Source organism: Pinus tabuliformis, chromosome 2_1, assembly GCF_031772625.1.
Source record: "Pinus tabuliformis cultivar Carrire ecotype Pingquan chromosome 2_1, CPIR1, whole genome shotgun sequence".
In the NCBI taxonomy this organism is placed as follows: domain Eukaryota; kingdom Viridiplantae; phylum Streptophyta; class Pinopsida; order Pinales; family Pinaceae; genus Pinus; species Pinus tabuliformis.
Genome location: NC_142299.1, coordinates 813,076,551 through 813,148,639, shown reverse-complemented (window position 1 = coordinate 813,148,639; position 72,089 = coordinate 813,076,551). Strand labels below are relative to the sequence as shown.

At 36.0% G+C, this 72,089-nt stretch overlaps 3 protein-coding genes across 4 annotated transcripts; all 3 read right to left on the bottom strand.

The window, feature by feature from the left end:
• Positions 1-12,329: 12,329 nt before the first annotated feature.
• LOC149203083 (protein TIFY 9-like) lies at positions 12,330-14,288 on the bottom strand. The gene is made up of 6 exons (XM_089403342.1): positions 14,069-14,288; positions 13,710-13,911; positions 13,507-13,606; positions 13,217-13,373; positions 13,037-13,094; positions 12,330-12,874 (listed from the first exon to the last, which is right to left on the bottom strand). Exons 1-6 carry the CDS (start codon positions 14,196-14,198, stop codon positions 12,769-12,771), a joined length of 753 nt encoding a protein of 250 aa, XP_089259468.1. The 5' UTR covers positions 14,199-14,288; the 3' UTR covers positions 12,330-12,768.
• An 18,837-nt stretch (positions 14,289-33,125) lies between these two features.
• On the bottom strand, positions 33,126-35,080 carry LOC149203082 (protein TIFY 9-like). The gene is made up of 6 exons (XM_089403337.1): positions 34,863-35,080; positions 34,522-34,717; positions 34,306-34,408; positions 34,017-34,173; positions 33,840-33,897; positions 33,126-33,676 (listed from the first exon to the last, which is right to left on the bottom strand). The coding sequence occupies exons 1-6, from the start codon at positions 35,005-35,007 to the stop codon at positions 33,571-33,573; spliced, it is 765 nt and encodes a 254-aa protein (XP_089259463.1). The 5' UTR covers positions 35,008-35,080; the 3' UTR covers positions 33,126-33,570.
• Positions 35,081-50,793: 15,713 nt separating this feature from the next.
• Positions 50,794-52,744, bottom strand: LOC149203081 (uncharacterized). 2 transcript variants are annotated; one of them, XM_089403341.1, is made up of 6 exons: positions 52,524-52,744; positions 52,174-52,366; positions 51,990-52,059; positions 51,671-51,826; positions 51,493-51,550; positions 50,794-51,330 (listed from the first exon to the last, which is right to left on the bottom strand). In XM_089403341.1, exons 1-4 carry the CDS (start codon positions 52,651-52,653, stop codon positions 51,710-51,712), a joined length of 510 nt encoding a protein of 169 aa, XP_089259467.1. In that variant the 5' UTR covers positions 52,654-52,744; the 3' UTR covers positions 50,794-51,330; positions 51,493-51,550; positions 51,671-51,709. The 2 variants fall into 2 exon arrangements, with proteins under 2 accessions (XP_089259467.1, XP_089259466.1); XM_089403340.1 differs by lacking the exons at positions 50,794-51,330; positions 51,493-51,550; positions 51,671-51,826 and having other exon boundaries at positions 51,835-52,059.
• Between the last annotated feature and the right edge of the window lie 19,345 nt (positions 52,745-72,089).

The window sequence follows — 72,089 nt, the reverse complement described above, 5'->3', positions numbered from 1 at the left end:
TTCCAAGGCTTAGACAGAATGGAGTTGTATATTTTCATGTTGATGTTCCTGAAGGAACACATTTATAAATATGCAATAGGGTATATGGTAATAATAATTGTTGTATTCCTAAACGAATACGGCTCCTACAAAGTGGTTATTAACAATTATCTTGCAATGGACATAGTTTTACATCTACAAACAGATCATATAAATGTGGAATGGACTAGAAATCCTATTGAGAAATTTGATTAGTAATTTGAACCTAAATTGGACGTTAAGGAAAAAGTTATAGGCTTATAGCCACTCATTCTATGAAGTTATTCAAACGGAGTGATGGCTTCCTCAGCATGGATGGAGATAGTTGCATTTCTAATAGTGTGGTATTCATTCTCTATTTGTAAACTCTATTTGTATTTTATTGTTGGGTGCTATTGTTCTTAGAATATACTTCTTTGTTACTGTTAATAAATAATTCTAATAACAATTCAATGACACCTAAAATCAAAAGTTTCGATAACAACTAAAATCAGAAGTTACAGCTAACAATAATGCTTACATTCAAGGTCTAAATATAAATGATCTGAAAATGAACAAATAAAAAAGAATGCACACAATAACACATGGCCTTTTGTCAAGAAAATTTTCTAGTGGTATAAAAACTCCACCATATATGATACTCCGTTTTACCATACGAAAATAAGTATGACAGAGTGCTCTGTTTCATATTAACGGTGCATTAGACTATACTGATTGCATATGGAGGATCATGAGTCCCTTACAACAAAGTTGCGAACTCCCTTTTCACATTTTTCTGTTTATCTAGATGGAAAATCAATTCTTTGTTGCTGGAAGAAGAAAAATCATTATTCTGGTTGTCTTCTATTTCCAATATTAAACAGATCTACAACCCACCAAATACGCTTCATTTAGCTTCCCACACACTGAAATCTTCAATCTCCAACTGTAGTTATAGTTATTTTCCCCACCTGCAAACTTCACCCTTTAGTTTTCATTCTCAAATCTTGATGTAGTATTCTGGCTGGACATTTTATTGTTAATAAGACAATTTAGAATTTAAATCTTCCACGGTATATATCTCAATAAGAAATTTTCCAAAATTTATGTAATGTCGTTGTCGAATAATCTGGAATTAAAACTTGAAACTTGCAAGAAATAATTTATGCAGTAAAACCTTTTCATAAACGAAGTTATTTCAAAAATTCATAAAAAAAATTATGTCCAATATTCCATAATACCATTCACTGAAAATAATTTATTGCGATAAACCCTAGATACCAAATAAAAATATTCCAGCTACAATAAATGATTCAAAACGTAGCATCAATTCTGAATGGGGATTTTACTGGACATTTAATAATTATTTCCAAACCATGTCTGCCCAATACAAAATAATACAATGAAGCTCCTCGCTGCAATGGCCTGCACAGCTCCTACACAACTGTTACTGATTATGAAGCTTACTTGTGGACCTTGGCTGGACCCACCTAAAACACTGGTAGTATTGGGTTTTCGTCGTCCAGCGATCACAATGTCAAATTCTTAACAAAATATACTATATAAATAACAAATTCAGGAGGATCTAAATATCTGGCTCTTCCTCGTTTTGAATCTTTTGAAAGACGGGATGGGAATATTTTTATTTTGGTTTATTTTTTCCAATTTTTTTATATATTTTTTATTTAAGTGATTTTTTTAATTTAAATTATTTTTAAGACTAATTTTTCTCTCTATTAACTAGCAATTGTCCCAAAAGGTACAAAGAGAGGCCCATAGTATTATTAAATTAGAATTGTTGAATTTCTCTAGAAAAGATGTTGGTTCAAGCCTAACAGATGAGCAATTTGAGCTGGCTAAAGGCATTCTAACTGTTTTTATATCCCTAGCTACCTCTCGTCTCTAGCTACGGAGGTGGGTTCAGTACCATGTTGGTTCACGGCTACCAACCTGTAGTAGCTACAAGGCCGGCTCTAGCGACCAATCCTATCAGGTAAAATTGGAAGCGAGCTCAGGTCAGGTGGTTGGCCTCCTCCCCTCGCCATACCTTGGATGGAAGGCCCATTGCCTTACCATAGGTTTTAACAATGCCGGGTTTAAAACACATCTCCCCTCTAACAAGGGTTAAGCATTTATAACAACAACGCAGAGAGGGCCTAGCTATTGGTATAATCATTTATGGGGTGTGACCATCCCATCTCCTTATTTTTTATTCAGTTAGTCATTACTAACCATGAAGAAGACAAGCTTTAGGGGTTTTACGGGAGTCAGGTCCTTGGTTAAGCCTATGGCCATACCTCACCCTAATGTGAGGTGACCTCAAAGGATGCGAGTTAGTATTACATGATGTGTCCAGTGGGATTCCTAAACGAAGTCCACACGAAACCATCCATCAATTTTTCTTTCTTGCTATGATAATACCCTACATCAATTTTGCTCGTTGTATAGTGTTTGTATAAGAGGGACATCAGGACTCTTACATGATGCCTACGGCGTTCTAGCTAAGATCCACCTCTGAGTTTCTCACAATTGGGATTTCTATATCCTAGATCAGCAAGAATACACTTCATTATTACTGTTGTATATGAGACTCATAACCATTATAAATTAAGACAAGACAAGTGTGTTACTTTTAACACAACATATATTATTAAACACCAACATATAACTATGTGTCTATCAATGAACTTATGACCAAAATGAGATCAAAGCATTGTAGGAGAACATTGCAATATAATCCACATAAAGGGAGAACGAGAAAACACTTGTTAAAAAATAATTTGATTTCAGGCTGATAACCTTTCATATATAATGCAAATTCCATTATATATTTTCAAACAAAAAATTATATTATGTCAAATTGTAAGAGGCATATGTTTTTAAATAAAAAACCACATTAACATGAACAAAACAACCATGATAACTAACAATATTACACATGTAGGACATCTATACAACGAACAAAACAACCATGATAATTAACAATCTTACACATGTAGGATATCTATACAACTAGTGTTCACAATTCTCATAAGTGATGATACTTACGATGATATTACACCAAGTAAATGATCCCATAAATGTCCAAATGATCATTACCAATTGTAATATGGTGTATTGCAAATCATTAAATAATCATCGTCAGTTGTATTATGGTATATTGCAACTCATTTTAATTTATGAGTAAAGTGCTCAATCCTTATTACAAAATGGGACTAGATTTATGTCATTAAACTTAGAAATCCCTCTCATCTATATTTTAGTAATTCACAAAACTAAAAAATTCCTTCTCATCTATATTTAAGTAATTCATAAAACCAAAAAATCCATCCACACCATGCATTATTGGGTAATCAAGTTGTTCAATGAGAAAAGCATTATTGGGTCATAAGTTGTTCAATGAGAAAAGTGTAATATCCTAATTCTTTGTGATGTCCCTCTATATAACACTTCATTGTTTGATTATTAGCTTAACATTTTTATTTAACGCATAGGAAAAAGTCCATGATCGTAAATTTGGAATGCTTTATATCATAATGCACAAATTCCAATGTCCCACCATGTTATATTTGCTATCATGCTAAACTGTAAAATTGTAAACCTTCAATGAGGAGAGCTTAATATTTATTGATATATTGTGCCTACCTCTCCTTGATATCTCCTATGCTATTTGATAGCATAGGGAAGGTATCCTAGGCAAAATTGTTGTTCGATATGGTGGGGTAGAATTTTAGACCAAATCCCTAGGCAAAATTGTTGTTCGGTATGGTGGGGGTAGAATTTTAGACCAATTTTTTCTCGACAAAAGTTGTGAGTTCAATCACATATTGTGGTAATAGTGTAGGATGTATGGTCATTAAATTTGATTCTTTTCACATCAAATCTTCGGACAATAATTTTATACAATAATACAATACATACATGGTGATTGATTAATTTTATATATGTTTTCTCTCCACCCTAAGTAAATATAATCTTTTCATACCTCAAACAACTAAGCTGACTTAAAAATTAATTTATTTGTCTTAAATCTAAATTAAAAAATATACAACCTAAACATTTACCTACATTGTTGATAATAAACATGCAAAAAATTAAGTTGTATTTAAAGAAATATGGTGTCGAAAAAGCATAGAACTCCAAACATCAAATCTCTTTGCTCCTTGTATTATCTACAATTTGTTGGAAATAATTTTTCAAAAAAAACATAATAACAAATATTTATTTATTATCTATTATTGATTATAAATAGAAATAAATTGCTTCAAAAATACATAACTATAAATATTGATTTAATTTAACTAAACAAAAAAATATATTTTAACAAATTACTAATTAAAATCAATAATAGTAAAGCCCCAAGGGTTAACTCAATTAGTTGAGTTCCCATCACTTTTAACAAATTACTAATTAAAATCAATAATAGTAAGCCCCAAGGGTTAACTCAATTAGTTGAGTTCCCATCACTAAAGCACCTTGCTAATGAGAGGCCACAGGGTCAATTCTCCTCGACACCCTTGTAGTTAGGCCTGCTAATAAGTTGATAGTATGGATCTACCTAGATATTTCTTCGGAAAAATAAATAAATAAAATCAATAATAGTAATTTAACAACAATATAAGTAGAGTGAAAAAAAATTTCTTTCACCGCCCTTTCTTGGATTATTTATCAACAATCAAGTAAATTGAAGATTGTACTTTAAAAAATAACAAAATAACATCATGGGAAAAACGTACATTGGTATAGCAATAATTTAGATGGTGCAAAAAATATTAGTTCACTTACTCTTTGCTTTAATTTGCGGCATTGTGCTCATGATGTTACAAATAATATTTTCAACTGTGTTAATATTCAATTTCCCATGGTAAGGTGGAAATTAAACCAACAACTTAACACTTAGGAGTGTCTTAACAATACAAATCATGTCTACAAATGCATTCCACTTAAACAAATGAGTATTTATATTTTTATTAATTTTTCATCAAGATTTCTTAATTTTTAATGTTTATTTCTTTACATAAAGCCATCTTTCATTACATAAGACAAGAAATGTGAGATTTGTTTCTTCATTATTGAAATACATTTCAGTTTCTTTTTCTTTATATATAAACCACTCTTCATTATTTTCACTTTGAACGAGCGTACAAAGTGGATCCATTTAACAAATCTATGTGGACAACTTTCTTTCTTCTTGGTAGAGTATTTGGATTTTTCTCTATGTATGTACATAATTCTTTCCAAAGGCAATTTGTTTGTGTAATTGGCTTGCTTCTCCCTCCCTAAGTATTCAATCTGGTTGAGTAGAGAAGCATTGTCAAATGGTAGGGGATAGTCATGGTGGTTATTGCCTTGGTCACTAGAAAGCTTCGTAGATGCTTGGCCATCTATAGAGGTTTCTTAATTTTAGGTAATTAACTTACTCTAAAATGAAATAAGACATTCAATGTGTTCCGTGTAATATAAATATAAACAAAATATCTAAAGAAAATTAATTGCACAATGATCCAGTCCAAGAAAATAAGGTTTTCCACAAACCAATTAAGCCTTTCAACCTTTTCGGCTTATTTGCTTATATCAAACAGAAATTCTATTCCTGCTCTTCAAATATCTTCAAGCTTTTGAAAGTAAAACCAATGAATTATCAATATAATTTTACCATATTAAAAAACAATTAGAAGGCCTATAGCCAGCTCAAATTGCTCATTCGTTAGGCTTGAACTAACATCTCTTCTAGAGAAATTCAACAATTCTAATTTAATAATCCTATCGGCCTCTCTTTGTACCTTTTGAGACAATTGCTAGTAATATATGCTATACCAAAAATTCATATCAACAATGATTATTATTGAAAACAAACCCAATTAAAAACATAGATATCAAACCAAACAAACCCAATGAAGAACATACATGTGGTGGAGAGCAAATGAAGTGATAGGAGATAGAAAGCCATTGGTTTCCTTAACCCACATGGTGACATGTATATAGTGTTGGATAATCATGAAACTTATAAGTAAAATAGGTCTTCTCAATATAATGTCAAATTTCAATTTTTGATTGACATAATAAAGGACATGAAGTCTCGGTTTAGTTTGAGCTTCTGATGAGAAACTGAAGCCATTGCTTTCCTTAACCACATGGTGATATGTATGTAGCGTGTGATAATTATGAAACTTATAAATAAAATAGGTGTCGAATTTTATTTTTTGATTGATGTAATAAAGGACATAAAATTTATAATTTATATTGTTAAATTCTTTTTATCTTTATGGGCATATTTGATGGAGATATATTATGGCTAATTTTGTTTAAAATATTGAAATTGAAGTTTAAACTATGTAGATCGTACGATTCAGTTTAAATATATTTATAAAATCAAAAATATAATTTAAATAATAGATAATAAAAAAAATATAATTTAAATAATATAAAATTTATGTAAATTAATTTATAGATTTTTCTGTTTTTGAATTTATTTATGTAATCAAAAATATAATTTAAATAAAAAAAAAATATAATTGTATTGAATGATTTTAACGAGAAAAACACAAATGTAAGACAATTAAATTTCGTCTTAGACTCCACATATGTAAAATATACACACCATAAATGATGCAAAATAACATGCACTTCCAAATAGTGCATTACATGGAATCTATGTCTTCATATACCACATTCTATATACACAAAAATATAGCATATTTAATTGTACATGTCACAATCTACATAATAAAACACAGGAAAAACCAAACCTAAACCCTAACATAGAATTTATTTGAATAATTAGACCAATGTCCAACAAATTCTTCATGACATATCTAGTGCATTAAAAAATGCGATGGGGATCATTGAATTTGTAGGAGTACAATCCTACTTGTTAAAATTTCCTCCATAACCACCATAGCATCATGTGTTAATGTACTATAACATGATTTTTCCATTGCATAAAGAACTCGTTCATTTCTTTGCAATACATTCCACATGGCACATCAAAATTAGAGATGATGAAAATATACAAATATAGAATAAATTCCAACTTTAATCAACTTTTTAGAATATAGTGATTGGTCATCCAAGAGTATCTAATCGACACCATTTTGTTCATTTATCTATAGATGGTTTCCTCACATCAACATCTTGACAACATTAACTATTTCCCACTGAAATGGTGTTAACCCAAGAAAGATGATCATAAAAACAAAGGAATTGTCCCCACCTTTTATTTTGAGAAAAGGGGAATTGAACTAATGTAAAGTAAACATAAGTGGACCCATTACAATCGAGGGATGAAGGAGAACAAGAAAATAAATTTTGTTATGTAGTGAATAAGAAAAAAGGAAAGGTTAAAGTACATGGTTGGATAAATATGCATAACAAAGACTACCAATGTCAATGAGAAATGAATACACTCTAAGTATCCACGAGCCATAATAACAGCATATTAGACTTCATTGAAATTTACTCGTAAAGAGAGCATCTCGGAAAATGGATAATACAAATATAGAAAACTAGTCAATTGAACGTAAATATAATGTGCACTTACACTTCTTTAAAAAGACATTAAACATGACTATTGCATATGATATTTTTTAGTGTTTATGTAACCATTTAAAATATTTTTAAGGATAAGGTTAATTTTTTTGTGTTAAATTTTCAACTTTCATTTATTTATAATTCAATTATATATAGATAGAAGTCTTACTATCATGGCCTACCACAAGGGAAACTAGACCATCAATAGTAAAAATATTTCAAAGTTCTTATGTTTAGCAAAAACACCCCTACCAAACCTACTTCAAAGTTATATATAGGCCATGATAAATGCCTAGCAATGCCACAATACAATTCACATAATAACAGTTGGGTATAAATAACATGTCACCATTGTAAAACATAGAAAACTTCAAAATTGAATTCAAATAACATAAATATAATACCAAGGTGGACCTGAGCTAACATCCTTCCATAGAACAAGTTTTAGGGAGAATATCTCATTTTCTTGGACTTGGTGTGGACTACCTCTCACAACATAAATGTGTTTATATGTGGGCTATTCAAGCATCCATGCTAACTAAAAAAGAGCACATATGCTTTTGTATCAACTAGATGTTGTTAATGTCGGCAATTATTTCATTGTTTTCTTCTTGATTCTCCCAAATGAAATGACAAAACATGACCTTCATCTACCAATACAAGGTTATAGAGTGCAAGTACTGATTCCTACAACCCATGGCATGTCTATGGTATGGAATATAGTCTGAAACAACAACATGAATTCATGAATCAGAGTGAGCATTCTTGTTGCGGAATGCCTAAGCCTCAAGAATATGGGTTTCATATTTATCTTCTTGAGGGATGGATGAGTGAATGATACACAATACAAACTAAGCATAAGACTAGACTTGAGACTTAATAGTAGGGCTACAACTATCAAATCCCCATCAAGAGTGGATATGTTTCCATGACATGGTGATGGGGAGAAGAAGGGTCTCGATAAGAGTAGACATGAGAGGTAAGAGAAGGGCAAGGGACTAGAGGATGAGCGAAAACCAACACATAATGAGCAGGGTTATGAAATTTAGAAATATGCGTGGAGAATAGAGTCAGAGCCAGGTGAAGCATAGAGAGGCATAACAACCACAACCATAAAATAGAGAACATTCCTTAAGAGGGAGAGAGGTTGTGAACCCTCGGCATAAGATGCAATAGGTTTCAACCACTAACCATAAGATCAAAACTAACCAAATGAACCTGATAATAAGAGGCACAACAATGAAACTAAAACACTAATTAGAAAGGTAGTAGGGAATAAAATTTACCAATAAGCTTCGAAGAGACAAATTCCAGCAAAACCCAAAACAAACTTGGAGCATGCCATTATGCCTTCAAAGGGAAAAAAACATCCACATTCTCCATAGATGAGAACAAAGAGTTATAATGTAAAATCAGAAAGAGAGAATGAAAATGGAAGGCCATGCTGAGAGGGCCTAGACTTCCTCAAGTGACTTGCAATAATTTGAAAGCAGAGGAGGAAAAATCCTACAAGTGATTTGAAGACATAATAAAGACTCCAAATAACTACAAAGAGCTAATAGCTAAACAAATAATATGAAGTGGGAGAGAAGGCTCTTGGTTTATTTCTTTGGGGTGTCATTACTCTTGCTACTGTTTGAATGCATGGGGTTATTTGGCTACGACACCACCTATTTAATGTACGGTGTGGTGATGGGATTTCGAGCTTCCCCATCCCTCAGCATGAAATTCAACATGTCCATCGAGGATTATTGATCATAGGTTATAAGGATGTTTAAATGGTCACACTTCTCTTTCCATACTTCATTGCTTTAAGGGGAATCAAGATTGATATTTTGGTTCTTGTATCTGAGGTTCGAAAGATAGTCAACCACTTTATTTCCATATTGACAAGAGTGTGAGGGACGGAGGACACAAAAGGAGGGAGGCAAAGAATTAATGCGAGAGATGAATTTTTCAAGCCTTTGGATTTGATAGATCTTATCTGGAGAGGATCCATTAATAATAGTCTTCTAAGTATTAATAGCTATTTGGGAGTCTCCTTACACTTGAAGCTTCATAAAGAAATTGATAATAGATAAGCAAAGGCATGATTCCAAAGAAAATAGTTATGCTGCATTATTTTTTTTTACTTCAAAACTACTAGTAAATAAAATAAGCCTTTACCATCACAATTTCAGTAGATAGCTCTAAGGCCAACCAACCTCGATTTCCTTTTAAAGCACCATCAAAATTTAATTTGATAAACCCTACTCATGAGATAAATATTTCAGGTGATCCAACTCCATGGTGTAAGGAAACATGCCACCAAAGGGGGCTATGTAGCAGGGGAGAGCTCAAGTCTGGCTAAAATAGCTATTCATGTGGCCTTGCTTCCCAATATTGTTGATTCTAGTGGGAGTATAAAATTGTTTCTTAGACACTATGTAGGGTCATTCGCCAAACCACAAAATCTATAGAGTGAGTTTGATTTTCTTCTCTTCCCATATGAGTAATATGAGGAATTGTGACATCATAACACGAGCTCTGTTGAAGATCAGATTATTGAATATTCCATGATAATATTGATAAAAAATACCTATGAGGCTTGCATATTTTCTATCAAAATGCCCAAAGAGCAACAAAACTCGATCCCATATGCTTTCTAAAAGGTTGCAAGAGTTAAAGAGGTGCTCCATGTCTTCCTTGTTAGCTCTACAAAGAAAGAAAATTGAATGACCCTCAAACCTTTTTCTTCTAAATCTATTTTACGAGAGAGCTTGACATCAATAAGACTTTAAGCCAGAGATGTTGAAGCCAAATTATGCTCAAGATAAACCATTTCCTTTTTCATAAAAGCTCAATATAAATTTCCAACTATAAACACCTAATTAAATAACGTGATACACATAAATATTGTACTAATGCATAGATAGAAAATAAACTAAATGTTTGGTGGACAGATAGTCTTGTTGTGATGTTGAAGATGATGATGTGCTTTACAATTGAAGTCACAAATTATGTGATCATCTTGATTCCAATGGATCATTTTCAATATTTTAATGAAAAACATGTGGACTTATTAAGTGGAAAGGTGTGGTCTATATTGGAATTGAGGTTGGAGAATTTTGCTTTTTTATTAAATGAATGGATAAGATTTCCTATCTTGAGAATATTCTTTTGTCCTATACATAGTTGGACAGATGTAATTAGGGATTTCTAAAAAGTTTCTCAGTTACAAAATTCATAACAATTGTGTGTCTTCCATCTCCATTGACTCACGTCCTCCATAACCATCCTAGCCATGTCACAAATTTGAATCATTTTTTGTGTTTTGAATTCATTTGTACAGGCATTTCCGATTAGATTGACAGAGGAATTTCATTTTTCTTGTAGAACAATGGCATACAAACATCGAGTTAATGTGAAATTGAACCAAAATAAATTAGGTTTGTGGGGCAATACATAGCTATGAGAAATATTATAGTGACTTACAGTGTGACTACACCTTCAACATGGAGGTCACGAGTTTTCAACATGGAGGTCACAAGTTCCATTTACGTTTTGTAGAGTGGGTTGCATGATCACATTTATTGTTTTTTATTTTATCATTCTACCATAAGATGAAGGACCTATGGACTTGAATATGAATATGTATTTGTGTAGAGAAAAGAATGATCGTGCAAAGAAGAGAAGGGAATCCCATCCTCCTCACCATTCTTCTTATTTTGATCTTGGTAAGTAAGATCATGCTATGTAGCAAAACAGGTAGCTGCAAGAACCCAACATAAAGAAGTTCTTGATGGCCACCTCTTGGATGCCAAAATGGTTGTTGGACAAAATAATGTAGAGTATTTTGCCTATATTCTCATAGAGGTCATGCTGTGCCATGACACTTTGGTAAGCCCTATGGCAACAATCTTGATGATGGTCTTGAGAAGAACGGAGGAAGATACCATGATATTCAATTTTTGTTATACCCTATTTCTCTTCTTCTTGGTCATTGAATAAATATGTATGCAGATTATCTCTATTGATGAAATTACTTGTGTTCTTATCTTATTTGCCTTTTTATATCGCTAATATTTTTTTTATTCAAATAGAGAGAAGGCTATTCATGCATGGTAAACCATAATAAAGTATTGTTAGAGCCGATTCGTAGAATGCAAAATGGAACTAAAAATATTCCAATGACTTGCTCGACCAAACCCTAGCAACGCAGTTTGAAATGCCTACACAGAGTAAATAATCCAAAAATAAATAACTTCCTTAACCTTATTAGTATTGTGAACCCTAGCAAGGTAATTTAAATGTAACCCAAAAATAAAATAAAAAAGGAATGAAAGTGGCCACAATTATTCCAATAAAATGATTAGGTAATGAAACATTGCATGTCTATTAAATTTTGGAATGTAACCCGAAAATAAAATGAAAAGGGAATGTAAGTGACCACAATAATTCCAATAAAATAATTAGATAATGAAACATTGCATGTGTATTAAATTTTGGTTATTCACTTAATATATTTTATTCTTTAGTTAATAATATATAGATAGTGATTTAAAAGTGTTTTAGAAAATTTAAAAGTAATAAAATTCTCCAAATTTATAACTATAATATTTATAAAAAGTATATAGATTTTTAAATAAAATTGGTTACAAAACACTTAAATAACCTTAATGTTATAATATTAAAAATTCTATCGACTCGAAACTAACATCAATGTGTCCACGCCATGATTCCAAGAACGTGTTGATTTAATAAAAAAATTAAAATCAACAAAATTGTGAAATAATATATTATTTTTGATGATGTAGCGTAAAGTGACTCCTGCGATGATAAAAGTAATCGCCGAATCCATTGTCGACGGATTTGAAATAACTTTAGATAAACCTTTTAATTTTAGAAAGATCAAACTTATTACATTATAAAATATAATACATCCGCATGCAAGTGGCGATGCAGGAAAGGATTTGAACAAATTAATATTCGCATGCCTGCTGTGGTGCACATGAAGAAATTGTTTTGCAATTTCATGCCACTTGCAACGAAGCTCCCTTAACGTTGCAAGTTGCGCTTTCCTCTGCCGCCCATGCCCGGTGAGCTTCACCTGTCACACTCTGCTCACGGTCCGCAGTACGGAAAACGCGTTGCCGTGATCGGCAGTACAAAAACGCGTTCGTTCCCTCGATTAAAAGGGCGAAAATTCCCTTCTGATGCAATTAAAGGTCAATAGCATCCAACCACATTTTCAATTTGCTGTCATGGACAACCCAACGACAGTATGATCTGCTCATCGGAATTCTTCCCTGCTTTCGAAGGCAATGTCGCCGTCTCCACCGTGCTGTAAGGAGCCACGCTGTTCAATCTGAGCTCCACCAAAAAAACCATCGCTTCAATACACATTTGGGTATTCAATCATCTCAATTTAAACTAAAAATAATCGATAGATGATCTATTCGATTCATTTCCTATTCAATCATCTAAATACACAGACAAGAAACTGTAGATAATGCTAGAGTTTGATTACCTCGCCTTTCGCTTTTGGAGGAAGCGTTGCAGAGATAATTTGTTCACTATTTCCAAGCCTGCACGCGAAATAAGAAACCATGTTAAAACAATTTATACCCCAAAAAAGAGACCTTCATTTACCCTTTCACATTTTATCCAACCCCTATTAAAAATAACATATGTGCGATATGCGTCTTACCTGCTGCCACTTTTTGAGATCGATTTTCATTCACAGCGTTCAATGCAGATTTGGAAGGCTGCTGTCCCGATATCTCTTCAATTTTGCCGCTGGTAATCTTAGATGTTGTTATGTTGCTCGAGCTATTGGCGCTGGCAAGCTTCATAATGTCTTGAACCTGCCAAGAAAATGGCAAAGTACTCCGTCAAAAAAATAATAAACTAAAAACGATGAGCAATTCATGTTGTTTTGTCAAAATTTACACATTTTTTCTTGATAAATTGTATGTGTTGCTCGGATAAAAATAAGACCTTCTGGGCAGACATATTGTAAACATTCACCACTCCGTCATAGAAAATAGTGAATTGAGATGTGGATATTTTCTCCGGCACTTCTGCTACGACGAACCGGCTGAAAAAAGTGCCATAAATATATAGTTAGCCTTCTGAACTTTTAAATCGCTTTCAATTGAAATAACTCCCTTAAAAATTATTCAAATGGCAAATATCTGGACAAGTAAATACCTGAATTCGGATTAGTGAGGCCGATTTCCGAAGGCAAGCTTATATTTGATTCTATAACTCTTGGGTTTGAACCAAAACCGGTGGTTAATGGAAACAATTCCATAATTTCAACCTTCTTGTCCTCTGACTGTTTGTTCGATGAAATCAACTTTAGCATCATCTCAGGTTTTACCCGCGACAGATGTTGCATGACTGTTCGATTCATGAAAAATAGATACAATATATCAGCAAAAACATTACTTCAAAACACAAATGGAAGACAAATTTAATGAAAGAAGGCATATTGCACTGATCAATCTGAAAACTTAGCGGCAAGAACGATTGAGGGTGTTTGCAAAAGAAAGCATACATCTCGTCCTGGCTTGGTGTTTTTCAGGACCGAATACCAAACTATTACTGCCATCCACAACCGTTCCGTTTCTTTCAGAGGCGTTCTGAACGCGTAAATACTCGAAAGCCACAGATCCATTTGGCCACATAGCTTCCAAACTCAATTTCCACTGCAATCTACCCTTTTTCCGAAGCTATACTCCTCCACGAGATCTATCAAAACGCCAAATAAATATAGACAATAAGAATTCAGGGGCATGATAAAGCCTGATAAACACGCACGTGGAAGTATTATTGCTTTAAGGAATGGAAATGGATCGCAACTTCAGCAGCGCCTCCGGCACCGGCGTATCTTTAGCCTGACCATGTGAACCACGTGCTCTGTTTTCTGTGAGACCAAGAGAGAGACTTTGCAACGTGTCATATAACGGAGCCACTGCGTGATTCGGATTATGCATATTCCCCAAATTTTCCACGAATTTCACGTGATGAATCCTTTTGCGTTCTTTCCAGCACGGGAAAAACATGGAATGAATCGTGGGTTGCTTATTGGTACATTAGATCAGCTTTGATTTAATTTTGGGTGGCATATAGACTATTTAAAGTATTCAAAGCCATATTGAATATTGATGAAGAAAGCAAAGTTCGGTTAACTTTTTCATAGTATTTATAAGATTTTAATAAATTCGGAAGGTAAAAATTAAAGGGAGCCTTACTCACAATATTCCTTGTCTCCGGAGACGAGAGACGGAGTGATGGAGGCGATTTCTGGATCTAGGGTTTCAGAGGAGATTTTTTGCGCCGCCGCTGCCCCAAAAGAACTGTGCTGCTACGGATCGGCAAGTCGATTGGCCACTGGATCTCCTGAACACGCTGGCTTCTTCTGGTCCGGGGCCGGATCTGGTGAGGGGAGGGTTTACTGCGGTGGAAACCAAAGGATTTTGCGACCGGTGTGCTTCACCATTGTCAGGGTGCAGACAGTTCTCCAGAGGGCGACACCAGAAATCGCGTGCCCGGGTATTTACACCCCAAACCAGCAAGTCTTTAACTGGTCGTTTCTGGATACGCTCGCCTACAAGAATGAGATACATTGGCTTGGCAGAGAGGCAGGTCCCAAGGGCTATTGTGATGCGTTGCAGAGTAGATCTGCCGTCCTAGGGCGGTTTTCAACTGGTAAGTTTGTAGATCTAGTACGGGACGGGAGTAAGGAACTGTTTCAGCGGTATGTGGAGTCCCTTAAGCCCTTCACAGTGCAGATCTGGGTCCATAACACCTCGATGCTGGAAACAGATCGACTTTGTCCAGATCCGCTGTTGATAGCGCTATCCCGCCTTGATCTGAGCCTTTTGAATACGAACAAGGGTGTGTATGGAGCGCTGAGGCCGGAGGTTTATCAAAATACAGATCTGCAGCTGTCAACGCATTTCCACCATGAATCGCACCTTCTGTTCGCGTTAAGGGGTAAACATGGAACGGTATGGCCAGAAAGGGCCGCACAAGCAGGGGCCACACGGAATATTGCCCCCCCAACTCCAGGCGGACGAAGAAGAGGCGGCTCAGACCCGATATCAGAGAGCCCTGGTGCCTTAATTCCGACAGATCTAGCTTATAAACCTGTAAATCAGGGCCTACTCTCCACCAACATAGATCTGCTCCAGATCTTCATTAAATCCATTGAAGGCAAACATTTCTGCTTAAGACTCAGTAAAGGAACGAGCGTACACGAATTAAAGAAAAGGATCCAGGAGCATATTGGAACCCCAGCTCAATACCAAAACCTCATATTTTCTGGATACAGTTTACAGGACAGCCAAACACTCCAGCACTACGGTATAACCAGCGATTCAACCATCATTCTAAACCTGCGACTGTGTGGTGGAAGCAGCGGTTCCAGCTCAAAAAACACCAGCTCTTTTCGGGATGCAGTGAAGGGGAAAAAGATGGAAAACAAAACAATACCACCATCAGAGCTGCCTGGGCCATACATAGTAGAACAAAAGCCAGAATCACCAACCCTACAAGTTACTATGCCTGAGGTAAATAACATATATACCGATTTATCCAATACTGTTGTTATTTGCAGATTCAATGGCTTCTGGCCTAAATCAGATGCCCTGCATCAATGGATCTACTCATCTTGGTCACCTAACTGTGAAATTTACCTCTGCCCTAAGGGGTTTTTCATAGTTAGATTTAACACAGAACAGGAAAGAGACAGCATCATTAATCAGGGCCCTTGGTTCTGGGGCAGTGCCGGTCTCTTCACCACCCCCTGGTTCTCGGATTTTGATGCCACAACAATGATAGTCTCAAAAATGCCTGTATGGGTGAGACTACATGGACTCCCACTCCATTTCTGGCATCACAAAGTGTTAATCGCCATTGGGAATTCTCTAGGCAAATTCCTAAAAATGGATGATGAAAGAGCCATCAGGGGAATATTCACTTTTGCCAGAATTTGTGTAGAAGTGGACTTGAGTGAAGGACTACCTGACCACATCACGCTGAACTTTAATAATACTCAATGGATACAGCAGCTTGATTATGAAAACACAGCATTCCGATGCAGGACCTGTTTACAGACTGGGCACCTACAAAACAACTGCCCAATAGCCCGAAAGGACCCCAGAAAAACTAAGAAACAACCTAAAAAACCCAGAGGCTGGCAGAACACAGATCCTTTAGAAGAAGAGGACATAAATGAGGAACCCACAGAGAACCTGAGGGAACCAGCCTCACAAGCAGGACAGAAACAGGCAGCGAATACCCCTACCACTCAAGCGGGGCCGATTATCACAGATCTGCATCAGGAGTTACAATTGGAAGTAAGTGGCATAAAGAGAACCCACAGCTCAGAGGGCTCAGAATCAGACAAAGAACCTCAAATGAACACAATGGAAAACCAGCTAGCTATCATTACACCCACTGCTGACTCAGGAGGATGGCGCCGGGTGGAAAAGAAGAAGGGAAGGAAAGAATAGGCCAGCTGGAACATACTATTTTCTTTTTACTGTTACTCTGTGTTTTCCTGTTTTTTCAGGAATAGTTACTCTTGCTACCAGTGTTACTGCTTTTTCACTTTTTCCGCTGCCTGACATTACAGGTTCAGCCATTTGCATATGCCTTGGGCATCTACAAAATGTAATTTTATCAACATATGAATAAAATTACGACTTTTTCCTAGGGGAAAAAAAGATTTTAATAAATTCAAATAATTTAATTAAATATTAAATTGTTATTCATGTAATTGTAATAAAAATGTGGAAAAATACAATGAAGCCTTTATGGGTTAACATCCGAAATCTTGAAGATAAAATAGGAAGCATGAGAACCAAAATAAGATAGTGTTGGTAGAACCTATAGTGAGGAGAATGTGGTGATAATCTCTTATCCAAAATACCTAAAAGACAAATTTGATGTTTGGCATTGGGATTAAAAATGTTGACCGATCTCCATAGCATCATAAATCAAGTTGGAAGTCTTTTGTCTACCAAAGACCCTGGTCAAAATTAAATCATTATTTTTTGTGATCTGATTTGGATGATCCTATACAAGTTTTCAATTTAGCTAAGTCATTTAAGTTAAGTTATATTAAATTTTAATAGTTTTTAAGTGAGATTTTTTTAAAAGTTTTTTGATTTATTTTTTATCTAATTTGTTTATAATCTAATTGTGATCTATTGAAATCACAAATTTGATGATTAAATTTTTCACAATCAAAATGTACTCCAATTTTGGAAGTTTTTAAATTTATATATATCATTAAAAAACTAATTTAAACAACATAAATCAAAATTTATCACAATATTTTTTCATTAAATTTCAACCAAAAAATCGTTAAAAACTCCAAAATATTAAACTTAAAACTTATTCCTGTTAAGCTCATCATCTTTAACTAAATCAATATAGTTTAATAATAAAATTAAATAAATGGTGCATTTGCATCCAACAGTAGCTATTCAATACTAAGACTATTTCGACAGGTTCGGAAGACTTCCTTACTAAATGGGCGGTCTTTTTGCGAGCTTTGAAGCGGTGCATTTGTTTTTTCCCGTGCTCTCTTCTTTAAATATGTCATAGGTTAATGTAAAGTTAATGTTTATTATTTTAGATATGGTTATTTTAGAATATAATTTATAAATATTTAATTTAATTATCGATAATTATTAAATGATTGGTAGTGATTTAATTTTTATGGAATATTTTAAAATAATTTTTATTAATATTTGTAAATTGAAGATTAAAATTTATTTTCAAAGTAGTTCTGTTTTTTTCGTTATTTTAATTTAAATTGATTAATTAAAAAAATTGTCATAAGAAAGAAGTTATAATTTTTGGGTATATGACATTAATATGCCATGGTATTATAACAAAATCTATTTACATATTAAGAATCTTCATGGTAAAATAGATTGTACTAAATTTGCATGGTTAGAAATAGAAAAGAAATTAAGTGTTTGTTAGAAGGAGAAATTTTCATGTGCGCAGAAAAGTGCATAGTTATAAAAGAAACTATATGTTTGTTGGACGAATAGTCTTGTTTCGATATTGTAGGTGCATGATGAGATTTAATTTTTATAGCATAAAGTTATATGTTTGTTTTGGTTTGTTAGGTAATGTGAGTTTTGAGATGAGTAGCTTATTTAATATATGGTTTGAGTAGTTTTGACCTAGGGGCATCTAAGTTGTCGTCAAAATTATATGGGGATTGTACTCTACCTGGTCCACACTAACCTTTAACATAGATGGACTTTTGCCTGTGAAATTTCAAATAAGTGACCTTTTCACCACATAATGCCTTAACAAAACACCTTACACATCTAATTCATCATTCATCTTAAAATGTCTTAACAAAAAATCCTACTCCTTTATTCTACGCTCCGTGAACTTAAAATCTTATGATCTTTTTATAAATAAGTATCCACTAAAAATATGTGAACCAGTTCATTACTCTATTTAAATTTGAGGGTAATTTACACATTTATAAGGAAGGAATACCCACTAGGACTCCCTTTTTATGTTTTATTTAACAATCATTCATATATCCTACTACCGGACATGGACATGAAACTTAGCGTAATAGCGAAATATTTAAAAAGGGTAATTCCTTAAGTTATAAATAATATTTTACCGCATAGTATTTAGTCTATGTGATGAATTTTCAATTATTGAATTCAAAGTTGCTTTAAATTCCATGATATAAAATCTATCAGAGAATACGTTAAGTTTTATTAACTAAATATTTGTTTATCACAGTTAACAAACACCATTAAAATTAACATACACAAGTATCAAAGTATATTATATTTTCTGGAACCAGTATTAATGTGTATATTACATCATTTCAAAAGTATTAATGTGTATATTACAAATATTAATTTTTATATGATAAATTAATAATTAATTTATTATTGTTTACAAAAGTAGAATAGATGGTGATGGGTGCATTGTTAAGTCACTTTTTGTGTGAAGGTTACTAGTTTGAATTTTTTGAGATCAAAAGTTAATCATATTAAACACTAGTGTGATCCAAGTTAAGTGTGATCCTTAGATAATTTTGATGATTTAAATATCCTTTAATAAAAAAACTTCAAACCAAAAATTAAACATGTAATCATCTCTAAAAAAGCAAAACAACTTAACAAACTAAAAAAAATAATCAACTTATTATTACATGATGCTTCTCACTTTATAATATAAATTTAAATACAATAAAAATAATAATAACTCTATTTATTCGTAGTTGTATTTATGATGCGGTAAAGATGAAATGCTACCCAATTAACAAATTGCTCTGCACTTTAATGCTAACTTGCAATGAAAATACCTTACTATTGCAAATTTGGAAGGAAGATACCTTACTATTTCAAGTTGCACTTTTTTTTCTTTTTTTCTTCCTCCTTTTTTTTAGAATGAAAAAAGAAACATTTGTATTAATATCACAATGAAATAATACATAGAAAGGAAATGTTCTGGCATAACTTGCCAATGTCATAGACAGTTATCAGCCTATGTAGGAGCATATGCATCTATCCACAATGAGAAAATAGAAAGGTGGACATTGAGTGACATGTAATAGACTGTAAGATATGAACTGAAAACAGAATTGACAGCATATTGTGGAGCAGTATCACTCTGTTGAAAAATATAACATCATCTGCGAAGGAGAAATAAATTCCATTTCATAGAGGACACTGATTAATGCCTAGTGGCCAAGCAGTCTATTATCAACAACAGAGATAAGACAAAAAACAAAAGCTCAGAACTGTCAGTAAAAATCTATATCACTGGAAGAAGAATGTCCTACATGACATAGTCATTGTTTTCCGAGAAGATTTCCATGTGCCATTTACCTATTTCTTGGGACAAGCCTTTTTTTGATAGGCTGTCAACTTCCTGGTTTTGAGATCTTCCTATGTGCTGGATAGAAAAGCCATTTTGAAGTTGCCAGTAGAACTCGATTCTCTTCAACCATTCAGTTAAAGGAGGGTTGCTTATGGAAGCCTTTCCTACTACTTGATCGATTATGATCTTTGAATCTCCGTATATATGTAGAATGGAGATGTTTAAGAAGTTGTCGAACCATAATAAACCCCACAGTGCCATTGCTTATGCTTTATTGTTGGTACCCTTCCCTCCATTCCAATGGAGACTGTAGTTTAGTTGTTCATTAATGGATATCCATACCCCACATCCGCATACACCTTTTTGTGTAGCTCCATCAAAAAAACTCATTGGATATTCCAGCATTGTTTCCCTGTGCCCATCGGGTTTCACTCTTGGCTGTTTGGGTTGTGGAAGAAAGACGCTGTAGTTTGAAATAATTATGTGAGAAATTTGTTGAAACTCCTCTTTCTTATTTTGGAACAAGATGTTGTTCCTCCATTTCCAAATTGTCCATAGACAAATTAAGGGAATGGATCTCCAAGAGGACTTCTGTACACTCCACCATTCCAGTGAGTCCTTAATGGAAGAATGTATTATGAAACAGAAACCAAAAAAGGTAGGTAAATTTTTCCATACCTGATTGGTGAACTTGCATTGCAGGAAGATATGATCGTTGTTTTCAGCTTCAACTTTGCAGATATTACAAATACCAAGCCCTTGCCACTGCCTCTTTTGCAAATTCTCCCAGGTGAGGTTTTTGTTATGAAAGATTAGCCACGAGAAAATTATGATTTTACTCGAAATTCCTGTTTTCCAGAAGATTGTGGGAAAATGTCGGCCTGATTGTGGATTTTTCCAGGAGAGGAATAAATATGTATCAGCTACACTTATGCTATCTATCTTCATCTTTCCTTTCCAAGTGAGGTAATCTCGGGTCTCTGAACGGCAAATACCAATGTTTTTTATGTTTGCCAAGATTTTGTTCCATTGTAGGGCCGCTTGGCCAAATGGGCCCATACTGCGCGCTTCTTTCCAGATCGGCAAAGGCCCCTGCCAGCCCGCAATAGCTTGGCCCCATACAAAAATGCTTGCACCATGTAAGATATTTATAACATCCTCAGGAAAGGAACATTCCTCCCTGGCACCGAGGATTGGATCTACTGTGATAAAAATATTGTTCCCGTTCTGGAATCTCCATGTGAGATGATGCAGGAAGATGGATTGTATTTTCCTGAAACTTTTCCAGATCACATAGCCTTGTCTGTTGCCAATGGTACCATTCCTGTACCAGAATTGGAAATCCTTGTTGCTCAGGTACTTTCCTTTTATAGTGTTGCTCCGTGTACCTTTTCCAAATAAACCCCTCCATAAAGATTTCAACAATAAGGCTTCTCCAAATTTTCGTAGATTCATGATCCCCCATCCTCCCAAATCTTTTGGGAGAGTTATCTTAGCCAGTTTGGCAAGGTGAAATTTCTTTCTTTCATGATAGCCTCCCTGGATGAAATTTGCCGTGAGGCGATTTAGTTCCTTAATGATACTTTCTGGTATGTGAAAGAGGTGAGCCCAGTATACATTTAGCTGAGCTAAGACTGCTTGGGCTAGAGTGACTCGCCCCCCCATCGACAAAAATTTGCACTCCCATCCCATTAACCTTTTGTAGTATCGATCAATGATCCATTGCCAATCTGCTCTATTGTGGCAAGTAGGTTTTAAGGGGAACCCAAGGTACTTCATTCCCTCTTGGATCAGAAAAGTTCTGATGTTAAATAATCCTGCTATGTAGTCTATGGTTTCCCTATCACATTTCCCATGATAGATGACATATTTACTATCATTGGTCTGTAGACCAGTAGCCATTGTGTAAAATTCTTCAGGATACTATAGAGACATAGCCAAGTGAAGCGGCAAATCTTCCCCAAAATCAGTATGTCATCAACAAACAGACTATGTGATATGCTGTTGTTTCTGCTTATCCATAGAGGCCGAAAATGTCCCTTCGTAACTGCTTTATTGATGTGAAAACTTAAGCTGTCCATTGCCTGGATGAATAGAAGAGGGGATAGAGAGCATCTTTGCCTCAATCCTCTAGCAACATGAAAGAAATTAGTTGGATATCCATTAATGAGGATGGCGAAATTAACCATATCTACACATGCCATTATCCAATTTGTACATCTGGGATTGAGGCCAATTTTTACAAGAACACATCTCAGAAAGCCCCAATCCAGGCAATCATATGCCTTCTTTAAATCGATTTGAAGGATGATCACATCTAAATTTTTTGTATGAATCGAATGCAGGCTTTCCTGAGTATTTGCAACATCATCGTGTATGAGCCTACCTTTTAGGAACCCATGTTGTTCCCGTGAGATGTATTGCGAAAGAGTATTTCGCAGTCTGCCTGTCACATTATGATCTGAATCCTTCATTCACGTCTCCATAGCAGTGTACCCAAAATTAAACAAACTGAAATATTTTTAATGATTCATATTAAATATTTACAATATCTTTAAATAATATTTAAAATTATTAATTATACATTCATTACAAATAAAATGTCATATTGATATTTTATAAATTGGAAAATTATAAAAAATAAATTATTATTATTATTTAATTTTAAAATCACAGTTTAGTAAGACACGAAATTAATATATTAAAAAATATATATATATATATATATATATATATATATTAAATTTCATTCAATAATATATCTTCATATAATTAAAAATTATTTTATAATAATAAAATAATAATATTTATTTTAAAATTTATATAAATAAATTACCTATATAATTTAAATATTAAAATATATTTTTATTATGTACAAAATATAAGTAACTTAAAATTGTAATTATATAACACGAAATAAATTAATAATAATTTTTTTATATAGTTAAAAAAATTAGCAATTAACTTTTGTAATATTAAATTATTTTTCCACTATAATGAAGATTAAAAAATGTTAAAACATTATTCATAATAAGGTAAAGAAATGAAGTATTATTTAAAAATAATTTAATTGATTCATTATTTTACTCATTTTTTTTAATGAGTAAAACCAAAAGCATTTCCGTTTAAAAAAACACTGATCATCATATTTATTACAAATAAACCAGTAATTAAATGATTTTTTTTAAGACATATTTGTTGAAGCATAGTATTAAATCGTTTCTTGATTTGTGCATATAAATGAATCAAAGCCTATTTCATGTTCTGTTTTTTAAAAAGCTATGAAACATAGGAAAGGAGAGGGTAAATCACATTTTTAATAACCAATCATCACCAAAAAAAATGTAATATGGGAAAAAGCTTTGTAGAGTGTTCGTGATAGTACTACATCATCATTGGTCATTATTACCTTTATTACCTTGTGAAATTGAAAGTTTAGATGCCACAATTTTGTTTGGCTGTGACACCCTCTATTTAATGTACGATGTGGCGATGGGGTTTCGAGCTTCCCCCTCCCTCAGCATGAAATTCAACATGTCCATCGAGGATTATTGATCATAGGTTATAAGGATGTTTCAATGGTCACGCTTCTCTTTCCATACTTCATTGCTCTAAGGAGAATTAAGATTGATATTTTGGTTCTTATATATGAGGTTCGCAAGATAGTCAACCATTTTATTTCCATATCGACAAGAGTGTGAGGGTCGGAGGACATGAAAGGAGGGAGATAAAGAATTAATGCGAGAGATGAATTTTTCAAAGTCTTTGGATTTGATAGATTTTATCGGGAGAGAATCTATTAATAATAGTCTTCTAAGTATTAATAGCTAGTTGAGAGTCTCCTTACACTTAACCTTCATAAAGCAATTGATAATAGCTAAGCAAAGGCATGATTCCAAAGAAAAGAATTATGTTGCATTTTTACTTTACAATTACTAGTAAACAAAATAAGTCTTTATCATCATAGTTTCCGTAGATACCTCTAAGGCCACTTAACCTCGATTTCCTTTTAAAGCACTATCAAAATTTAATTTGATAAACCCTACTCATGAGATAAATATTTTAGGTGATTCAACTTCATAATGTAAGGAAACATGCCACAAAAGGGGGATATGTCGCAGGGGAGTCTGGCTAAAGTAGCTATTCATGTGGGCTTGCTTCCCAATATTGTTGATTCTAGTGGGAGGATAAAATTATTTCTTAGACACTATGTAGGGTGATTCGCCAAACCACAAAAACTATAGAGTGAGTTTGTTGTTCTTCTCTTCCCATATGAGTCATAGGAGGAATCATGGCATCATAACCCAAGCTCTGTTAAAGATCGGATTATTGAATATTCCATGATAATATTGATAAAATATATATATGAGGCCTGCATATTTTCTATCAAAATTCGCAAAGAACAACAAAACTCAATCCCATATGCTTTCTAAAAAGTTGCAAGACTTAAAGAGGTGCTCATGTCCTCCTCGTTAGCTCTACAAAGAAAGAAAATTGAAGGACCCTCAAGCCCTTTTCCTCTAATTCTATTCTACTAGAAAGCTTGACATCAGTAAGACTTTAAGCCAAAGATGTTAAAGCCAAATTATGCTCAAGATAAACCATTTCATTTTTTCACAAGAGCTCAATATAAATTTCTAACTATAAACACCTAATTAAATAATGTGATACACATAAATATTGTACTAATGCATAAATAGAAAGGAAACTAAATGTTAGGTGGCTAGATAGTATTGTTTTGATGTTGAAGGTGATGATGTGCTTTATAATTGAAGTCTAAATTGTATGATCATCTTGATTCTAATGGAGCATTTTCAATATTTTAATGAAGAAACATGTGGACTTATTAGGTGGAAAGGTGCGGTCTATATTGGAACTGAGGTTGGAGAATTTTATTTTTTTATTAAATGAATGGATAAGATTTCCTCTCTTGAGAATATTCTTTTGTCTTATACATAATTGGAAAGATGTAGCCCCAAGAGTTAGCTCAATTGGTCAAATCAAGTGCCTCGCCAATGGGGAGTCACAGGGTCGAATCTCGAAAGCTCTTGGGGTTAGGTCAGTAAATAGGCCGAGGGGTGTTGATGCCCTTCGGGTGGCGTCCACTCAGTGTTTAAAACCCTGGACGTAGCGGCTACCCACTGACCCGGGTATCCGTGAACCAGTAAGTGAAAAAAAAAAATTGGAAAGATGTAATTAGGGATTTTTAAAAAGTTTCTTAGTTACAAAATTCATAACAATTGTGTGTCTTCCACCTCCATTGAATCACATCCTCCATAACTGATGTAGGAGCATTCAACCCAACAATATCATTGTATTTTAGTAGACATAGGGGGTCTTGTGTTTTAAGGAAGTTGGTTTCCTAAGTATTGAATTAATGTAAATATTTAGGCCTTTGAGTGATTTTAATGAGAATAGGAATTAATTAGATATTGTGAGACATATTTGTAAATGTTCTCGAATGTAGGAGAACATGAGAGGATTAGGATTAGTTAGGAATTAGTTTGGAGAAACTGTTGAACAACTGAAAAGTTACTGAGGAACAGTTCCTCAACTGTAAAGAAATTGCTAATGATGTATTGAAAAGAAAAAAAGAGAAGAGGTTAGATAGGGGGAGACAGGTGTGTCTGTAAGCCTACGGGCAAGAGAGGAAGAAGGGCCACTAATTAGAAGATCAGGCCAGAGAGAGTCAGAGAATCTTGAGAGTCTTGTTATGTGATTATTTTCTGTAAATACATAACCAGAGATTTAATTCCAAAAACTATGTGAATGTGCATTTTGAGTATCGAATGATGAGTTATGTGTGTGTTAGCTATTCTGTATAACAAATATGTATGCAGGCAGAGTTCAATAGAATACACAGTGGAGAAGCACGTGACAGTGGATCAAAAAGGACAACAAAGCCTGGAATGATAATGATTTTAGGAACCTGCAGAGGAAAGCTCAGGAGGGAGTAGCGCAACAGAATAGCGAAGACCCATAACCTTTTGAAAAAACCTGAACCACAAAGAAAAATTGAAGAAACAGCGTAAAAACCAAGTGAAGCGGAAGAACGGAGAAGTGAAGAATCGACAGACAGTAGCTGTTGGATCTTTATGAACAACGGCCAAGATTAAATCGCATCAGCGGGATCCTTATGGAGATATCGAAATCGGGCCTTGGACAAGTGCGATAAGCGATCACTGATTGATCGAGAACCATTGGATTGGAACCAGATCAACGGTCACGATTCAATCGCAAATCGGAAATCGGCAAAGTCAAGTGATAGGGATAATAGGAATGCGATAGTGCGATGGCTGATATGCTGATAGCAACAAGCGCCGATCCCCGATGAAGCGCTGATTGGGATTGGGGAGTGAAATGAGACAAATAATAAGAGTGGACCCAATAATGTAATTAAGTGCGGTTAATTATGATTTAAATTCTGGCATTATCGCATATCGGAAGCAGAAGGGTTCATGTGTAGTGAGACCGCGGAGAAGCGATATTGCGATTGTGATAAAGGGATATCTCGGAAACTGTGCAATGACCGTATTAAAGTGGAAAAAGGTATGAATCACATGGTTTTGTGTGTATTTCTGTTATAAAGGTTTATAATAGATTAAAGAGCTGACATGAAGGGTTTATGGGTTAAGTCTTTGAATGACCCAAAGTAATAACGTTTACGGGACTTGGCTATATATATATATATATATATATATATATATATATATATATATATATATATATATATATATATATATATATATGCGGCATTAAGAATTAACGAAAGGTTAATGAAGGGTTATGCGGAGTTATAGAGTCCCGATAGAAAGGAGGATTAATTATGCGGCATTAAGAATTAACGAAAGGTTAATGAAAGGTTATGCGGAGTTATAGAGTCCCGATAGAAAGGAGGATTAATTAAGGGAAAGACTAGGCCATTGTAATGAATTTTTCCACATGAGATTTATTAAAGGGCTTTAACCATATAAGTAATGAGGATTTAACTTAGTAGAGAGTTAACAATTCCTGGGACAAATGTGATTATGCATTTGTACATGCATACTGTGGGTATACGCGAGGTAGCCCGCTGCGTCAATTGGTATCCGAGCCAGGTTAAAGCTCTTTGAAGAAACTTAGAACAGAGTTATGTGTTAAGACATTTGTGCAGGCAAGAGGAGATCAGATTTTAATCTGATAAATAGTAAGCACACAAAGGTGAAGTGCAGCAGAACTTGCAGATGCAAGGAGGCAGAGAACAATCCATTCAAAGTGCAGGAGAATGGTGGAACAAGATCATGCAGAGATCTTGAAAGGTGAGATGATATGTTTTGTTTTGATTTGATTTGAAGATTGGAGAATGTGTGGTTTTTATATGGACACACAGGTAACAACATAAGAAGATGAGAAGGTTGCAACAATCTAGAGCAAGGAGTGCCCAATTGGTTCAAGAGGAAAGAACCAGAGAAATGCTAACAGACTAAGCTCAGAGGAGAGAAGCTTAGTGAGGCATATGTAGCAAGAAGGAGACTTGTTACTACAGAGGTAGTGTTGCAGCTCACAAAGGCAATTCCACAAAGGATGTGGGTAGATTTGCTAAAGGATGAAGAAAGCTGGTAAGAGTTTCTGAGTGAAAAAAGAGGTGGTCAGAACCTAGTATTTCAATTGTGATTGAAGTACAAGAGGACAGTTGTGTTCATAGAAGAGGCAAATGAGTTGAAGCCTAGAAGGAGCAGAGAAAAGTGCTCAAAGAGGTTCCAGAGATAGAGAACCAGTGCTTGCCAAAAGGCCAAGTTCAGAGGAAAGCTTGGTGAGGTAAGTTGCAACAAGGAGGACTTGTTGTTGCAGAGGATTTAGTGCAGTTCATAATGAGTGTGAGGAACTCATAAGAGATAGAGAAGAAGATGACTACTAATAGTCATAGTAGAGGTTCTGAGGAAGACCACAGTAGGAGAAAGATGAAGAAAGAGGTTGCCAAGGCAAATGGCAAGAGGATGATTCAAGAGAAGATTGACAAGGAAATTGCAAAGATAGAAGAACAACCCAATGTATTGAGGATGATACTTGAGGAAAACCAAAGACAAGGTTGGGCCTTGAGGAAAAAGGCAGTGAAGTGGTCTAAGCTACATAGAAGACTACAACAGAAGCAAGTAAAGTGGCAGGTGGAAGAACTCAGAGAGGCTGAGTTGGAAAAGGAAGAATCTATTTGTGAACCAAAACAGGGTGAAGTTCTGGGTGAAGATGAAGACTTGAAGACTGAAACTTCAAGTGAGATCAAAGAGTCACATGATTTTAAATCTAATAATTTGTGTATGGTTGCAGGTGGAACACATGAAGAAGGACAATTTTCTGATATTGTCATAAAGAAGGAAGAAGATAGGCAGAATCTAAATTCTGTTCTAAAAGAAGAAGTAGAGAAGGATATCAAGCAATCAAGTAAAGGACTTGATGAGATTGAGGAGAAGACCATCGAAGTGTTTTTAAGTCATGTAGAGGACTTGGAACAACAGGAGGATTTGATGATTGAATCATCAAATGAGATCATGAAATCTCGTGGGTTTAAAATTGACAAATTGTGTGTGAATGCAGGTATTGCAGAAGACAAACCATCCTATGGAATTGTCTTGAATGAAGCTGAAAGTTGCCAAGCAAAGTATGATGATGACTGTCTTTCGAATGAAGAAATAGTGTCACCAGTAAGTTATGCTTGTGACAAAGAAGAAGATAGTGAGGATTGTATAAAACTTTTGGGAGAAATTCCAAGCGAGATGGCAAATTTGTGGCATGAGTTAAGTCTTTTGGAAGAAAGGCTAGAAGACCAAAAGGTAAGAGTTCAGATTGTAAAATCAGAACTGAATGAGAATGAAGAAGTTCACTATAGTGAACAAAGACAGGAAGACATCATTGGAGCAGATGATGTGGAGGAGAGACTAGCTGACAGTCTCGTGAATTCTTTTGAGAATTCAAATTAGTAGACTGATATGCTGATAGAGAAGGAGAAAACAGAGCAGCATACTGATGTGTTTCCAAAGGAAGAAGAGGCACAGAAGCCTTATGATTTTTATTTTAACAAGTGTTTTATGAGTGCAGGTTTAGTTGTAGATGTTGGAAGAAATTTGGCACAGATGAGCAGCCAAACAAAAGTGGAAGAAGAGGATTCTGTGGAAGAATTCAATCCATGGAACAGAGATGTTCAATTACTGGAGAGAACGCTGGAAAGTCAGGATTCAATGTAGACAGAGATAATATTGACAGAGGATAAGGATGTAAGGGCGGCAGTAAGGATCCAGCAACTAAACGGTGGACGTAACCAACAGCAATTTGAAGAGTTGGTGGACAGCAGCAATAACTTGAAACAAAGAGAAAGAAGAAAAAGTAAGTGGCAGAGTATGAACCAGTCCAAAGATGTGTTGGAAAAAGAAATTGAAGAATTGTGGCAGTTGATGATGAAACAGGCCATAGGGAGAAAGTTGATGACAACAGGAAGGATGATCAATCAGAGTATGAACCTGATTGACAAGGAGAGAAAGATAAAGCAAAAGACAACAGACATGTAGCAGCAACAAAGGAGCAAAGCATTTGGGCGGTTACAAACTAAAGTTTGGGACCCTGGAGGTTTTTTCTAACAACATATGAAGACACATGATCAGGAGATCATGAATATTTTCTACCTTGGGAGTCTGATGCAGGAGCATTCAACCCAACAATATCATTGTATTTTAGTAGACATAGGGGGTCTTGTGTTTTAAGGAAGTTGGTTTCCTAAGTATTGAATTAATGTAAATATTTAGGCCTTTGAGTGATTTTAATGAGAATAGGAATTAATTAGATATTGTGAGACATATTTGTAAATGTTCTTGAATGTAGGAGAACATGAGAGGATTAGTATTAGTTAGGAATTAGTTTGAAGAAACTGTTGAACATCTAAAAAGTAACTGAGGAACAGTTCCTCAACTGTAAAGAATCTGCTAATGATGTATTGAAAATAAAAAAAGAGAAGAGGCTAGATAGGGGGAGACAGGTGTGTCTGTAAGCCTACGGGCAAGAGAGGAAGAGGGGCCACTAATTAGAAGATCAGGCCAAAGAGAGTCAGAGAATCTTGAGAGTCTTGTTATGTGATTATTTGCTGTAAATACATAACCAGATATTTAATTCCAAAAACTGTGTGAATGTGCATTTTGAGCATCAAATGATGAGTTATGTGTGTGTTAGATATTATGTATAACAAATATGTATGCAGGCAGAGTTCGACAGAATACACAGTGGAGAAGCACGTGACAGTGGATCAAAAAGGATCTTTGAATCCATTCGAAGGATTCAAGCAAAGCCTGGAATGATAATGATTTGAGGAACCCGCAGAGGAAAGCTCAGGAGGGAGTCGCGCAATGGAATAGCGAAGACCCAGAACCTTTTGAAGAAACCTGAACCACAGAGAAAAATTGAAGAAACAATGTAAAAACCAAGTGAAGCGGAAGAACGGAGAAGTGAAGAATCGACACACAGTAGCCGTTGGATCTTTATGAACAACGGCCAGGATTAAATCGCATCGGTGGGATCCTTATGGAGATATTGGAATAAGGCCTTGGACAAGTGCGATGAGCGATCGCCAATTGATCGAGAATCATTGGATTGGAACTAGATCAACGGTCGTGATTCAATCGCAAATCAGAAATCAGCAAAGTCAAGGGACAGGGACAATAGGAATGCGATAATGCGATGGCCGATACGCCGATAGCGACAAGCACCGATCGTCGATGAAGCACTAATTGGGATCGGGGGGTGAAATGTGACAAACAATAAGAGCAAACCCAATAATGTAATTAAGTGCGATTAATTATGATTTAAATTCCGACGTTATCGCATATCGGAAGCGGAAGGGTTCATGTGTAGTGAGATCGCGGAGAAGCAATATTGCGATTGCGATAAGGGGATATCTCGGAAACCATGCAACGGCCGTATTAAAGCGAAAAAAGGTATGAATCACATGATTTTGTGTGTATTTCTATTATAAAGGTTTATAATAGATTAAAGAACCAACATGAAGGGTTTATGGGTTAAGTATTTGAATGAACCAAAGTAATAGGGTTTACGGGACTTGGATATATATATATATATATATATATATGCGGCATTAAGAATTAACAAAAGGTTAATGAAGGGTTATGTGGAGTTATAGAGTCCCGATAGAAAGGAGGATTAATTAAGGGAAAGTCTAGGCTATTGTAATGAATTTTTCTGCATGAGATTTATTAAAGGGCCTTAACCATATAAGTAATGAGGATTTAACTTGGCAGCTAATTAACAATTCCTAGGACAAATGTGATTATGCATTTGTACATGCATATTGTGGGTATACGCGAGGTAGCCCCCTGTGTCAATAACCCATCCTAGCCATGTTACAAATTCGAATCATTTTTTGTGTTTTGAATTCATTTGTATAGACATTTTCGATTAGATTGACGGAGGAATTTCATTTTTCTTGCAGAACAATGGCATGCAAACATCGAGTTGACGTGAAATTGAACCAAAATAAATTAGGTTTATGGGGGAATACATAGCTATGAGAAATATTACAGTGACTTTGAGTGCGACTACACCTTCAACATGGAGGTCACGAGTTTTCAACATGGAGGTCACAAGTTCCATTTATGTTTTGTGGAGTGGGTTGCATGTTCGTATTTTTTTTTTTTTTTTATCATTCCACCAGAAGGTGAAGGTCCTATGGAGTTGAATATGAATCTATATTTGTGTAGAGCAAATAATGATGGTGCAAAGAAGAGAAGAGAATCCCACCATCCTCGCCATTCTTCTTATTTTGAGCTCAATAAGTGATACCATGCTATGCAGCAAAACAGGTAGCTACAAGAACCCAGCATAAAGAAGTTCTTGATGGCCACCACTTGGATGCCAAAATGGTTGTTGGACATAAAAATGTAGAGTATCTTGCCTCTATTCTCATAGAGGCCATGTTGTGCCATGAAATTTTGGCAAGCCCTATAGCAACAATCTTGATGATAGTCTTGAGAAGAACGGAGGAAGATACCATGATATTCAATTATTGTTATACCCTATTGCTCCTCTTCTTGGTCACTGAATAAATATGTATACAGATTATGTTTGTTGATGAAATTACTTGTGTGCTTATCTTATTTGTCTTTTTAAATCGCTAATATTGTTTTTATTCAAAGAGAGAGAAGGCTATTGATACATGGTAAACCATAATAAAGTATTGTTAGAATGGAACTAAAAATATTCTAATAACTTGAAATGTCTGCACCCAAAAATAAATAACTTCCTTAACCTTATTGGTATTATGAACCCTAACAAGGCAATTTTAAATGTAACCCAAAAATAAAATAAAAAGGGAACGAAGGCAATGGCCACAATTATTCCAATAAAATGATTAGATAATGAAACATGGCATGTCTATTAAATTTTGGTGATTCATTTAATATATTTTATTCTTTAGTTGATAATATATAATATATAGATGGTGATTTAAAAGTGTTTTAGAAAATTTAAAAGTAATAAAATTCTTCAAATTTCATAACTATGCTATTAAAAAAAGTATATAGAATTTTAAATAAAATTTATTACAGAACACTTAAATAACCTTAATGTTATAATATTAAAAATTCTATTGACTTGAAACTAACATCAATGTGTCCACGCCATGATTCCAAGAACGTGTAGGTGTAATAAAAAAATTTAAATCAACAAAATTGTGAAATAATATATTATTTTTGGTGATGTAGCGTAAGTGAATCCTGCGATGATAAAAGTAATCGCCGAATCCATTGTCGACGGATTTGAAATAACTTTAGATAAACCTTTTAATTTTAGAAAGATCAAACTTATTACATTATAAAATATAATACATCTCAAGTGGCGATGCAGGAAAGTATTTGAACAAATTAATATTCGCATGCCTGCTGTGGTGCACAGGAAGAAATTGCTTTGCAATTTCATGCCACTTGCAACGAAACTCCCTTGACGTTGCAAGTTGCGCTTTCGTCTGCCGCCCATGCCCGGTGAGCTTCACCTGTCACACTCTGCTCACGGTCCGCGGTACGGAAAACGCGTTGCCGTGATCGGCAGTACAAAAACGCGTTCGTTCCCTCGATTAAAAGGGCGAAAATTCCCGTTGATGCAAATTAAAAGTCAATAGCACCCACCCACATTTTAAATTTGCTGTCACGGACAACCCAACGACAGTATGATCTGTTCATCGGAATCCTTCCCTGCTTTCGAAGGCAATGTCGCCGTCTCCATCGTGTTGTAAGGAGCCACGCTGTTCAATCTGAGCTCCACCAAAAACAACCATCGCGTCAATACACATTCGCGTATTCAATCATCTCAATTTAAACTAAAAATAATCGATAGATGATCTATTCGATTCATTTCCTATTCAATCATCTAAATACACAGACAAGAAATTGTATATGATGATAGAGTTTGATTACCTCGCCTTTCGCTTTTGGAGGAAGCGTTGCAGAGATAATTTGTTCACTATTTCCAACCCTGCACGCGGAACAAGAAACCATGTTAACACAATTTATACCCAAAAAAAACCTTCATTTACCCTTTCACATTCTATCCAACCCCTATTCAAAATAACATATGTGCGATATGCGTCTTACCTGCTGCCACTTTTTGAGGTTGATTTTCATTGACAGCGTTCAATACAGATTTGGAAGGCTGCTGTCCCGATATCTCTTCAATTTTGCCGCTGGCAATCTTAGATGTTGTTATGTTGCTCGAGCTATTGGCGCTGGCAAGTTTCATAATGTCTTGAACCTGCCAAGAAAATTGCAAAGTACTCCGTCAAAAATAAAATAAACTAAAAAGATGAGCGATTCATGTGGTTTTGTCAAAATATACACTATTTTTATTGATGCATTATATGTGTTGCTGGGATAAAAATAAGACCTTCTGAGCAGACATATCGTAAACATTCACCACTCCGTTATAGAAAATAGTGAATTGAGATTTGGAATATAGTTTTTCCGGCACTTCTGCTACGACGAACCCGCTGAAAATAGTACCATAAATATATAGTTAGCCTTCTGAACGTTTAAATAGCTCTCAATTGAAAGAATTCCCTCAAAAATAATTAAAATGGAAAATATCTGGACAAGAAAATACCTGGAATTCGGATTAGTGAGGCCGATTTCCGAAGGCAAGGTTACATTTGATTCTGTAACTCTTGGGTTTGAACAGACACCGGTGCTTAATGGAAACAATTCCATAATTTCAACCTTCTTGTCCTCTGATTGTTTGTTCGATGAAAGCAACTTTAGCATCATCTCAGGTTTTACCCGCGACAGATGTTGCATGACTACTGTTCCATTCATGAAAAATAGATACAATATATCAGCAAAAACATTACTTCAAAACACAAATGGAAGACAAATTTAATGAAAGAAGGCATATTGCACTGATCAATCTGAAAACGCAGCGGCAAGAAAGATGGAGGGAAAGCATACATCTCGTCCTGGCTTTGTGTTTTTCAGGACCGAATTCCAAACTATTACTGCCATCCACAACCGTTCCGTTTCTTTCAGAGGCGTTCTGAACGCGTAAATACTCGAAAGCCGCAGAACCATTTGGCGACATAGCTTCCAAACTCATTTGTTCTGACAAATCACCAAATTTCCACTGCAATAATCTACCCTTTTTCCGAAGCTATACTCCTCCGGGAGATCTATCAAAATACCGGATAAATATAGACAATAAGAATTCAGGGGCATGATAAAAGCCTGATAAACACGCACGTGGAAGTATTATTGTTTTAATGAATGGAAATGGATCGCAACTTCAGCAGCGCCTCCGGCACGGGCGTCCCTTTAGCCTGACCATGTGAACCACGTGCTCTGTTTTCTGTGAGACCAAGAGAGAGACTTTGCAACGTGTCATATAACGAAGCCAGTGCGTGACTCGGATTATGCATATTCCCCAAATTTTCCACGGATTTGACGTGATGAATCCTTTTGCGTTATTTCCAGCACGGGAAAAACATGGAATGAATTGTGGGTTGCTTATTGGTACATTAGATCAGCTTTGATTTAATTTTGGGTGGCGTATAGACTATTTAAAGTATTCAAAGCCATATTGAATATTGAATAAATGTTTAAGTGGATGAAGAAAGCAAAATTCTGTTAACTTTTTCATAGTATTTATAAGCTTTTAATAAATTCAAATAATTTAATTAAATATTAAATTGTTATTCATGTAATTGTAAGAAAAATGTGGAGCAAAATTCTGTTAACTTTTTCATAGTATTTATAAGCTTTTAATAAATTCAAATAATTTAATTAAATATTAAATTGTTATTCATGTAATTGTAAGAAAAATGTGGAAAAATACAACGAAGCCTTTATGGGTTAACATCCAAACTCTTGAAGATAACATAGGAAGCATGAGAACCAAAATAAGATAGTGTTAGTAGATACTATAGTGAGGAGAATGTGGTGATAATCTCCTATCCAAAATACCTAAAAGAAAAATTTGATGTTTGGCATTGGGATTAAAATGGTTGTTTGGCATTCGGATTAAAAAGGTTGACCGATTTCCGTAAGATCATAAATCAAGTTGGAAGTCTTTAGTCTACCGAAGACCATGGTCAAAACTAAATCATTATTTTTTGTGATCTGATTTGGATGATCGTATACAGGTTTCCAATTTAGCTAAGCTATTTAAGTTAAGTTATATTAAATTTTAGTAGTTTTTAAGTGAGAATTTTTGAAAAAAATTCTGGTTTATTTTTTGATTTAATTTATTTCGCATTGATTTATTGAAATCACATGATGACTAATTCTTCATAATCAAAATGCCCCGGAATTTTGGAAGTCGCTAAATCTATATATATCATTAAAAAACCAATTTAAACAACATAAATCAAAATTTAAACGCAATTTTTTCACTAAATTTAAAAAAAAAAAAAATTATGAAAAACTCTAAAATATTAAACTTGAAAATAATTCATATTAAACTCATCATCTTTAACCAATTCAATATAATTTAATAATAAAATTAAATAAATGGTGCATTTGCATCCAAGAGTAGCTATTCAAAACTAAGAATATGTATGGCTATTTCGACAGCTTCGGAAGACTTCCTTACCAAATGCGCCGTCTTTTTTCGACCTTCGAGGCGGTGCACTTGAATTTTAAATACGGTCCTCTTTTCAAGAGTTTAATTGATATGTATTTTTGGGATATTATGTTAATGTTTATTATTTTTATGTTATTAGATGTAGTGATTTTGGAATATAGTTTATAAAAATTTAATTTAATTAGTGATAATTATTAAATTGTTGGTAGAGATTTAAATTTTATGAAATATACTAAAATAATTTTTAGTAATATTTGCGAATTGAAGATTAATATTTATTTTTATAGTTATATTTTTTTTTGTCATTTTAATTTAAATTGATTAATTTAAAAAACAGTGATAAGAAAGAAGTTATAATTTTTGGGTATATGATATTAATATGTCATGGTATTATAACAAAATCTATTTACATATTAAGAATTTTTATGGTAAAATAGATTGTACTAAATCTACATTGTTAGAAATAGAAAAGAAACTAAGTGTTTGTTGGAAGGAGAAATTTTTATGTGAGCAGAAAAGTGCATAGTTATAAAAGAAACTATATGTTTGATGGACGAATAGTCTTGTTTTGATAGTGAAGGTGCATGATGAGATTTAATTTTTATAGCATAAAGTTATATGCTTTTTTTTTGGTTTGTTAAGTAATGTGAGTTTTGAAATGATTAGCTTATTTAATATATGGTTTGAGTAGTTTTGACCTAGGGGCATCTAAGATAGTGAAGGTGCATGATGAGATTTAATTTTTATAGCATAAAGTTACATGCTTTTTTGTTTGTTTGTTAAGTAATGTGAGTTTTGAGATGACTAGCTTATTTAATATATGGTTTGAGTAGTTTTAACTTAGGGGCATCTAAGTTGTCGTCAAAATTATATGGGCTTTTTCCCATGAAATTTCAAATGAGTAACATTTTCACCACAGAATACCTTAACAAAACACCTTACACATCTAATTCATCATTTCATCAAAATCATATAAAAATAACACTCGACCTAAATCACACCAACCTTATCATAATTAATTTTTTCCTATAAAATTTTAAACAAATAACCTTTTCATCCTAAAATGCCTTTAAAAAAATCCTATCTCCGCTCCGTGAACTTAAAATCTTATGATCTTTTTATAAATAGGTATCCCACCAAAAATATGTGAACCGGTTCATTACTCTATTTAAATTTTAAGGAATTACCCACTAGGACTCCCTTTTTATATATCCTGCTACAAGACATGGACATGAAACTAAGCGTAATAGCGAAATATTTAAAAAGGGTAATTCCTTGAGTTATAAATAATATTTTACCGCATAGTATTTAAAGTCTACGTAATAGTCTATGTGATGAATTTTCAATTATTGAATTCAAAGTTACTTTAAATTCCTTGATATAAAATCTATAATTTTCAATTATTGAATTCAAAGTTACTTTAAATGCCATGATATAAAATCTATCATAGAATACGTTAAGTTTTATTAACTAAATATTTGTTTATCACGGTTAACAAACACCATTAAAATTAACATACACAAGTATCAAAGTAACTAAATATTTGTTTAGCACGGTTAACAAACACCATTAAAATTAAAATTAAAATTACAATATACAAGTATCAAAGTATATTATATTTTCTGGAACTAGTATTAATGTGTATATTACATTATATATAAAGAAAATATTAAGTTTTATATAATAAATTAATAATTAATTTATTATTGTTTATAGAGGGAAAATAGATGGTGATGAGTGTATTGTTAAGTTACTTTTTGTGTGAAAGTTATTAATTTAAGTTTTTTAGAAAAAAAATTAATCATATTAAACACTAATATGGTCAAAGTTAAGTGTGATCTTTAAATAATTTTGATGATTTATATATCCTTCAATAAAAACAGCTTAACAAAATAAAAAAAATAAAAATTACACAATACTTCTCACTTTATTAAATAATTTTGATGATTTAAATATCCTATGATAAAAACAGCTTAACAGAATAAAAAAAATAATTAACTTATTATTACACAATGCTTCTCACTTTATAATATAAATTTAAATACAATTGCATATTGCACTTTCTTTCGCACCCAATAAGCCTCGCCTGTCACAGTATACCGTCTCCATCGCGGTGTACCATATCTTTAAACAAGGGAAGCTGCGACGCAGCGAGTCCCTGCGTCAAGTTGAACCTGCCTGAAAATTCGGAATAAACGGATATGTGTTCTCTAGTAGCTGTTCGATCCAGACCCATAACCTGAAAGCTAGAAAGCCAGCCAGCTACATATCAGGAGATTCAGAGTTGATGTTTGAACGCAAATAAGCAGGCAAGGATACTGCTGAAGAGTCATATCGAGGACTTGAAACCAACTAGTGCTGCCAAAAGGTCGAGACAAATATACAGAACCCATCAATGCTAAAGGCCATTCTGTCATCTGTTTGGAAGGGAATGATAATCAATGCTTTGTTTGCAGCCATATTTAGCTGTGCAACATATATAGGTCCATATCTGATAAACTTGTTCGTAGAGTACTTGGGAGGAACAGAGCATTTTTCCTATGAAGGCTATGTGCTGGCCTCTGTTTTCTTTGGTGCAAAGATGATTGAGTGATTGGCCCAGAGACAATGGTATATTGGAGCCCAGCAGCTTGGGAAACCATATATCTACGTAGGCTCCAAGAGCTGAGAAGGGTTGCCTACCTGTTGTTGCATGAACAGCACCAATGCTAAAGGCCATTCTGTCATCTGTTTGGAAGGGAATGATAATCAATGCTTTGTTTGCAGCCATATTTACCTGTGCAACATATATAGGTCCATATCTGATAAACTTGTTCGTAGAGTACTTGGGAGGAACAGAGCATTTTTCCTATGAAGGCTATGTGCTGGCCTCTGTTTTCTTTGGTGCAAAGATGATTGAGTGATTGGCCCAGAGACAATGGTATTTTGGAGCCCAGCAGCTTGGGAAACCATATATCTACGTAGGCTCCAAGAGCTGAGAAGGGTTGCCTACCTGTTGTTGCATGAACAGTGGTCATGAGGGCCTCAGCAATACCAAATTCTTCATTCACCACCTGTAGCCAGTCCATGAGTATTCGTTTCAGTTTTTACGGTGAGCTAATTTTGACACATAGTTATGACTCAATGACAATGTTTGCAGGAAGTACATTTGTCGATGGAAAAATATAGATGCAACAATCTTAAGTACATTTGTCGATGGAAAACTATAGATGCAAACAGAAAAAATACAAAAATTACCACAAAAAATATACCTTAAGATGTGCAGAAGCCTTCTCGGTTGTTGTAAAAGCTCCAGATGATTCTACAACATACTCCGGTTGTTGTAAAAGCTCCAGATGATTCTACAACATACTCACTGAAAGGTAGCACTGAAAACCACCCATGTAATGAAGAACACCATGGATGTAGAGTATTGTTATGTTGATGAATACAAAATGTTTGTCTTCTACTCTGCTCCATCTTGTGCACTTTGTGCAACAGGGAAAACATCATCATAGACCAGCACAATATTTGCAAACTCAGCTATGTACGAGTGAGAAATCTGCAAAGAGAAAATTTACAAGTAAAATTCAACCACCTAACTCAGAGCATGACTATACCAACTTTTTACTGAAAGGTAGCACTGAAAACCACCCATGTAATGAAGAACACCATGGATGTAGAGTATTGTTATGTTGATGAATACAAAATGTTTGTCTTCTACTCTGCTCCATCTTGTGCACTTTCTGCAACAGGGAAAACATCATCATAGACCAGCACAATATTTGCAAACTCAGCTATGTACGAGGGAGAAATCTGCAAAGAGAAAATTTACAAGTGAGTCAAAGTACACAGCAAAAAGAGTCGATGAAGATACAACTTTGCAAACAACGAAATGAAAGGGCTAAAAAGCAAAACGGGGAGGTGAGAATGGAAAAGTGGCGAGCTTTACAATGATGAACTTACCAAGCATTAAACCTGCAAACACATGGCATCCTCCCAAATCCGTGAGAAACTCTCAAACATGAGTGCACAAGGGAATAATCTGAGAGGGGACTTTAAAATGTCAACATAAAATTAAACTTCTGAGTCAGGAAGTTTTGATCCAAACCTAAAGTGGATCTATGTGGAAGATTCCAACCCTTTTGCAACAAAATAAATGATTATTTTACATGTCTAAGGCCTGTGGAGAACAGATACGCACTGTCTATCTAGTCAAACACATCTGAATCTTTGATCCTTATGCCCCAGGGTAGTTTTCTGATGGTATGGTACAGACCATTCCAAGGAAAATTGAAATCAAGGGATAGCTTAAAGTACAATCAATGAAATTTTGTTAAAAGAGTACATATTTGACTATAGGTAGCCTACTATTATTTTGGTACGGATGGAACACAAGTATTCTTAAATTTCAGTGCACACTATAAACAGAAGATGAAATAAAACAAAACATAATATCTTGCCAACACAATTCTCTGTATATAAATTATTGTAAAGTCAAATCCCATATCCATCATTGTATAGAATTCCAAATCTCACCATATTCCATTGTTGCTAAGATGCATATTTAACAAGAAATTAAGTCCATGTGTTGTTTGAATAGTACCAAATCCAAGGGCAATTATACATATAACAGTTAAAAAATACCAATAACAGCAGTTTATAGGCAAATTCAAAGGCCTTGAAATAATACAAATCTCAAACCTCAGAAAATGTTTTCGAGAAACATTGAACGATATAACATATTCTCAAGTGATCAGCACAACCCCTGCTTCTTTCTTCCTCAACAGGAGCATTAAGTGAGTTATGGTAACTGCCACTAATAGCCACTTAACAGCAGCAGCGTCTTCCGTGCGTGGACTCAACTTAGTATATGCGCCTCAACTAATAGTCTAATACTCAGCTGTACCAATCCCATAGGCATTATAAATATTGAAACACTCCAACTCACAGATCAAAACAACCATTTGTAAAAGGTAATTTGAAAATAGTTTTGCTGAAACACGATATCACTGAAATAAAAGACCAATGTCCCCAATAGTCATGTTAAACTGTACATTGCACCTTGCTAACAAACAAATGGGGATAATTGCACCAAAGATAATTTTCTCAAACTTCAGCTGCATAATCACTCGTGTACTGAATTCTCTGATACTTCTTTGACAGATGGAGTTTTGATAAGTTGGCTATAATTGCCCTTTTCTTTGAAGAGCTGAGCATGGTGATGTTTGCAATAAAGCCTGCCCTCAATTGCAATATAGTTCGAGGGACTGATAACACAACCACCATGCATACACTTGAAGCATGCCTTGTGGTATCCCACACCTTCCACAGAAACCTGCAATACAAGCTTCAAGCAGGAAATACTTTTGAGATTCAGTATCATCTTTACTTTAACTTAATACCAGGCAAGGTTGCCCAATCTAATCCTAAAGGTGGACAGGGTTTTGTCTAATTGACAAAACCGCTCTGTTTCTTCGCCGTGGAAGCGTTTCGCCTCCTGCACGTCAGTGGAGACCGGCAGAGCTTCCGGCTCTCGGTCGCGTTTTCTGAGCGTCTGAGTCATCATCATAGAAAGATGATATTTGAACCCTGAACGCAGAAGTGGTGCAGGAACTATAAGGGGATGATAGCTCGGCTTTAGCGAATAATTGTTTATACTGCTATAGAAGCCGATATGGATAACTGAGCGGATACGAATATAGGAGCGGATTAAAGGATTACCGATATAAATCTATGCATAACATCATTTCACAAGGTACATGCAAAAGCTATGTTTGAGCTGCGCGGAAGTTGAACAGTCTGGCATGGGAAGGGGTCTTGTGACCTAGGGTTTTTGACCTCTGTATGTGGTTGGGCATGCGCCCCACTTTCCCAACCAAAAACCCCATTGCAGAACCAGAAACCCGTCGTTTTCAGCTATGAACCCGCCTGCTCTTCAAATGCTTCGCACAAAACCGCCCCTTCCAACTGACCTAGGGTTTTTGACCTCTGTATGTGGTTGGGCATGCGCCCCACTTTCCGAACCAAAAACCCCATTGCAGAACCAGGAACCCGTCGTTTTCAGCGATGAACCCGTTTTTCGCGGATGCCACAATGGAAAACGGAATGCAAAGAGTGACACTGGTTTACCAGTGAAAGATACTGAGGCAACACACCCCTTGCTCTTCAAATGCTTCGCACAAAACCGCCGAGCCGGTAGGCGGACACGTCCCGCCATGCAAACCTTGAGCATACGGCCGACACCTGCAAAAGAACAAGCAAACCTTAGCATATGTATGCCCATTCGCACTTAACATTAAACATTAAGGAATTAATGTTAGCATTAAAACGAAACCGCACACGGTCAGGGCCACTCGATTGTGCGTAAATACGAGTTTAAGCTATGGTCCGGCCTCTTCCGCCTCGGGAAGAGGCCAAATAAGATGGCGAAGGATGGCGAAAGAGTGAGTGCAAACGAAACTTAGCATATCCCCGCTCTAACCGCCGTATAACAGAGAAGGGCAGGGGTCAACTAATGCTAAGTCGGGGTCCTATCGATTACTATAGTCCCTGCCGGATGCCAAATGGCAGGGACTAATAATATTTAAAATTATTAATTATACCTTCATTATAGATAGAATGTCATATTGATATTTTTAAATTGGAAAATTATAAAAAATAAATTATTATTATTATTTAATTTTAAAATCATAAGTAAGTCACTAAATTAATATATAAAAATTTTTAATATTAAATTTCATTCAATAATATATCTTAATATAATTAAAAAATATTTTTATAATAATATTTATTTTAAAATTTATATACATAAATTACATATATAATTTAAATATTAAAATTTATTTTTATTATGTAGTGATACTATATTAAACAAAATATAAGTAACTAAAAATTGTAATTATATGACACGAAATAAATTAATAATAATTTTTTTATATAGTTAAAAAAATTAGCAATTAAATTTTGCAATATAAAATTATTTTTACACTACAATGAAGATTAAAAAATGTTCAAACATCATTCATAATAAGTTAAAGAAATGAAGTATTATTTAAGAATAATTTAATTGATTCATTATTTAATTTAAACGTGTGAAAACATTTTTTAATGAGTAAAACCAAAAACATTTACATTTAAAAAGAAACTGATCATCATATTTATTACGAATAAACAAGTAATTAAATGATTTTTTTTTTTAAACATATTTGTTGAAACATAATATTAAATCATTTTTTGATTTGTGCATATAAATGAATCAATTTTGTTTTTTAAAAAGCTATGAAACATATGGAAAGTGAGGGTAAATCACATTTTTAATAACCAGTCGTCGGAAAAATGGTAATATGAGAAAAAGCTTTGTAGAGTGTTCGTGAAATAGTACTACATCACCATTGGTTATTATTAGTCTTTACCATTTGGTAATGGTCAGGGACTATAGTAATCGAAAAGATGGAATTTAGCATTAATTTCACTTGTTAGTCCCTGCCATTTGGCAATGCCCAGGGACTATAGTAATTGAAAAGATGGAATTTAGCATTAATTTCACTTGCTTACCATTACAAATGACAAGTGACTATTACGAATAACCAAAATTTTAAAGAAAAATTAGTTTGATAGTCTTATTTAGCCTCTTCCCGAGGCGGGAGGGGCTTTAACATAAGTTATATTCCCTTTTCCGTTGGCATTTGGAATTTTTGCTTAGTAGAGTAAACTAATGCCAAGCATTAGTTTAAAACATTAAATGTTATACTGAATTAAATTAAACCTATAACAACTGAATTGAATTAAACCTAAGCTCATAAGCTTCACGGCAAGGTCAGAGACTTGGCATGTCCATCTGCGAAGGCTTCTACCTAGTGCGCCTGTCGCCTGCCACCTACCACCGCTTCAATCTAGGTGCCATTCCATAAACTGGAACAGTTGTCCCTTTCGCCAGATTGCATGGGAGAGTTTTCCATAAGCCAGAGTCCTTGAGTCTTTGGAGTACCTGAGTCCTCTGCATCATAATGGAGTCCAGTCCCTGAGTCTTTTGCATGATAATGAAGATGAGCTATGATGAGCCAGTTCTTCTGCATCATAATGAAGATAAGCTATGATGAGCCAGTCTGTGGCTTGAAACTTGAAACAGTAGAGCAACAAGTAAGAAACAATTTTTCATTCTTTGCTCATTTCATGCAAAATCAATTTCCATTATGAATTCACTCTTTGTCATCATTTCTTCATTTTGAATTCACTATTTGTCATCATTTCCAGTGAATTTTCACACAGTGAATTTTCATTTATGATCTTTCACTGAACATAACTTTTTCCAGTCAATTTTCATTTATGATCTTTCACTGAACACAACTTTTTAATTTTTTTATGAAACTCTTAAAAGCTCAGATTAGAAACAAAAAAACTCACCTTTGTGCAGGCTGTGCAGGCTGGCTAGATTGATGGCTTGAAGAACATGGTCCTTGCTCCTTCCACCATGAATTATCAGTACTTTCACCTGAAACCTTTTTCTTGCATACCTTTGTTGGTTCACGGGCAATTGGACCAACCGGTTCAACGCCTCGAGTATTCCCTGGTTCACCATCAGATGCGCGAGGCAGATGCGGAAGACTGCACCCCCTGTGAGAAACTGAAAGGCCGTGTAAAAGTAAAGGAACCCTGCAGGGTAAACTAAAGGTCCTGTGTCCCCTCTCAGCTCTGCATAATTCCTCTCCCCTCCTATGAAGCCCCTCACTTGCCCTTACTCAACACCAATATAAATGAAACAGATTCAACCTCATGTTCGTTCATGTTAAATATCTCACACACCAATAATCAATTATTTGTTTGCTTGTAAATCCATCACAAACGAAGACGAACAATGTGCATACCCTTTTCTGTATATAAACCTATACTTACCTGTGACATGTAAGCATCCCAATCGATCTTAGTATCTGTTAAAAAACGAACGTCTGGGTTAAACTTAGACGGAAGTCGAAAGACATGGAAAAAAAAAGGTAGCAGATAAGACAATGAAAGAGGTGGGAAGTTGGGGAGGAGGAGCGGAATTTACATGGAACATATGCAATAATTGCACAAGTTAACAGACTGTCCGCGAGTCCAGTGCCTCGAGTATTGCCTGGTTCGCCGTCAGATGCGCGAAGCGAATGAAGGGCGTCACCTGGTTCAAACAAAAATAGGCCGACTCGAGCTCCCGTCAAGGGCGGCTCTGGTCCTGCTACTGACTGCCGCCAGGTAAAAAGTGCCTCGAGTCCTCATTTTTCTGGAATCTCACGACTCTTTCCTTCACAAATTTCCCCTCCTCAGGCTGTGCATGTGTTCCCTTGAAGTTGGTCGATACAAAACCCCAAGGCCCGAGCTAAATTCCTCAGAATATTCATTTCCATAAACAAATGCCTTCTTAGGGTTCACCATGAATTCATTCCCATAAACAAATGCCTTCTCAGAGTTCACTATGAGTTCATTCCCACGTCTATTGACCTGCATTATGAAAGCGTACAAAAACAAAGACCAAGAACGTTTCTTCCAACGGTAAAGGAGGTTTCAGAAGCATATGCCGCCCCCATCTGGTTTTATTTTGACATTGCTGCAGTTGATGACACCTTCGGGGCGCATACTGAGCCTCCATGGGGGTGGCTGGTGCAGCAGACCACACCTTCGTTGCGGGTACTGAGGCTTCAAGGGTGTGGCTTTAGAAAAGCATCTGTCAATGTGTTTAAGGTCACCTTCCACACGTCTTCGCTTCTCATTTTCAAAGTTCAGGAAGTGGGAGGCCGTTCGCTGAAGAAAAAGCTGAGCGTCAGGAGCAAGACAACATCTGTCAAAATGCATGTAAGCGAAGTTGTTATTATAAATAATTGAAACTTGCATTTATATTATATATTAAATTGTTTATAAAATTTTGTTTTCCCCTTTTTCATATATTTTCATTGTTTGAGCGTTCTAATGCTACTCCTTGCCTCCTTTCTCATAACAGGTTTACGCGCGATTTCTTCCCTTCTAAAAGGCCTCTTCCTCCTTTACTAAATCGGGTGTGGTTTCATCAATTTTCTCCACAAAATCCGTGAAGTTCTCTTAATTTTTTAGAGGGTTGGGTTTTTATAGTGTTATCTACGGTTAATATCAGCGAAGGGCCTTTAGATCCGAAGGTATTATGGGGCAACGATCTCTGATATACAGTTTTGTCGCGAGGGTCACTGTGGTGCTTGCGGAGTACACAGAATTCAAAGGCAATTTTACAAGTATTGTTGCTCAGTGCCTGCAAAAGCTTCCCGCCAGCAACAACAAGTTCACATACAATTGCGATAATCATACCTTCAACTACCTTGTTGAAGATGGATTATAACTTGTCTAGTTGGATTGTAGACCTGAAAAATCATTAAAATTGTAAACATCAAATAGGCTGGTTGGATCGTAGACCTGAAAAATCATTAAAATTGTAAACATCAAATATTAATATATGCTATGTTTTGTAACTAGTGGGATGATTTTCATTTGAAGAAGAGCTTGATGTTTTGTCGATGGTTCAGTTGTCAAGGAAGCAACAGGATTCGAACCAGCGCCCTATCAGAGAATCGCTTCCCGGAGACAAGCCCTTCTCTGGCGTGACCATTGCATTGTCAGGTCGAATGTCACGTCCTCAGGTTGCACTTAAACCCCATCAATTTTTTCTGATATATTATGTGACACATTTAAGTAACGGTTCTTTCATATTATACGGTTTGGTTCCATCATTTTCTATTCAATTTTAGGATTTGTGTCTATGTTTTCAATTCAGTTTTAGTAATAATATAGATCTATGTCTAAGGTGTTTTTTTACCTGCAGGGAAAAAGGAATCCCTGTAAAAGATCCGATATCCTGTTGTTGTTTCTTCGGAATCAGGGAACTTTGCCCGCTGCGAGATTACAACCACTGATTTCAACAACTGAACCCATGCGCCTAATGCGTTTAAACCCGCACCAATTTACTACTACAGGCCATGCTGCTCTGATACGTGCTTATTGACTCTACTTTGACTATGCTGCTTTAGCTATCGTTCCGCACTGGGCTATGCTGCTCTCGTTTGACCCACAGCTATTGGTCGTTCTTGTTGTTCTATATGCCTCTATCTAACTATTGGTCTCTTGTACGCGACCTCTCAATCAGACCTTCCAATATCCAACCTTTTCTCAATGCTTTTCAATCCATGTAGTCTTTGGGGAACTTCACTGATTCAGCCACTGTCGGCAAGAAAATATCCTCTTCGCCTTCTTTCTAAGGCAGGGACTAGCTGCTTCGCAGCCTTCCTTGTTAGATTGTGAAGTTGAAAGTTTAGATGCCACAATTTTGTTTGGCTACGACACCCTCTATTTAATGTAGGATGTGGCGATGGAATTTCGAGCTTCCCTCTCCCTCAGCAGGGAATTCAACATGTCCATCGAGGATTATTGATCATAGGTTATAAGGATGTTTCAATGGTCACGCTTCTCTTTCCATGCTTCATTGCTCTAAGGGGAATCAAGATTGATATTTTGGTTCTTATATTTAAGATTCACAAGATAGTCAACCACTTTATTTCCATATTGACAAGAGTGTGAGGGACGGAGGACATGAAAGGAGGGTGATAAAGAATTAATGCGAGAGATGAATTAAAGGAGGGAGATAAAGAATTAATGCGAAAGACGAATTTTTCAAGCCTTTGGATTTGATAGATTTTATCTAGAGAGAATCCATTAATAATAGTCTTTTGAGTATTAATAGCTAGTTGAGGGTCTCCTTACACTTGAAGCTTCATAAAGCAATTGATAATAGCTAAGCATAGGCATGATTCCAAAGAAAAGAATTATGTTGCATTACTTTTTTACTTCACAACTATTAGTAAACAAAATAAGTCTTTACCATCACAGTTTCGATAGATACCTTTAAAGCCATCCAACCTCGATTTCCTTTTAAAGCACTATCAAAATTTAATTTGATAAACTCTACTCATGAGATAAATATTTTAGGTGATTCAACTCCATGATGTAAGGAAACATGCCACCAAAGGGGGATATGTAGCAGGGGAGAGCTCAAGTCTGGCTAAAATATCTATTCATGTGGGCTTGCTTTCCAATATTGTTGATTCTAGTGGGGGGATAAAATTGTTTCTTAAACACTATGTAGGGTGATTGGCCAAACCACAAAAACTATAGAGTGAGTTTGATGTTCTTCTCTTCTCATATGAATCATAGGAGGAATCGTGGCATCATAACCCAAGCTCTGTTAAAGATCAAATTATTGAATATTCCATGATAATATTGATAAAAAATACCTATGAGGCATGCATATTTTCTATCAAAATGCCCAAAGAGCAACAAAACTCAATCTCATATGCTTTCTAAAAAGTTGCAAGAGTTAAAGAGGTGCTCCATGTCTTCTATGTTAGCTCTACAAAGAAAGAAAATTGAAGGACCCTCAAACCCTTTTCTTCTAATTCTATTCTACGACAGAGCTCAACATCAGTAACACTTTAAGCCAGAGATGTTGAAGCCAAATTATGCTCAAGATAAACCATTTCATTTTTTCATAAGAGCTCAATATAAATTTCTAACTATAAACACCTAATTAAATAATGTGATACACATAAATATTGTACTAATGCATAAATAGAAAGGAAACTAAATGTTAGGTGGACACATAGTATTGTCTTGATGTTGAACGTGATGATGTGCTTTACAATTGAAGTCACAAATTGTATGATCATCTTGATTCTAGTGGAGCATTTTCAATATTTTAATGAAGAAACGTGTGGACTTATTAAGTGGAAAGGTGTGGTCTATATTGGAACTGAGGTTGGAGAATTTTGTTTTTTTATTAAATGAATGGATAAGATTTCCTCCCTTGAGAATATTCTTTTTTCTTATACATAATTGGACAGATCTAATTAGGGATTTCTAAAAAGTTTCTCAGTTACAAAATTCATCCATTGAATCGTGTCCTCCATAACCCATCCTAGCCATGTTACAAATTCAAATCATTTTTTGTGTTTTGAATTCATTTGTATAGGCATTTACGATTAGATTGATGGAGGAATTACATTTTTCTTGCAGAACAATGGCATGCAAACATCAAGTTGACGTGAAATTGAACCAAAATAATTTAGGTTTGTGGGGGAATACATAGCTATGAGAAATATTATAGTGACTTTGAGTGTGACTATACCTTCAACATAGAGGTCACGAGTTCCATTTACGTTTTGTGGAGTGGGTTGCATGATCGCATTTATTGCTTTTTATTTTATCATTCCACCCGAAGGTGAAGGTCCTATGGACTTGAATATGAATATGTATTTGTGTAGAGCAAATAATGATGGTGCAAAGAAGAGAAGAGAATCCCACCATCCTCGCCATTCTTCTTATTTTGAGCTCGGTAAGTGATACCATGCTATCCAGCAAAATAGATAGCTGCAAGAACCCCGCATAAAGAAGTTCTTGATGGCCACCTCTTGGATGCCAAAATGGTTGTTAGACATAAAAATGTAGAGTATTTTGTCTCTATTCTCGTAGAGGCCATGCTGTGCCATGACATTTTGGTAAGCCCTATAGCAACAATGTTGATGATAGTCTAAGGAAGAACTGAGGAAGATACCATGATATTCAATTATTGTTACACCATATTGCTCTTCTTCTTGCTCACTGAATAAATATGTATACAGATTATCTTTGTTGATGAAATTACTTGTGTGCTTATCTTATTTGTCTTTTTAAATCACTAATATTGTTTTTATTCAAAGCGAGAGAAGACTATTGATGTATGGTAAACCATAATAAAGTATTGTTAAAGGGGATTTGTAGAATGCAAGATGGAACTAAAAATATTCCAATGACTTGAAATGTTTGCACACAGTAAATAACCCAAAAATAAATAACTTCCTTAACCCTATTGGTATTATGACCTCTAGCAAGGCAATTTTAAATGTAACCAAAAATTAAAATAAAAAGGGAATGAAGGCAATGGCCACAATTATTCCAATAAAATGATTAGATAATGAAACATTGCATGTCTATTAAATTTTGGTAATTCATTGGTGATTTAAAAGTGTTTCAAAAAATTTAAAAGTAATAAAATTCTCCAAATTTCATAACTATGCTATTAAAAAAGAGTATATAGAATTTTAAATAAAATTGATTACAAAACACTTAAATAACCTTAATGTTATAATATTAAAAATTCTATTGACTTGAAACTAATATCAACGTGTCCACGCCATGATTCCAAGAACGTGTAGGTTTAATAAAAAAATTTAAATCAACAAAATTGTGAAATAATATATTATTTTTGGTGATGTAGCGTAAAGTGAATCGTGCGATGATAAAAGTAATGGCCGAATCCATTGTCGACGGATTTGAAATAACTTTAGATAAACCTTTTAATTTTAGAAAGATCAAACTTATTACATTATAAAATATAATACATTCGGATGCAAGTGGCGATGCAGGAAAGGATTTGAACAAAATAATATTCGCATGCCTGCTGTGGTGCAGAATCCAGATGAAGAAATTGCTTTGCAATTACATGCCACTTGCAACGAAGCTCCGTTGACGTTGCAAGTTGCGCTTTCCTCTGCCGCCCATGCCCGGTGAGCTTCACCTGCCACACTGTGCTCACGGTCCGCAGTACGGAAAACGCGTTGCCGTCATCGGCAGTACGAAAATGCGTTCGTTCCCTCGATTAAAAGGGCGAAAATTCCCGTTGATGCCATTAAAAGTCAATAGCACCCACCCACATTTTAAATTTGCTGTCACCGACAACCCAACGACAGTATGATCTGTTCATCGGAATCCTTCCCTGCTTTCGAAGGCAATGACGCCGTCTCCATCGTGCTGTAAGGAGCCACGCTGTTCAATCTGAACTCCACCAGAAAAAACCATACCTCAATACACATTTGGGTATTCAATCATCTCAATTTAAACTAAAAATAATGGATAGATGATCTATTCGATTCATTTACTATTCAATCATCTAAATACACGGACAAGAAATTGTAGATGATGCTAGAGTTTGATTACCTCGCCTTTCGCTTTTGGAGGAAGCGTTGCAGAGACAATTTCTTCACTATTTCCAAGCCTGCACGCGGAACAAGAAACCAGGTTAAAACAATTTATACCCAAAAAAAACCCTTCATTTACCCTTTGACATTCTATCCAACCCCAATTGAAACTAACATATGTGCGATATGCGTCTTACCTGCTGCCACTTTTTGAGGTTGATTTTCATTGACAGCGTTCAATGCACATTTGGAAGGCTGCTGTCCGATATCTCTTCAATTTTGCCGCTGGTAATCTTAGATGTTGTTAGGTTGCTCGAGCTATTGGCACTGGCAAGCTTCAGAATGTCTTGAACCTGCCAAGAAAATGGCAAAGTACTCCGTCAAAAATATAATAAACTAAAAAGGATGACCAATTCGTGTTGTTTTGTCAAAATGTACACATTTTTTCTTGATGCATTGTATGTGTTGCTCGGATAAAAATAAGACATTCTGGGCAGACATATCATAAACATTCACCTCTCCGTTATAGAAAATAGTGAATTGAGATGTGGATATTTTCTCCGGCACTTCTGCTACAACGAACCGGCTGAAAAAAAATGCCATAAATATATAGTTAGCCTTCTGAACATTTAAATCGCTTTCAATTGAAAGAACTCCCTTAAAAATGATTCAAATGGCAAGTATCTGGACAAGTAAATACCTGGAATTCGGAATAGTGAGGCCGATTTCCGAAGACAAGCATATATTTGATTCTATAACTCTTGGGTTTGAACCGAAACCGGTGCTTAATGGAAACAATTCCATAATTTCGACCTTCTTGTCCTCTGACTGTTTGTTCGATGAAATCAACTTTAGCATCATCTCAGGTTTTACCCGCGACAGATGTTGCATGACTGTTCGATTCATGAAAAATAGATACAATATATCAGCAAAAACATTACTTCAAAACAAAGATTGAAGACAAATTTAATGAAAGAAGGCATATTGCACAGATCAATCTGGAAACGTAGCGGCAATAAAGATTGAGCGTGTTTGTAAAAGAAAGCATACATCTCGTCCTGGCTTGGCGTTTTTCAGGACCGAATTCCAAACTATTACTGCCATCCACAACCGTTCCGTTTCTTTCAGAGGTGTTCTGAACGCGTAGATACTCGAAAGCCACAGATCCGTTTGGCGACATAGCTTCCAAACTCAATTGTTCTCACAAATCACCAAATTTCCACTGCATTAATCTACCCTTTTTCCGACCCTATACTCCTTCGGGAGATCTATCGAAGTGCCGAATAAATATAGACCATAAGAATTCAGGGGCATGATAAAGCCTGATAAACACGCACGTGGAAGTATTATTGCTTTGATGAATGGAAATGGATCGCAACTTCTCCGTCCCTTTAGCCTAAACACGTGAACCACGTGCTGTGTTTTCCGTCAGACCAAGAGAGAGACTTTGCAACGTGTCATATAACGGAGCCAGTGCGTGACTCGCATTATGCATATTCCCCAAATTTTCCACGGATTTGACGTGATGAATCCTTTTGTGTCATTTACAGGATGGGAAAAACATGGAATGGATTGTGGGGTTGCTTATTGGTATGCAGTTAAAAATGTCGCTGTCTAATTGGTTGGAGGAATTGTCTAAAAAGTTATGGTGATTTGGGTTATATTTAGAGAAAATTTGACAAAGATTTTTGTAAATCTAAGTTATCGCTGTTAAACTTCAAAATTTTAGGTATTTTAGAAGTTTTTGATGGTGATGAATTCATTTCCACCATTAAAAACACTATTCAAACATTGTCTTTACAAGATTTTTTGAAATTTTTTGGCCTAGATTCTGGATAGACAATTTCTCCACCTCATTAGACGAGACCATTAACAACTACTTATATTAAATTCATCATCTTTAACTATTTCATTATAATTTAATAATTAAAAAAATATATTAACATACCATTAAGTTGCCCTATAAATAAGGATACACATGAAAGCCCTGTAAAAGCAGAGCAATCCCTATGAGCCAGGAATACAGAAAACTATGCCAAAAAGAAATTCAGCAATTGCTCAACAGAGGATTGATCAAAGAATCCACTAGCCCCTGGAATTGCTGTGGATTCCATGTAAACAAAAGCGCTGAACAAATTAGAGGTATCCCTAGACTTGTAATAAATTACAAGCCTCTAAATTCAGTTTTGGCTGATGATACTTATCCCATTCCACATAAAGGAGACTTGATCAGGAGAATTGCAGGGGCAAAAATATTTTCAAAGTTTGATTTAAAAGCAGGATTTTGGCAAGTTGCCATTAATGAGGAAGATAAGTTCAAAACTGCTTTTAGTATTCCTGCAGGGCACTATGAATGGAATGTCATGCCATTCGGTCTTAAAAATGCTCCTTCAAAGTTTCAAAAGGTCATGGATGATATTTTTAAGCCATATTTTGATTGGCTACTTGTATATATTGATGATGTTTTAATTTTTTCCAAAAATATTGATGATCACTTTAAGCATGTAAATATTTTCATGAAGTTGGTCAAGAAAAATGGGCTTGTGCTTAGTAAAAAGAAAATAGAAGTATTCCAGACTTCTATAAAGTTCTTAGGCCACCAGATTTCTAATGGCCAAATCTCTCTGCAACAACATGCCATTGACTTTGCAGACAAATTTCCAGATGTCTTAAAAGACAAGACACAACTGCAAAGGTTCCTTGGCTGCCTAAACTATGTAAGCAGTTTTTATCAAGACTGTGCCAGTGACAGAAATGTGCTCAATAAGCGGCTTGGCAAAAATCCCCCTCAATGGTCAGATGTCCATGCCAGAGCAGTGCAAGAAATCAAAGCAAAGGTAAAGTCCTTGCCTATACTATACATAGCAGATGATGAGGCATTCAAGATAGTTGAATCCGACGCTAGTGACATAGGCTGGGGAGGGATTCTAAAACAAAAAGTTGCCAAAGAAGAACAAGTGGTACAGTTTGCCTCAGGAGTATGGAACCCAGCAGAACAAAATTATTTTGTTATTGAAAGAGAAGTGAAAGCTGCATGGAATTGCATCAGCAAGTTTGCAGTATATCTAATAAACAAGCCTTTTCTTCTCAGAACAGATGCGTCAGCAATGAAGAAAGTCCTATCCAAGGACATCAAGAAACCAGAAGAAGCAAAGTTTGCCAGATGGCAGGCGCTCTTTGCAAATTTTGATTTTTCCATTGAGCACATCAAAGGAGAGGAAAATTGTCTTCCTGACTTTCTCAGCAGGGAATACCTTGAACAAAATGTAGCACATATCATGATGATTATTACTGAGTGGGACCAGCACCAAAAACAAGAGGTCTTGAGAACCATTCCAGATAATCAAGACTGGGATACATACAGAGACAATTGGAGACCCACATGGCAATTAAGGAACACAAAAGTCCTTGATGCCAACTTACAGCCTCACACTGATCTCCAACATTATGTACCTGAAAGAAAGGTGTACCCAAAGGGCAGAAAATGGATCCATGATATGATGTATGACAAAGCAAAAGCAGATGCTGGAACCGCAAGACGGGCCCTGGAAACGAATTTTCATGACATTGGATGTATCTGGCACCATGTAGGCCGTGACACAGGAATCTATGAAAGCTATTATTGCATCTACCGAACCAGAGACTTGTGGATCAACCAACCCCAAGTCCAACCGTGTGCTCGATGGCCCGGAAATGATCCCAAAGTAATGTTCCCTGACACAGTTTATTATTTTTCAGATTATAAAAAGCTGTGGTGGGACTTCATGAATGTTGATGACAGAGAAGAAACCCATTACACAAAGTTGAAATTCAGTGCAATGGCAGCATCCCAGAAAAATCTACAATGTGAATGGTTTCAGAATTGGTGGACAGATTACGGAGTTAACAGAACAGCCATGGACCCAGTATATCATGAAGGATATGAAAGAAAATATTGTCATAGATGTTTTGAGTACAACATTGGGGAATGTTTCCATCGCATATACAGCACAGTCAAAGAAATGACAGTTCAAGAGTGGGATCCTTTTCACATGACAAATTATTCCCTCCAGGAATACATGAGAGAGCACTTAGAATGGTATGTCTTAACCAAAGTCCAGCATCAAATCATACTGGGTAAACCCATGATAGTCCGGAGGATTTATACAAAGGCATGTGATGATTTACTTTATAAAAGAAACAGATTCCCTGATCTGACTGTATTTTGATTACGTACCAGTCACAAGGGCTTAATTGTGACCAAAGTTCCCGTGGGCTTTACTGTTTAAAAGCTTCCACAGTGTAAATATTCTTATCTAGTCTTTTCTCGTGGGCTTTTTGTACAAAAGTGTCCACTGTGTAGATAGCCATAATGTCCGAATCTACTTTACAGACTATATCTCATGCGTTACCCGAAAGCAATTATTCTGTCTGTTTTATTTCCTAGGCCTATAACTTCTCTTTCAGCAGAGACCCAATATTTCGCTGGAACATTTCTCATGTTAAGAATATTAATATCTGCACCAGAATCTAATAATGCAGTCATGAAAAATATCTGGCCTTGGATACAGATTTTTACCTTGACATGATGTTGCTGATATGTGATGGTAAATAATCTCATATCTTGAAAGCCAAAATTTGGGTCTGACCTTCCTTCAGCAACTTGAATTTCTTGGCTATGGGCTGTTGTGTTCCAGGATTCTTCTTCTTTTTCTTCTTGAATCTCCTTGCCTTTCTTAATTTCTGCAATTTGAGCTTTGATTGCAGAAATCTCTGCTTTGAGTTGGTGGATTTCACCGCTTACTTCTCCCAAAGTCAGGGATCTTACTTTCCCTGGTTTCTGGTGATGCATCTGGAAAGACTTAGTGTTTCTTTCATAGGATGCATCGACAAACAAAGGTTTCTTACCTGATTCTTTTGAGGCTTTTGATTTAAGCTGATCTATGAATGCTTCTATCAGGCGGTTCTTCATGGCTCCTTCTTCCATTGTCCTAATATGTGATAAAATCTTCATTTCTGCTTCTTCTTCAGCAGATGCCATTAGGACTTTTTCTTTAGGAGGCTTTGTTCTTTCTTCTTCTTCTTCGCTGGAACTGTACAGAAATTCAAAATCATCTTCATAAAATATATGACATGCACATTCTTCTGAATTAGAACAAGAACATTCAGATGATTCAGAATCAGTATACTGGCCCATATTAACTTGAAATTCTTCTTCTGAAGTGCTAAAAGAATCAAGAGACGATTCCTCTAATTGGTGCTGCTGGGCTGAGTCTTTGATAATAAGATTTGGGCACCTTTCTGTAGCATGGGTCTTTGATTTGCATCTCAGGCAAAAGCTTGGACATGAATGCTCTTTTTTAACCTGTTTGGCCTTTTGAGCATAAACAACTGTCTTTTTTCCCTTATTAAGCTTTGATTCTTCCCCTTGGGGACATCTTGAAGCTGTATGCCCAGTCTGGCCACACAACCAGCAAGTAATTTTGTCCCATTTTTCTTGCTTGGATGTATGCAAATGGATGTCAGAAGGAGTATAATAATGGGTTTTTGGGATATATTTGTAGTGGCCCTTCTTTTTATGGCTTTTATCCCTTGTAGAATACCTCCTTTTATTTTTTGGATAATCCCTTCGATTTTTGTAGAAAGTCTCTTTGAATTCTCTTTTGGCCCTCTTCCTAGACTTTCTCTTTTTGATCAATGGGTCATCTATTGTCAGACCATATTTGCTGCAAATGGACTTTCTATCTGGCAGTCTGGACAGTTTTTCCAAAGACTTGTTTACCTTCGAGCTTGTACAAAGACTTACCAGTGTCTTTGTAATAAGGGAATAAATTTCTCCCCATGTATAAGACTCAAAAGGTAACTGAAAAATTTCTTGCAATCTAATATAGTCAACAAATCTAGAGGGTAGAGCAGCTAGATATACCTGCTTCCAGAGCAAGTTTTTGGAATCTTTCACCTCATAGATTCGCTGCATCCAATCTCTATGGAAATCATCAAATTGAGACATCTTATGACATTTGAGGTTCATCAAAATGACCTCATGTTTGTTGGCAATTTCTGTCTCACAACCACACCAATGTTCTAGAATCATTGATGTTAGTGCACCAATCATATTGCTTATTACAGTACCATCAGGATTATGAATAACATCTCCTTTTTCATCCTTGAGCACTTCTGCTTCCATGGTCTCAATAAGTTTAGGAGAAGATTCAGTTTCCCACCATCTGAGAAGAGTACCTGTAAAACATTGGATGATAGTTCTGCAAGCATCTACCTCTGATTTTCCTCTAAGACACATGAGTTTATATTCAGTATACATTAAATCAATCATCTGGCGAATTTGGCCAATGCTCATGTTGTCTATGTTCCATTCTCTGTGGGAATCAGGGAAGAAAGTATGGGCTTCAGACAATTTTCCCTTCCCTTCAATGTCAGGAGCAGAGTATCTCGAAAATCTATGTTCAAGAGGCTCATAGATTGGGAGGATTTGTGTTTCCTGAGATTTTTGTTCTTTTGTTTCTGGTTCCCTGAATAAGGAAGCAATACTGATGTGTTCAGACTCATCAGTCTTTGAGATGGTTTCTTTGGGGAACAGCAGAGGGAATTTCTGTACATTCCTTATTGGATTCTCAATCTTTATATTTCTTTTTACCAGGAAAGAATTTGGAACTGGCTTTTCAACTTTTGTGACCTGCATCTTTTCAAATTTCTCATTTAAGCCAGTAAGGAGTGTCTTAGTTACATCAATATGTCCAACTAAGTTTTCTCCTATTTCTTCAATCTTATTCAATGATTCCTTGGTGTAAGAACAAGTCATGCTGGAATCAAATTGTAAATTATTCAAACAAGAATTTACACAATTGAGAGAAGACTGTACAATATCTACTTGCTTCTTTACATCTTCTGCTTTAGCCACATTCATTTCTAGACCCTTTAGAGTAGTATTGGTCCAATTTAACTGTTCACTAGCCTTTTGAATTCTACCATCAATTCCTAAGGCATTATCATCTTTTTGAACCAGGGGAATGGCTTTGGCTGCATTTGTCTTTTCTCCCAAGATGATTCCTTTATATGGGGGAAAAGTAGTAGGGGTTTCAACTGTGGATCCATTAATTGCAGTCCATCCATGCTTATCAGTCATACTGCTAGAAGTAGCACCAGTTAAAACATTTATAGGAGCAATTTTATCTTTCCATGAGTAGAAGGATATCCAAACATTATTTACTTCCATATAATGTTTCCAGTCTGTGGCTAACTTTCTTTTCTGATCTGGGGTATATCCCTGGTCAAATTCATCTGCTTGAGGATTTGTATACAAATCCCAATTCAACATTTCTTTCATCCATTTAGAACTGATTTGTGATTTTAAGCATCCATCCATAAGTGCAAAAAACTTATGCATTTCCATGACTGCAGGTTTTTTACAGTCAGAAGGAATCTGTTTGAATCTGCATTCTGGAATCAGTTCTGATTGCTCAAGTTTCCCTAACCCATACCTCGGCTTTGCTGGTCTCATTAAGCAAATCATCTGAGTAAGCCTAGGGTCTTCTTCTTCTATTGAATGGATCATGAGAACATGATCTGAATCGGGCTCAGGCTCATGTGGGAAAGGAATATCAGAACATTTAGGATTCGGGCATGAGCTGATAGAAGTGGATGGAGGAGCAACACCAGTGCGAGGATTATGGTGCAGATGAACATTCTGTTCGGCTAGAGTAAGCAGATTTACGACATTTGTACAATCTGGACATTTTACTTCTAAAGAAGAAAAATTAACAAGCTGAGCTAATTCGAAAAGTTGTGGATGTTTACAAGAAGAAAAGGATGATGATGAACAGGCGGTATCAACAGTGGAAGGATCTCTGTAGTATTTGGATGATTTACAAGCAGCGTATATTCTTCTCCAATCAATAGTTGACCTGCGAGGAAAGGATATGACTGCATTGGAAGCATTTTCAGTTATATTGGCAGAAGTGATATTTCGGGGAATTTGTGGCCTGGAGTGGTTTACAACCCAATGTTCAGGGAATTGCAGATCTTCCCACTTTATCAATAGATGTTCAATCTTTTGATTCTTTGGGTCAGTTTTGACTACCACACTTGATTTGGAATCTCGACTGGGAGTATGACGGATTGCTGCTAGCAGGGGCTCCTGTCACGAGCTTGCTCTTTCTCTGTGTCTCTTCGTATTTCTCTGGTGGCCAACTCCTGATGAACCAGTGATGAACCTACTTGGATCTTTCACACTCTGCAGGCCTCAACAACGGCGTCCCCGCCTTCAAATGGCCTTGGTGTCCCTTCGATCTTTTGGTGAACTTCCTGCGAACTTGGGATGAAAGCACAAAGAAAACTACTACCACAGCGGGCTTATAAATATACAGAGGTACTCAATAACAGAATGGCATACTCATTTTATTCAGAATGGAGAAAATTCTCACAGGATGCTTACAGATCTTTTATAGAAATGGATTCTATACAGAGATAGACTAATCTCACATTTACCGGACTTTTCACAGCTCAAAATTTAGCAAGTTACTACCGGAGGCTGCTGGCGAGGTATAGGCTCTGTCTCAGAATCAGACTTAACACCCAAACACTTGACTCTTCTAATGGTTTGGCCACTTTAGGTTCTTATCAGTGCCGAGCACACTGATACGCAGGCTTCTCAAACCAACTAAGGACTTTGAGTGATTTCTCGTGTTGCAAGCAGATCAGACTGGATGTCCGCAGATGCAGAGCAGGAGAACACTCGACTCAAACACACACACAAGACTCTTCAAATGCCGATCCCCAACAAATGAACCTTACCCTTCTTATATAGGATGAGAAGGGGGGACAAACATTACTGTTGGTCGGACAGAAATGACTTAAAGCTTAAAGAATCATTACTTTTCAGTGTTTATCAGAGCGACGTCCGCACAAATATTCGGGTCCATAAAACAGACAGAATAATTGCTTTCGGGTAACGCATGAGATATAGTCTGTAAAGTAGATTCGAACATTATGGCTATCTACACAGTGGATACTTTTGTACAAAAAGCCCACGGGAAAAGACTAGATAAGAATATTTACACTGTGGAAGCTTTTAAACAGTAAAGCCCACGGGAACTCTGGTCACAATTAAGCCCTTGTGACTGGTACGTAATCAAAATACAGTCAGATCAGGGAATCTGTTTCTTTTATAAAGTAGATCATCACATGCCTTTGTATAAATCCTCCGGACTATCATGGGTTTACCCAGTATGATTTGATGCTGGACTTTGGTTAAGACATACCATTCTAAGTGCTCTCTCATGTATTCCTGGAGGGAATAATTTGTCATGTGAAAAGGATCCCACTCTTGAACTGTCATTTCTTTGACTGTGCTGTATATGCGATGGAAACATTCCCCAATGTTGTACTCAAAACATCTATGACAATATTTTCTTTCATATCCTTCATGATATACTGGGTCCATGGCTGTTCTGTTAACTCCGTAATCTGTCCACTAATTCTGAAACCATTCACATTGTAGATTTTTCTGGGATGCTGCCATTGTACTGAATTTCAACTTTGTGTAATGGGTTTCTTCTCTGTCATCAACATTCATGAAGTCCCACCACAGCTTTTTAAAATCTGAAAAATCATAAACTGTGTCAGGGAACATTACTTTGGGATCATTTCTGGGCCATCGAGCACACGGTTGGACTTGGGGTTGGTTGATCCACAAGTCTCTGGTTCGGTAGATGCAATAATAGCTTTCATAGATTCCTGTGTCACGGCCTCCATGGTGCCAGATACATCCAATGTCATGAAAATTCGTTTCCAGGGCCCGTCTTGTGGTTCCAGCATCTGCTTTTGCTTTGTCATACATCATATCATGGATCCATTTTCTGCCCTTTGGGTACACCTTTCTTTCAGGTACATAATGTTGGAGATCAGTGTGAGGCTGTAAGTTGGCATCAAGGACTTTTGTGTTCCTTAATTGCCATGTGGGTCTCCAATTATCTCTGTATGTATCCCAGTCTTGATTATCTGGAATGGTTCTCAAGACCTCTTGTTTTTGGTGCTGGTCCCACTCAGTAATAATCATCATGATATGCGCTACATTTTGTTCAAGGTATCCCCTGCTGAGAAAGTCAGGAAGACAATTTTCCTCTCCTTTGATGTGCTCAATGGAAAAATCAAAATTTGCAAAGAGCGCCTGCCATCTGGCAAACTTTGCTTCTTCTGGTTTCTTGATGTCCTTGGATAGGACTTTCTTCATTGCTGACGCATCTGCTCTGAGAAGAAAAGGCTTGTTTATTAGATATACTGCAAACTTGCTGATGCAATTCCATGCAGCTTTCACTTCTCTTTCAATAACAGAATAATTCTGTTCTGCTGGGTTCCATACTCCTGAGGCAAATTGTACCACTTGTTCTTCTTTGGCAACTTTTTGTTTTAGAATCCCTCCCCAGCCTATGTCACTAGCGTCGGATTCAACTATCTTGAATGCCTCATCATCTGCTATGTATAGTATAGGCAAGGACTTTACCTTTGCTTTGATTTCTTGCACTGCTCTGGTATGGACATCTGACCATTGAGGGGGATTTTTGCCAAGCCACTTATTGAGCACATTTATGTCACTGGCACAGTCTTGATAAAAACTGCTTACATAGTTTAGGCAGCCAAGGAACCTTTGCAGTTGTGTCTTGTCTTTTAAGACATCTGGAAATTTGTCTGCAAAGTCAATGGCATGTTGTTGCAGAGAGATTTGGCCATTAGAAATCTGGTGGCCTAAGAACTTTATAGAAGTCTGGAATACTTCTATTTTCTTTTTACTAAGCACAAGCCCATTTTTCTTGACCAACTTCATGAAAATATTTACATGCTTAAAGTGATCATCAATATTTTTGGAAAAAATTAAAACATCATCAATATATACAAGTAGCCAATCAAAATATGGCTTAAAAATATCATCCATGACCTTTTGAAACTTTGAAGGAGCATTTTTAAGACCGAATGGCATGACATTCCATTCATAGTGCCCTGCAGGAATACTAAAAGTAGTTTTGAACTTATCTTCCTCATTAATGGCAACTTGCCAAAATCCTGCTTTTAAATCAAACTTTGAAAATATTTTTGCCCCTGCAATTCTCCTGATCAAGTCTCCTTTATGTGGAATGGGATAAGTATCATTAGCCAAAACTGAATTTAGAGGCTTGTAATTTATTACAAGTCTAGGGATACCTCTAATTTGTTCAGCTCTTTTGTTTACATAGAATCCATAGCAATTCCAGGGGCTAGTGGATTCTCTGATCAATCCTCTGTTGAGCAATTGCTGAATTTCTTTTTGGCATAGTTCTCTGTATTCCTGGCTCATAGGGATTGCTCTGCTTTTACAGGGCTTTCCTGTGTATCCTTCTTTATAGGGCAACTTAATGGTATGTTGCTTTCTGTGCCAAAAAGCATTTGGCTCTTCTGAACAACATTTTTCTTCCAGTTGTCCTTTCAGTTCTTGGATTCTTCTTTTGATTTGGGGTAGTTTCAGCTGTTCTTCTACTCTCAATGTGCTTTTTAGATCTTTAAGATCTGACAACAAAGATTCTGCTTTGTCTAATTTCTGCATGGCTTGAACCATTGTAGAAACTCTTGGAGTTGAAACATAAGGAAGCTCAATTCTTTTTCTTCTACCTTTAGATGTAGGTACAGAAATGAAATAACCAGCTCTACTTCCTTTCAACCTGGCTGAGCCATGAGGTTCCACTGCAGCTAAAAAAACATTCCCTAATATACAATCAACAGGGATGTCTGCTATGGCAAACTTCATGTATACACAGTGGGTATCAAAACATAGTGAAGCTCTAGGAATTTCATATTTGAGTTTCTTATTTCCTAGGCCTATAACTTCTCTTTCAGCAGAGACCCAATATTTCGCTGGAACATTTCTGATGTTAAGAATATTAATATCTGCACCAGAATCTAATAATGCAGTCATGAAAAATATCTGGCCTTGGATACAGATTTTTACCTTAACATGATGTTGCTGATATGTGATGGTAAATAATCTCATATCTTGAAAGCCAAAATTTGGGTCTGACCTTCCTTTAGCAACTTGAATTTCTTGGCTATGGGCTGTTGTGTTCCAGGATTCTTCTTCTTTTTCTTCTTGAATCTCCTTGCCTTTCTTAATTTCTGCAATTTGAGCTTTGATTGCAGAAATCTCTGCTTTGAGTTGGTGGATTTCACCGCTTACTTCTCCCAAAGTCAGGGATCTTACTTTCCCTGGTTTCTGGTGATGCATCTGGAAAGACTTAGTGTTTCTTTCATAGGATGCATCGACAAACAAAGGTTTCTTACCTGATTCTTTTGAGGCTTTTGATTTAAGCTGATCTGTGAATGCTTCTATCAGGCGGTTCTTCATGGCTCCTTCTTCCATTGTCCTAATATGTGATAAAATTTTCATTTCTGCTTCTTCTTCAGCAGATGCCATTAGGACTTTTTCTTTAGGAGGCTTTGTTCTTTCTTCTTCTTCTTCGCTGGAACTGTACAGAAATTCAGAATCATCTTCATAAAATATATGACATGCACATTCTTCTGAATTAGAACAAGAACATTCAGATGATTCAGAATCAGTATACTGGCCCATATTAACTTGAAATTCTTCTTCTGAAGTGCTAAAAGAATCAAGAGACGATTCCTCTAATTGGTGCTGCTGGGCTGAGTCTTTGATAATAAGATTTGGGCACCTTTCTGTAGCATGGGTCTTTGATTTGCATCTCAGGCAAAAGCTTGGACCTGAATGCTCTTTTTTAACCTGTTTGGCCTTTTGAGCATAAACATCTGTCTTTTTTCCCTTATTAAGCTTTGATTCTTCCCCTTGGGGACATCTTGAAGCTGTATGCCCAGTCTGGCCACACAACCAGCAAGTAATTTTGTTCCATTTTTCTTGCTTGGATGTATGCAAATGGATGTCAGAAGGAGTATAATAATGGGTTTTTGGGATATATTTGTAGTGGCCCTTATTTTTATGGCTTTTATCCCTTGTAGAATACCTCCTTTTATTTTTTGGATAATCCCTTCGTTTTTTGTAGAAAGTCTCTTTGAATTCTCTTTTGGCCCTCTTCCTAGACTTTCTCTTTTTGACCAATGGGTCATCTATTGTCAGACCATATTTGCTGCAAGTGGACTTTCTATCTGGCAGTCTGGACAGTTTTTCCAAAGACTTGTTTACCTTCGAGCTGGTACAAAGACTTACCAGTGTCTTTGTAATAAGGGAATAAATTTCTCCCCATGTATAAGACTCAAAAGGTAACTGAAAAATTTCTTGCAATCTAATATAGTCAACAAATCTAGAGGGTAGAGCAGCTAGATATACCTGCTTTCAGAGCAAGTTTTTGGAATCTTTCACCTCATAGATTCGCTGCATCCAATCTCTATGGAAATCATCAAATTGAGACATCTTATGACATTTGAGGTTCATCAAAATGACCTCATGTTTGTTGGCAATTTCTGTCTCACAACCACACCAATGTTCTAGAATCATTGATGTTAGCGCACCAATCATATTGCTTATTACAGTACCATCAGGATTATGAATAACATCTCCTTTTTCATCCTTGAGCACTTCTGCTTCCATGGTCTCAATAAGTTTAGGAGAAGATTCAGTTTCCCACCATCTGAGAAGAGTACCTGTAAAACATTGGATGATGGTTTCGCAAGCATCTACCTCTGATTTTCCTCTAAGACACATGAGTTTATATTCAGTATACATTAAATCAATCATCTGGCGAATTTGGCCAATGCTCATGTTGTCTATGTTCCATTCTCTGTGGGAATCAGGGAAGAAAGTATGGGCTTCAGGCAATTTTCCCTTCCCTTCAATGTCAGGAGCAGAGTATATGGAAAATCTATGTTCAAGAGGCTCATAGATTGGGAGGATTTGTGTTTCCTGAGATTTTTGTTCTTCTGTTTCTGGTTCCCTGAATAAGGAAGCAATACTGATGTGTTCAGACTCATCAGTCTTTGAGATGGTTTCTTTGGGGAACAGCAGAGGGAATTTCTGTACATTCCTTATTGGATTCTCAATCTTTATATTTCTTTTTACCAGGAAAGAATTTGGAACTGGCTTTTCAACTTTTGTGACCTGCATCCTTTCAAATTTCTCATTTAAGCCAGTAAGGAGTGTCTTAGTTACATCAATATGTCCAACTAAGTTTTCTCCTATTTCTTCAATCTTATTCAATGATTCCTTGGTGTAAGAACAAGTCATGCTGGAATCAAATTGTAAATTATTCAAACAAGAATTTACACAATTGAGAGAAGACTGTACAATATCTACTTGCTTCTTTACATCTTCTGCTTTAGCCACATTCATTTCTAGACCCTTTAGAGCAGTATTGGTCCAATTTAACTGTTCACTAGCCTTTTGAATTCTACCATCAATTCCTAAGGCATTATCATCTTTTTGAACCAGGGGAATGGCTTTGGCTGCATTTGTCTTTTCTCCCAAGATGATTCCTTTATATGGGGGAAAAGTAGTAGGGGTTTCAACTGTGGATCCATCAATTGTAGTCCATCCATGCTTATCAGTCATACTGCTAGAAGTAGCACCAGTTAAAACATTTATAGGAGCAATTTTATCTTTCCATGAGTAGAAGGATATCCAAACATTATTTACTTCCATATAATGTTTCCAGTCTGTGGCTAACTTTCTTTTCTGATCTGGGGTATATCCTTGGTCAAATTCATCTGCTTGAGGATTTGTATACAAATCCCAATTCAACATTTCTTTCATCCATTTAGAACTGATTTGTGATTTTAAGCATCCATCCATAAGTGCAAAAAACTTATGCATTTCCATGACTGCAGGTTTTTTACAGTCAGAAGGAATCTGTTTGAATCTGCATTCTGGAATCAGTTCTGATTGCTCAAGTTTCCCTAACCCATACCTCGGCTTTGCTGGTCTCATTAAGAAAATCATCTGAGTAAGCCTAGGGTCTTCTTCTTCTATTGAATGGATCATGAGAACATGATCTGAATCGGGCTCAGGCTCATGTGGGAAAGGAATATCAGAACATTTAGGATTCGGGCATGAGCTGATAGAAGTGGATGGAGGAGCAACACCAGTGCGAGGATTATGGTGCAGATGAACATTCTGTTCGGCTAGAGTAAGCAGATTTACGACATTTGTACAATCTGGACATTTTACTTCTAAAGAAGAAAAATTAACAAGCTGAGCTAATTCGAAAAGTTGTGGATGTTTACAAGAAGAAAAGGATGATGATGAACAGGCGGTATCAACAGTGGAAGGATCTCTATAGTATTTGGATGATTTACAAGCAGCGTCTATTCTTCTCCGATCAATAGTTGACCTGCGAGGAAAGGATATGACTGCATTGGAAGCATTTTCAGTTATGTTGGCAGAAGTGATATTTCGGGGAATTTGTGGCCTGGAGTGGTTTACAACCCAATGTTCAGGGAATTGCAGATCTTCCCACTTTATCAATAGATGTTCAATCTTTTGATTCTTTGGGTCAGTTTTGACTACCACACTTGATTTGGAATCTCGACTGGGAGTATGACGGATTGCTGGCCATAAAGTGTTGGTATGTCTGAAACAGGCTTTGGTCTGGATGGCTATGTTGTTCCTCTTTCTCTTCATATCAAAACCCGTAGTATGGATTTGCAGCTGTAAGATATCTTTAATGGTTTCATCAAACACATATATGGAAAAGTTTGGGAAACAATCAAAGTATACAGGGCCATCAGACAAAGGGGCTACAATCCCACCGATTATAGAATCTGTATATCTGTTATGTGTCAGATCTCTAACAGTAGCAAGCACAAATGTTTTTAATCCTTTATGGACCAAAGGATTGATGCCAACCCGAATACAACCAAGATGCAGATAATTTGTCTTTAACCGTTTTGCTTCTGCCTGTAAGGCCTGAGGATTTAGCAGTGGTATTGTCTGAATACTCTCAGAGTTCTCTTGGACTTGACTAACAGACTCTTTAATGGAAATTCTAGATGCAGCAATTAAATGGAAAGGAGCTAAATCACTATAGACTTCAGAGGGTGTTATATCTGGTAAAGCCCATCTTGCAGAAGGCTGAAATTCCTCATAAGTAAGTTCAGCAGAGTTTAAGGTTCTACTTGAACTATTTTCAAACATTTCTTTAAGAGGATTTTCTTCTGGATGAGGATCTTCTTCAAGCTCTCTAAATGAAACAGACTTTCTGAATGGTTCCATTCTTACTTAAAACAATAGAGGTCTGAGTACCAACCTTCTAGAACCAGACGTTACTGGCTCTCATACCAATTTCTAGCAGGGGCTAGCAAGGGCTCCTGTCACGAGCTTGCTCTTTCTCTGTGTCTCTTCGTATTTCTCTAGTGGCCAACTCCTGATGAACCAGTGATGAACCTACTTGGATCTTTCACACTCTGCAGGCCTCAACAACGGCGTCCACGCCTTCAAATGGCCTTGGTGTCCCTTCGATCTTTTGGTGAACTTCCTGCGAACTTGGGATAAAAGCACAGAGAAAACTACTACCACAGCGGGCTTATAAATATACAGAGGTACTCAATAACAGAATGGCATACTCATTTTATTCAGAATGGAGAAAATTCTCACAGGATGCTTACAGAGCTTTTATAGAAATGGATTCTATACAGAGATAGACTAATCTCGCATTTACCGGACTTTTCACAGCTCAAAATTGAGCAAGTTACTACCGGAGGCTGCTGGCGAGGTATAGGCTCTGTCTCAGAATCAGACTTAACACCCAAACACTTGACTCTTCTAATGGTTCGGCCACTTTAGGTTCTTATCAGTGCCGAGCACATTGATACACAGGCTTCTCAAACCAACTAAGGACTTTGAGTGATTTCTCTTGTTGCAAGCAGATCGGACTGGATGTCCGCAGATGCAGAGCAGGAGAACACTCGACTCAAACACACACACAAGACTCTTCAAATGCCAATCCCCAACAAATGAACCTTACCCTTCTTATATAGGATGAGAAGGGGGGACAAACATTACTGTTGGTCGGACAGAAATGACTTAAAGCTTAAAGAATCATTACTTTTCAGTCTTTATCAGAGCGACGTCCGCACAAATATTCGGGTCCATAAAACAGACAGAATAATTGCTTTCGGGTAACGCATGAGATATAGTCTGTAAAGTAGATTCTGACATTATGGCTATCTACACAGTGGATACTTTTGTACAAAAAGCCCACGGGAAAAGACTAGATAAGAATATTTACACTGTGGAAGCTTTTAAACAGTAAAGCCCACGGGAACTCTGGTCACAATTAAGCCCTTGTGACTGGTACGTAATCAAAATACAGTCAGATCAGGGAATCTGTTTCTTTTATAGAGTAGATCATCACATGCCTTTGTATAGATCCTCCGGACTATCATGGGTTTACCCAGTATGATTTGATGCTGGACTTTGGTTAAGACATACCATTCTAATTGCTCTCTCATGTATTCCTGGAGGGAATAAATTGTCATGTGAAAAGGATCCCACTCTTGAACTGTCATTTCTTTGACTGTGTTGTATATGCGATGGAAACATTCCCCAATGTTGTACTCAAAACATCTATGACAATATTTTCTTTCATATCCTTCATGATATACTGGGTCCATGGCTGTTCTGTTAACTCCGTAATCTATCCACCAATTCTGAAACCATTCACATTGTAGATTTTTCTGGGATGCTGCCATTGTACTGAATTTCAACTTTGTGTAATGGGTTTCTTCTCTGTCATCAACATTCATGAAGTCCCACCACAGCTTTTTATAATCTGAAAAATCATAAACTGTGTCAGGGAACATTACTTTGGGATCATTTCTGGGCCATCGAGCACACGGTTGGACTTGGGGTTGGTTGATCCACAAGTCTCTGGTTCGGTAGATGCAATAATAGCTTTCATAGATTCCTGTGTCACGGCCTCCATGGTGCCAGATACATCCAATGTCATGAAAATTCGTTTCCAGGGCCCGTCTTGCGGTTCCAGCATCTGCTTTTGCTTTTTCATACATCATATCATGGATCCATTTTCTGCCCTTTGGGTACACCTTTCTTTCAGGTACATAATGTTGGAGATCAGTGTGAGGCTGTAAGTTGGCATCAAGGACTTTTGTGTTCCTTAATTGCCATGTGGGTCTCCAATTATCTCTGTATGTATCCCAGTCTTGATTATCTGGAATGGTTCTCAAGACCTCTTGTTTTTGGTGCTGGTCCCACTCAGTAATAATCATCATGATATGCGCTACATTTTGTTCAAGGTATTCCCTGCTGAGAAAGTCAGGAAGACAATTTTCCTCTCCTTTGATGTGCTCAATGGAAAAATCAAAATTTGCAAAGAGCGCCTGCCATCTGGCAAACTTTGCTTCTTCTGGTTTCTTGATGTCCTTGGATAGGACTTTCTTCATTGCTGACGCATCTGTTCTGAGAAGAAAAGGCTTGTTTATTAGATATACTACAAACTTGCTGATGCAATTCCATGCAACTTTCACTTCTCTTTCAATAACAGAATAATTCTGTTCTGTTGGGTTCCATACTCCTGAGGCAAACTGTACCACTTGTTCTTCTTTGGCAACTTTTTGTTTTAGAATCCCTCCCCAGCCTATGTCACTAGCGTCGGATTCAACTATCTTGAATGCCTCATCATCTGCTATGTATAGTATAGGCAAGGACTTTACCTTTGCTTTGATTTCTTGCACTGCTCTGGTATGGACATCTGACCATTGAGGGGGATTTTTGCCAAGCCGCTTATTGAGCACATTTCTGTCACTAGCACAGTCTTGATAAAAACTGCTTACATAGTTTAGGCAGCCAAGGAACCTTTGCAGTTGTGTCTTGTCTTTTAAGACATCTGGAAATTTGTCTGCAAAGTCAATGGCATGTTGTTGCAGAGAGATTTGTCCATTAGAAATCTGGTGGCCTAAGAACTTTATAGAAGTCTGGAATACTTCTATTTTCTTTTTACTAAGCACAAGCCCATTTTTCTTGACCAACTTCATGAAAATATTTACATGCTTAAAGTGATCATCAATATTTTTGGAAAAAATTAAAACATCATCAATATATACAAGTAGCCAATCAAAATATGGCTTAAAAATATCATCCATGACCTTTTGAAACTTTGAAGGAGCATTTTTAAGACCGAATGGCATGACATTCCATTCATAGTGCCCTGCAGGAATACTAAAAGCAGTTTTGAACTTATCTTCCTCATTAATGGCAACTTGCCAAAATCCTGCTTTTAAATCAAATTTTGAAAATATTTTTGCCCCTGCAATTCTCCTGATCAAGTCTCCTTTATGTGGAATGGGATAAGTATCATCAGCCAAAACTGAATTTAGAGGCTTGTAATTTATTACAAGTCTAGGGATACCTCTAATTTGTTCAGCTCTTTTGTTTACATAGAATCCATAGCAATTCCAGGGGCTAGTGGATTCTCTGATCAATCCTCTGTTGAGCAATTGCTGAATTTCTTTTTGGCATAGTTCTCTGTATTCCTGGCTCATAGGGATTGCTCTGCTTTTACAGGGCTTTCCTGTGTATCCTTCTTTATAGGGCAACTTAATGGTATGTTGCTTTCTGTGCCAAAAAGCATTTGGCTCTTCTGAACAACATTTTTCTTCCAGTTTTCCTTTCAGTTCTTGGATTCTTCTTTTGATTTGGGGTAGTTTCAGCTGTTCTTCTACTCTCAATGTGCTTTTTAGATCTTTAAGATCTGACAGCAAAGATTCTGCTTTGTCTAATTTCTGCATGGCTTGAACCATTGTAGAAACTCTTGGAGTTGAAACATAAGGAAGCTCAATTCTTTTTCTTCTACCTTTAGATGTAGGTACAGAAATGAAATAACCAGCTCTACTTCCTTTCAACCTGGCTGAGCCATGAGGTTCCACTGCAGCTAAAAAAACATTCCCTAATATACAATCAACAGGGATGTCTGCTATGGCAAACTTCATGTATACACAGTGGGTATCAAAACATAGTGAAGCTCTAGGAATTTCATATTTGAGTTTCTTATTTCCTAGGCCTATAACTTCTCTTTCAGCAGAGACCCAATATTTCGCTGGAACATTTCTGATGTTAAGAATATTAATATCTGCACCAGAATCTAATAATGCAGTCATGAAAAATATATGGCCTTGGATACAGATTTTTACCTTGACATGATGTTGCTGATATGTGATGGTAAATAATCTCATATCTTGAAAGCCAAAATTTGGGTCTGACCTTCCTTCAGCAACTTGAATTTCTTGGCTATGGGCTATTGTGTTCCAGGATTCTTCTTCTTTTTCTTCTTGAATCTCCTTGCCTTTCTTAATTTCTGCAATTTGAGCTTTGATTGCAGAAATCTCTGCTTTGAGTTGGTGGATTTCACCGCTTACTTCTCCCAAAGTCAGGGATCTTACTTTCCCTGGTTTCTGGTGATGCATCTGGAAAGACTTAGTGTTTCTTTCATAGGATGCATCGACAAACAAAGGTTTCTTACCTGATTCTTTTGAGGCTTTTGATTTAAGCTGATCTGTGAATGCTTCTATCAGGCGGTTCTTCATGGCTCCTTCTTCCATTGTCCTAATATGTGATAAAATCTTCATTTCTGCTTCTTCTTCAGCAGATGCCATTAGGACTTTTTCTTTAGGAGG

Bases quoted from the DNA above. Each gene is read 5' to 3' on its own strand.
- LOC149203083 (XM_089403342.1), bottom strand. From the start codon at position 14,198: ATGTGGCCAAATGGATCTGTGGCTTTCGAGTATTTACGCGTTCAGAAC. The intron at 13,912-14,068 runs GTATGCTTTCTT...TGAATCGAACAG, and splicing joins ACACCAAGCCAGGACGAGAT to TCATGCAACATCTGTCGCGG. The intron at 13,607-13,709 runs GTCCAGATATTT...CACTTTTTTCAG, and splicing joins CCGAATTCAGGTATTTACTT to CCGGTTCGTCGTAGCAGAAG.
- LOC149203082 (XM_089403337.1), bottom strand. From the start codon at position 35,007: ATGAGTTTGGAAGCTATGTCGCCAAATGGTTCTGCGGCTTTCGAGTAT. The intron at 34,409-34,521 runs GTATTTTCTTGT...TACTATTTTCAG, and splicing joins CTCACTAATCCGAATTCCAG to CGGGTTCGTCGTAGCAGAAG. The intron at 33,898-34,016 runs GTAAGACGCATA...TTCCGCGTGCAG, and splicing joins ACCTCAAAAAGTGGCAGCAG to GGTTGGAAATAGTGAACAAA.
- LOC149203081 (XM_089403340.1), bottom strand. From the start codon at position 52,653: ATGTCGCCAAACGGATCTGTGGCTTTCGAGTATCTACGCGTTCAGAAC. The intron at 52,367-52,523 runs GTATGCTTTCTT...TGAATCGAACAG, and splicing joins ACGCCAAGCCAGGACGAGAT to TCATGCAACATCTGTCGCGG. The intron at 52,060-52,173 runs GTATTTACTTGT...ATTTTTTTTCAG, and splicing joins CTCACTATTCCGAATTCCAG to CCGGTTCGTTGTAGCAGAAG.